The 72,089-nt window shown below is 26.5% G+C and overlaps 6 protein-coding genes and 1 pseudogene across 6 annotated transcripts; 3 read left to right on the top strand and 4 right to left on the bottom strand.

Moving 5' to 3' along the window:
- Window positions 1-15,658: 15,658 nt before the first annotated feature.
- Window positions 15,659-17,727, bottom strand: LOC145843444 (uncharacterized). Its single transcript, XM_082950932.1, has 2 exons — window positions 17,679-17,727; window positions 15,659-17,570 (listed from the first exon to the last, which is right to left on the bottom strand). Exons 1-2 carry the CDS (start codon window positions 17,679-17,681, stop codon window positions 15,909-15,911), a joined length of 1,665 nt encoding a protein of 554 aa, XP_082807058.1. The 5' UTR covers window positions 17,682-17,727; the 3' UTR covers window positions 15,659-15,908.
- A 9,954-nt stretch (window positions 17,728-27,681) lies between these two features.
- On the bottom strand, window positions 27,682-29,315 carry LOC145845743 (equilibrative nucleobase transporter 1-like). Its single transcript, XM_082952815.1, has one exon. The coding sequence runs from the start codon at window positions 29,278-29,280 to the stop codon at window positions 27,877-27,879; it is 1,404 nt and encodes a 467-aa protein (XP_082808941.1). The 5' UTR covers window positions 29,281-29,315; the 3' UTR covers window positions 27,682-27,876.
- Window positions 29,316-33,665: 4,350 nt separating this feature from the next.
- On the top strand, window positions 33,666-34,845 carry LOC145849078 (uncharacterized). The gene is made up of 5 exons (XM_082954161.1): window positions 33,666-33,876; window positions 33,959-34,099; window positions 34,160-34,294; window positions 34,448-34,705; window positions 34,777-34,845. Exons 1-4 carry the CDS (start codon window positions 33,684-33,686, stop codon window positions 34,702-34,704), a joined length of 726 nt encoding a protein of 241 aa, XP_082810287.1. The 5' UTR covers window positions 33,666-33,683; the 3' UTR covers window position 34,705; window positions 34,777-34,845.
- Window positions 34,846-43,211: 8,366 nt separating this feature from the next.
- LOC145844716 (uncharacterized) lies at window positions 43,212-44,537 on the bottom strand. The gene is made up of 5 exons (XM_082952134.1): window positions 44,257-44,537; window positions 44,059-44,199; window positions 43,865-43,999; window positions 43,439-43,700; window positions 43,212-43,324 (listed from the first exon to the last, which is right to left on the bottom strand). Exons 1-4 carry the CDS (start codon window positions 44,486-44,488, stop codon window positions 43,639-43,641), a joined length of 570 nt encoding a protein of 189 aa, XP_082808260.1. The 5' UTR covers window positions 44,489-44,537; the 3' UTR covers window positions 43,212-43,324; window positions 43,439-43,638.
- Window positions 44,538-46,290: 1,753 nt separating this feature from the next.
- Window positions 46,291-47,677, top strand: LOC145842910 (uncharacterized). Its single transcript, XM_082950388.1, has 5 exons — window positions 46,291-46,573; window positions 46,631-46,771; window positions 46,834-46,968; window positions 47,135-47,479; window positions 47,581-47,677. Exons 1-4 carry the CDS (start codon window positions 46,342-46,344, stop codon window positions 47,470-47,472), a joined length of 846 nt encoding a protein of 281 aa, XP_082806514.1. The 5' UTR covers window positions 46,291-46,341; the 3' UTR covers window positions 47,473-47,479; window positions 47,581-47,677.
- A 6,090-nt stretch (window positions 47,678-53,767) lies between these two features.
- On the bottom strand, window positions 53,768-54,637 carry LOC145839083 (WD repeat-containing protein 82 pseudogene; annotated as a pseudogene).
- A 12,505-nt stretch (window positions 54,638-67,142) lies between these two features.
- On the top strand, window positions 67,143-67,835 carry LOC145839073 (progranulin-like). Its single transcript, XM_082946687.1, has one exon. It carries the CDS (start codon window positions 67,143-67,145, stop codon window positions 67,833-67,835), a length of 693 nt encoding a protein of 230 aa, XP_082802813.1.
- The last annotated feature ends 4,254 nt before the right edge of the window (window positions 67,836-72,089 follow it).

The following is a 72,089-nucleotide window of genomic DNA, read 5'->3' as shown; positions in this document are numbered from 1 at the left end:
GAGTACAACAAATCGAAAATTTATCTTTTATCATCGTTTAACACATGCATAGTTACTAAAGTAGTTTCTTAAAACTCTTTCTAAATCTAGCCAAAAACTAATATCTAGTAAAAACATGTTTCGACTTTTAAATTTTGTTGTAGACTATATTAAAGTTATGATACAGTTTAGGTTTTACCTAAAAGCATTATACTGATAATTCATGTACTTTAAACTTTAATTTGCATAAATTTAAATTTGTATTAAGCTATATCGGTTTTTAAGTAATATTGAATTTTATATTTAAAAAAAAATTGACTAAAATTAAGCTAGCAATTGTATTGAAAAAGCCACGTTAACTATTCTATTTGAAAAATGTTATTGTTTATTGAACGATAAAAAAGCGCACAAAATATTTGGTCCTAGGACCTGGGTGCACGAAACAACCTTTCGGTTATCGAGTTGTACACCACTGGATACCTTTTAACGTCTTGTCCAGGACTGTACTCTAAAGTTTTTTTTTTACACCATTTCTATAATAAACCTAAATTTAATTATGACCTAAAATATAAAAGTAAAGCATATTTAGAACGAATGTATAGTTAAAACCACAAAATAAAACAACAATAAATGAAACATTAGCACAAAGTTAAACTAAAAATTTAATTTTTTTTTATTTTAAAATTCTCTTTGTAAACATTGCTTTCATATATAAAAGCTATTTCATAGGTAAATTACGATCCTGCTCTTTTTTAAACTTCAAACTTCTTGTATCTTAACTCGGACAGTACCTTATTAAACATATCATAATATTCCAAGTAATTTGGCAGCTCACAGAAACCCAACTTTCTTACTTCGTCGAGAAACTTCACAAACTCTTTCTGCATTCCTTTACAAATATCTTTCGCGGGTTTTCTCCTGCATTCTATCAAAATACTTTCCATTTCATTGTCGCTGATATTTTTTTCCTGTAAAATAATATCCCAAGGCAATTTTCCTGTTCTGAGCTTCACAAGAACGTAGGCAAGTGATTCTAGATCGTCCCTTCGGCTGGTGCTTCTTTTATTTAGACTGTTAGTTGAACTGTAGTCCCATGTGCCTCGATACTTTCCGATATATTCGTTTCGAATGTGTTCGCCATCTTTTGTTAAATTGGTGGCAAGTCCGAAATCTATCAAGTAGAGTTTTTCGGGATCAGATAGACCATACATGAGGTTTTCTGGCTTAATGTCGTTGTGAACTATGCCAATGCTGTGAATGCTCTCTAAAATTTTTAAAGATTGCATGGCTATATCTAACGTTTTTTCCAGAGAAAACTTTCTATCAGTTGTTTCTCTATGTTGTTTTTTGAGATCAGGCCCGAGTTTTTGCATCAGAATTCCAGGTTGTCCGTTACAATAGGGCAAGTCTTTTGTCAGGATTTTTGGAATGCCAGAAACTTTTTCATCGTCGAGTAGTCTTAATAATTCAAATTCTTCTACTATTAGACAATCATCATTTCTGTTTATAGAGGATTTGAGAACACAAGGTTGGTTATAGTATGTTGCATCAAAGACGCATCCCAAACCTCCAATGCCTAACTTGCCTCCTACATTCAATTTTGTAGTGTCGTAAAAGTTTTCTTGTTTTGAAACTTTTTGTTTATCAAAATTTTGTACTTTTGGGTTCATAATTTTAAGTTTCAAAGGCTCTTTTTCTTCAAAAATCTTGTTGCTTCTCAAATTAAAGAGGAGATTATCAAAAATGTCATAATATTCAGAATATTTTGGCAGCTCATCGAACTCCAAACTTCTGACTTCGTCGAGAAAAATTACAAATTCCTTGCGCATTCCTTTACAAATATCTTTCGCGGGTTTTCTCCTGCATTCTATTAAAATACTTTCCATTTCATTGTCGCTGATATTTTTTTCCAGCAAAATTTCATCCCAAGGCAACTTTCCTGTTCTGAGCTTCACAAGAACGTAGGCAAGTGATTCTAGATCGTCCCTTCGACTGGTGCTTCTTTTATTTAGACTGTTAGTTGAACTGTAGTCCCATGTGCCTCGATACTTTCCGATATATTCGTTTCGAATGTGTTCGCCATCTTTTGTTAAATTGGTGGCAAGTCCGAAATCTATCAAGTAGAGTTTTTCGGGATCAGATAGACCATACATGAGGTTTTCTGGCTTAATGTCGTTGTGAACTATGCCAATGCTGTGAATGCTCTCTAAAATTTTTAAAGCTTGCATGGCTATGTCTAACGTTTTTTCCAGAGAAAACTTTCCATCATTCGTTTCTCTATGTTGTTTGTTGAGGTCAGGCCCGAGTTTTTGCATCAGAATTCCAGGTTGTCCGTTACAATAGGGCAGGTTTTTTGTCAGGATTTTTGGAATGCCAGAAACTTTCTTACCGTCGAGTACTCTTAAAAATTCAAATTCTTCTACTATTAAGGAATCCTCTTTTCTGTTTATAGAGGATTTGAGAACACAAGGTTGGTTGTCGTATGTTGCATCAAAGACGCATCCCAAACCTCCAATGCCTAACTTGCCTCCTACCTTTAATTTTTTTGTGTCATAAAAGTTTGTTTTCTCTAAAATATTTCTTTCATCGGACTTTTGTGTTTGTGGGCTCATGGTTTTTTAAGTTTTAAATATCTTAAAAAATACAAAAGTTAATGATTTTGAAACAGCTTTTATGTATTTATCTACTACTACTAATATTATAATATTTTAAAGATGTTGTTAACTAATTTCAAAAATAATAAATTAAGAAAATTATCTAATTAAAAAAAAGAATCGTACTAATTTCTAACATAAGGGGAAGAATTAGGTGAAAAGTTTTCTTTGTCATTGGTAAATTTTTACTATAAAAAGTTTTTCGCTAACTTAAGCATTTTGTTCATAAAGTACTTTCTAAAATATCTAGTTAACTAAACAAAAAGGGATTAAATTTTAACTTGTGTTTCGTAAAGTAGGCAGTATGAAGGTGCATTAACTAGTAAGGTAGAAAATGTAGATAAGCAGTTAACCAATAAAAGGGGGGGGGCGGTTTATTTTTAACTTCTATTAAAAAGGGTGATTAAGAAAACTAGTTTTGAAACCGTGGTTTGTCGTTATTTCAGACTTATTTTTGTATTAGTATGTCAATTTACATAAAAATAAGTATTGAACATTATGGTTTTAATATCAGAAATTAATGGTAATTACACAATAACAAAATCTAAATAAAGAGAAAATTTTGAGACATTTTATAGTTTAAACTTAAGTTACAGCACATACTAGTACCTACAACAAAGTTTTAATGGTAAATGATGTGTTTTAAAAAAACAATTTTTTTATTTCAAATACTTCCAATGAAACATCATACTATACTAATCAGACTCTAAATAATCATTGCAATTAGTTTTATTTTAAAACACTTAAAATTAAGAAAGTAGTTCATTTTAAACTTCCTTAAGTTGGTTTTATACTAAAGTATATAACACGGATGTCCAAACTGCAGCTTACTACTAACTTGAAAATTTATGAAGAACACCATGTTGGAAATGATTAAACCACAGGTAGTGATAAAAAATTCTAAAGCTTCAAGAAGTTTTATAAAAAACTGTTATACTAATTCCACATTAAATTTTATGACAAGCTAACTTAATTGGTTTGTTTTATATTGTTGTTTTAGTATTAAACTTTATTAAGGATATGTTTTACCAATCCCCAGCTGGATTGCCTAACCTTTACAAACTTTGTTAAGCAGTTAGTATGGAGTTCATGATTAGTAACTACACACTATCCATCTATCCTTAAACTCATTTTATCTCTTCAGTAAATTTTACTTCTGAAATAACTTAATGACCATCAAAGTTATTTAAAACGCGGCCCATTATTTTAAACTAGTAGACACTCCTAAATTAGGCGTGACCTTAAGTTTTGCAGTACATAGCCTTTTGAAATGTTAAAAAAAAACTACTTCATTCAAAAACCTGTATGACCTCATGAAATAATAAAATAAGCATTTAAGTTTCTGAAACTAAAAAAAAGTTTTGAAAAAAATTTCTAGTTTGTCACACAATAATGTTTTTTTTAAATAATATGACCAGAAAGTAGATCACATTTCATTTATTTAAACCTATTTCTTTTCTTTTTTCTTCTTTGTTTGTCAAGTCTATTTTACACAAAATCAGTTGTTTAACTTTGAAAAAAAACGGAAATCACAATATATTAAATAAAATATTATAAAAAAATTACAGAAATATTATAAAAACAAAATTAAAACTAAGCTGTTAAGTTTAAATATTCTGAACCAAGTTCTAACAACAAATACTAGTTGTTACATACAATTAAAATAGCACTAACATTAGTTATGAGTTTTGTAAAAGGTAGGTATGTATAGTTAAGTTCTATATGAGTCTTTTTGTTGATGTGACGGAAATCCCCCAATATTTGCTGATACAGAATAAAAAATTATAAATAATTTTTGTTTTAATTAGTTTTTATTATGTTTGGGTAAGATGGTTTAGGGTTAAGAGTATAAATAAAAAAATAAAATAGTTTGGGTAAGGTGGGTTAGGGTTAAGGGTATAAATAAAAAAAAATTGATGATTTAGCAAATATTAGGGGAAACACCTTTGCTTTAAAATCGGACCCGTTCTATATGGGATATTAAACTTAAAGCTCAGTCGTGACCATAATAGTCAATCTGATTTGCTGAGTCCGCAAAAGTAAAATATTGTTTTGTTGTTATTTTTGATTTTAAGTAATAAAACTTTATCACTATTTGATTAATTTTTAATATGTTCGAGTCAGGTGGATTAGGAACGAGGGTATGAAAATATTTTATATAAAGTTTGAAAATTTTTGCTAACTCAACAAATATACAAACCAGACTTGGCTTTAGGATTATTTTCCTTCTATATGTAAGAGTTTTTTCTTAAGTTTTTCTGATGAAACACCATATCATATTAATTTATCTTTCAAACCTTATTTTAATACCTCTTTTAAAATAAGCATTACTATTTAAAATTACATAAGTTTGTTTATACTAAAGGAAATGGTACTAATGTCCAAACTGCAGTCTAAAACTAACTTATTTGTTTATGAAGTACAGTAACCTCTCGCTTATTTACGCACATTGTGTCCACAGAAAAAGTGCGTAAAGATATGAGAGATCGTAAAGAAACGAGAGGTACCAAATGTATTCACTATAATGGCTGTTTTTTAATATTGCTTCTAGTTAAAAGCAGACTGGGCACTTTCCCACTTTTAACTATTTGTTTACTTTATTTATAAATATAAAAGCAACAGATAAAACTAAACATATCAAAAAAAAGGATTTGAATTTCTATAAAATAATAATACGAGTAGAAATAGTTTTACTACTTTAATAATAAGTAGAAATTATCTTTATCTTTATTTATATGTGACATTTATATTCTTTTCTACTTAGCAAATTCAATTTATAATTAAGCATTTCTTTACAATTCTAAAATGGTGTTTATTAATATATAGGGCAAGACTGCTGTATTATTTCTTTGGGTTTAAAACTCTCATTATTTTATTATACTTTTATTATTAAACACAGTCATGTTTATTTCAGAATTTTGATTTAATCTCTTATTGTTAACAAAATTTCTGATATACTGAGGTATAACTAAATGTTTATCAATTAGTCAAGGAACATAAATTTACAAAGTCTAAAGATATAGAGAGGTTTGTTAGCATTCAAAAACATATTTTAATTCAAAAATATACATTAAACCTAATTTGTGCAATACTAAAAAAAATGAAAGTTTTTATTTTCTGAATTTTTTAGAATTCTGAAATGCGTAACTAAACGAGAGTGCGTAATGTCACGAGTGCGTAAAGATCCGAGAGGTTACTGTACATCACATTGAAAATAATTTAAAATTTTATTTTTAAGAATGAAATTAATAAATACATGCTATATTTCTAAAATCTTCCTGAAAATTGGAGTATTATGGTAAACTATTCTAGCTTTTTATTTCAAGCTAAAAATCAAGTTGTCAAATAGGCGTCTCTAGAAATAAGTAGCATTAGTAAATTTATAGCTAATATAATTTTTTGAACAAATATGCATAAGAATGACAAAACTTACAACTTTTTAAAATTGTATAACCAACCATAAAATGAAGATAACTTAATTTAACAACATTTATGGTTTATCATAATCTAAATCTTAACTATGAACCAAAATTAAATAAAACTATTAAATAAAACTATTAAATAACTGTATGATACTTAAAACTACTTAAAATAAACTAGGAATGTACAAATGAGTGATCATGTTTTATATAAAGAACATAAAATGGTACACTTACTAGTAATATAAAGAACTTTGCACAACAAAATATATAAAGACTTTACTTAAGATTGTACTTAAAATGGAAACCAAGACTTAACAAATAAAATATATCTGGTGTTTTAAGATGTGTTAGATCTAAAATTATAACTAAGTAATATAACTCTAATACTATTTTTTGCTGTAACTTTTTACAAATTGAGATAAAAAATCTTTTCTGAGTATAGCAAGAATGAATCTATTTTTTTCGTGATCAGTGAGCAACTTCTAAATAATTTTGAGTTTTTAAAAGTACCTAAAAAAATAAATTAGCTTTTAAAAATTATTATAAATCAAAACTTTTAATAAAACTCGGGTCATGCTGAGTTTAAAAATTACTTTAAAATAGCCTGAGTTATCCTAATATTTATGAAAGTTTAACTGTCCTGAGTATACTAAGTGTGTGGAACTACGTACTGTAATGTTACATTAACTAACTAAATTAAACTAAATTGACTTGTTTTTTTATGGAGCCATTTTTGTTATTATATTTTGGTAGGTCCTTTTTAAAAAAACCATTATTACCTCTACTCTTTCATATTTTGATAGGTCAATTTTGAGCCATTTTGTTCAAGTCGGCATTCAATCAAATAAAAAGCACTTGCACTGCAAACAAGGAAGTTGCAACTCTTGACTTTATAATGATTAAAATTAAGTTACATATCTTCTAGGAGAAGATAAATTTTAAATCAAAAAGCTTTTTTTTTTGCTTTTTAGTTTCCTTGTACTACAAGAAACCAATAAAATTACAAACTTTGGTTGTTCTTATTTTAAAGAATAAGTTTATTTTTTAGAAACTGTAACAAGAAACTTATAGCTTGGATAAAATTCTACAAAATAAAATTAACTTAAAATAAATCCCCTCGTTTATCTTATATAGTTACAACATAGAGCATATTTTTCAAAAGTCTACTGCTTTAACAGGCTTATAGCTAGGAAGCTAATTGTTTTTTGCTTTTTATTAATGTGATTTGCGATATATAGAAAATAGGCTAAACAAAATTATAAGCTTGTAGCAACAGATGCACCCTAATGCTCATTTAAAATAGCTATACGCACACAACTGTGAATTTTAATCTATAATACTAAGTTTTAAAAATTTCTAAAAGTTAGATAATCTAATCTTTATAACAAGTTGTACCATAATTATAATTTACCTCCTTTGTAATTGTATCTAGGTTTACTCTACCTTTATTAATATTTTATGTAACTAATAATACACAGTTAACATTTTAGTTATATATATATATAAATAATTAAACATTAAATAGTAGCTATTTTAAATAGTTTGTCCAGAAAGAGTATTTTTTTCCAGCCCGATAATTTTTTGTAATAAACCTACTAGCAGACTAGAAAAGCTTACCACACTTATCTAAGGTTATATTTTTTATATAACTATTTGTAGATGGAATAGAAAACTTTAAAACAAATTTTTGTAAACAGAAGCGATAAAAATAGTCAAAACGTCCTAAAAATAGAAGTACTTCGACTTTATAAATGATATAACTCTAATAAATACTCTTATAAAACTAAGTAATGCGTGATAAAAGTTGTATAAAATTTCTGTTTTATAACCTAATTTTAACGTACGATTGTTAGAACAAAGAATTTAGCTTTAACTTTACATCAGGAGTCGGTAGTCGCGACTTAAATTCTATAGAAATAACAATTTCTCGTGGGCCGCAGTTATTTAAAAATAAGTGTTACTAAATAAGCAACAATACTTTAGACCAATTTTGATAAAAAAAAAGCATTTACAAAGCATTTTTAATTACTCATGATCAAATTAAAAGCCTAATATAAATCTTTAAATCAAAGCTTTTTATAAAATTTAGCAGTTTTAATATACATATACATAAGACTTTAATATCTAGTTTTTCCTTTTCTTTTACTTTTAGTGATGCTGTAGTTTAAACTTTATTTTTGTATAAACATTAGTTCGTTTTATTTCAGTTTAGAATGTTTTATTTTCACAAAAGTAATAGTTAAGTAAAACTTAGTATATTAATTAGAAATACACATATCATACAATCATAAAACAAGCTTTATTTAAATAGAGTGTACTTCTTTTTTGTTTAGTAAAGTTAACTTTTGTCTTTAGTTCAAGTTTCAAACTAAAATATAAAACACTAAAAATTATGCAAAATGGTAGATATGCACAAAAGTGAAACAACAGCTAAAATAACAACTACTAAACTTAAGTTTTGTTGATAAATATAGCTTTAAACTACACAAGCATTGTCAAACGTGTGTTATTATTTAGTTTATCTTCTTTAAACTTATTGTTTCTCAAATTAAACAGCACCTTATCAAACATATCATAGTATTTAGAATAATATGGCAGCTCATCAAACCCTAGGTTTCTGACTTCTTCTAGAAAAATTACAAACTCCTTCCGCATTCCAATACATATTTCATTCGCGGGTTTTTCCTTGCATTCCGTAAGCCTTTTTCTTATTTCTTTTTTGCTGATGTTTCTTACTAGGAAAATGTCATCCCAAGGCAACTTTCCGGTTCTAAGCTTTACGAGAACGTAAGTGAGTGACTCTAGATCGTCCCTTCGGCTGGTGCTTCTCCCTTTCAAGCAGTTAACGGAGCTGAAATCCAAGGTTCCTTGATATTTTCCGGTATACTTGTCTTGTATGTTCTTGCCTTCTTTGGTTAAGCTTGTGGCAAGTCCAAAATCTATCAAGTAAAGTCTTTCTGGATCTGATAGTCCGTACATGAGGTTTTCTGGTTTAATATCGTTGTGAACAAAACCACAGTTATGAATGCTCTCTAAGATTTTTAAAGCTTGCATGGCTATGTCTAACGTTTTTTCAAGAGGGAACTTTCCATCAGCTTTTTTTCTTAATTGTTTACTAAGGTCAAACCCCAGTTTTTGCATCAAAATTCCAGGTTGTCCGTTACAATAGGGCAAGTCTTTTGTCAGGATTTTTGGAATGCCAGAAACTTTTTTATCGTCGAGTACTGTTAAAAATTTAAATTCTTCTACTATTAGACAATCATCATTTCTGTTTATAGAGGATTTGAGAACACAAGGTTGGTTATAGTATGTTGCATCAAAGACGCATCCCAAACCTCCAATGCCTAACTTGCCTCCTACCTTCAGTTTTGTAGTGTCGTAAAAGTTTCCTTGTTTTGAAACTTTTTGTTCATCTAAATTTCGTACTTTTTGGTTCATATTTTTAAATTTCGAAGGTTCTTTATCTTCAAAAATCTTGTTGCTTCTCAAATTAAAGAGGAGATCATCAAACATTTCATAATATTTAGAATATTTTGGCAGCTCATCAAATTCCAAACTTCTGACTTCGTCAAGAAAAATTACAAATTCCTTGCACATTCCTTTACAGACATCTTTTGCGGGCTTTTTCCTGCATTCCACTAATCTCTTTCTCTTTTGCGTTTTGCTGATATTTTTTTCCTGTAAAATGTCATCCCAAGGCAACTTTCCTGTTCTGAGCTTCACAAGAACGTAGGCAAGTGATTCTAGATCGTCCCTTCGGCTGGTGCTTCTTTTGTTTAGACTGTTAGTTGAACTGTAGTCCCATGTGCCTCGATACTTTCCGATATAATTGTCTTGAATGTGCTTGCCTTTTTCCATCAAGTTTGTTGCGAACCCGAAATCTATCAAGTAGAGTCTTTCGGGATCGAATAGACCATACATGAGGTTTTCAGGTTTAATGTCGTTGTGAATTATGCCAATGTTGTGTATACTCTTTAGCCTTTTTAATGCTTGCATAGCTATGTTAAGCGTTTTTATCAAAGAAAAATTTTCATCAATCGTACTTTTTAGTTGTTTTTCAAGGTCACTTCCGAGTTTTTGCATCAGAATAGCAGGTTTTTTCTTATGAAAGATTAGAAATTTAGTTAGCCTTCTTGGAACGCCAGTAACTTTTCCATTTGTGAGTATTCTTAAAAACTCAAATTCTTTTACTATTGAGGAATTGTCTTTTTTGTGTATAGAAGTTTTTAAAACAGAAGAATGATTATCGTAAGTTGCATCGAACACACAACCAAAACGTCCAATGCCCAGTATATTTTTTATCTTCAATTTATTAGGGTCGTAGTAGGTATATTTCATCAAAACTTTTTTTTCATTGATATTTTGTTTTCTTCGGTTCATAGTTTTCGTTTCTTGCTTGAAATTTCATAGATTACTTAAAACAATAGTTAGGGTTGTTTAGCTGCAAAATTTTACTAACTATTTATAACATAATAAAACTGTAAAATTATTATAAAAGGTTGTTTTGTTTAAAAACTATAAACTTTGCACAAAATAGTTTTTTTAAATTATGGTTTAGAATAAATAAACAAAGCAGGAGTAACTTTTACCACGCTTATCAGGGTGTGTCGTGGAAAAAATAGTTATAAAGAACAAATAAATTTTATTTAGATAATAGCTAGGAAGAATAGCTAGGATAATAAAATACTCTATGAGCTGTTCTTTTAAATCATTAATATGGATTAACAGTTTATTCAACAGCTTTATTTGTAACAGTTTCAAGCATTGGGTCTAATTTATAACAGACTTTTTGTACTCTAAATAAGCTTTATCTTAATTTTTACAAGAAGAGAAAATATAGTTTATGTCATGATTAAACCTTTTTAATGTATTCAATACTAAAACGAAAAAAAAGTTGTTTTTCTAATAAAAAACCTTAAAAACCTTAAGCTATAAAAACTAACCTGTTTTAATTTAATCTTCATCTGAAAAACTAAGTTCTAAAACTTCAAATTAATTAGTGAAATTTTATTAAATTAGTAAATGTGTAAAGCTTTTTTAACATATTTTAAAGTTGTACTTAGTTGTCTAGTAATTATATTCTTTGTTTATTAAATAGTATAAAATCAAAACTACAATATTTTAGCTACAATCAAGCTCTACATTTATTGAAAACAGTACTAAATTTTTGTATTTAAACTTACTGTTTGAGTTTTTATTTGAATATACATTAGTGCTTAATATAGTTTTAAAACTTTTTTTTATGCTTAAAACTTAAACGATAAAGAAAATGTTTCTGCTAAAACGATATCAAAAATCGTACTTACTAATGAAAGTATGTTACAATACTATGCATTCCTATTTTTGATTTTCAAAATTAATTAGTTCTATATAATGATTACATCAATTAATTCCAAACCCTTACAAGTTTACATGTATAAGCACGTAAATGAATAAACAACTATTTATTTTCATTTTAAGTATGGCTTTTAAGAAATTTCTTCCGAGTAGGTATGTCCTACCTGCAACCAACTAAAGGTTTGATAACTCGACTATCTTATTACATATGTGAAAGCTACGTAGTAAAATTAATTTGAAGTGTTTAAACACAACTTATACTAAATAGCTTAGTTTTGTTTACGTAACTAGTATTTAGCTCTACAATATCCTAATAATTTAGTTAATTTTTTTTTTCAATGTGCTTTTGCTCTTCGTTTTTAGTTTTTCATTAAATACTGTTAATAGCTGGTTTGTTTAATATTCTCAATATTTGGCTTAATATTTTTATGATCCGACACCCCTGTTTTAAGTGGTAACTCTAAGCTTTGCATTACAACGTTTTTCGAAGCATTTAGAAAAATTTTTATTTATAATAAATTTATGTCACTATAATAAAAATAGAAATGTAGTTAATGTAAAGTAGGTGTTACATATAGCTAAAAAAAATCCGAACTTGGACTATTTATTATGTTATTTTTATCTTTTAATAATATAGAAAACGAACCTTTAAATACTTATGAATATACAGCTAGTTTAAAACAGCTAAACCAAGTTGAAAAAAAAAATATGTCAAACTTTTCCAAACAATGAAAAACTGTTACGAACTTAACATTAAACTATAATAAATCATAATACTGTTTACTAAAGTAATTTTTAACGCTTTTAAATTATCTCAGTTTTCTTATTTAAATTAAAAATTCAAATACAATTTTTTATTGTGTTACTAAAAAATATCAAATCGAGCTTGAAGTATTAAATAATTCACAGAATTTTAACATTTTATAAATGTAATAAAACAATAAAAATAATATTATTTTAAAAGTTCTAATTAGATTTATTTACTGAAAAATTTTTAATAACACTTTCAATTATTTATATAAATAAATATTAATTTTTAATCTGTATAATAATTTAAATAGTCTTTCATATTACAAAAAAAAAGCCATAGTTCTGTTTTACATAATAAGTTTTTTTACATAAAGTTATCTTAATAGGTAATTCAAGAAAACAAACACTTTATCTTACCGTTAACTTATTTAAAGGTTTTGGTTAAATTAAAATTTATCATAACTAGTAGAACAAAGCAAATATTTTAAAATAAAATTGTATAGATCAATAACATCTTTATGCATTAAAAAGTTTTAGAAGTAAAAAAGATAGATATTATGTTTTATTAGTTTATAAAACAGCTATATTATTCATTATGTATTTATAAAAAAAATATAACCTGAAAAAACAACCTAATTAAAAAAATTAAACTTTTAAGTACAATAAATCATGTAAAAAAAAAATCTGAGATTTCTTTAGTTTCTTATGATCGAAAATGCTTTAGTCAAAAGAAACGTGAAACGTTTACGAACTTTATAAATCTGTATCAGCAGTACCTTACACTTTTAAAACTATGCATGATAGATTAAAATAGAAAAAGAAACATATTTACATGCATAATTTTATTATATATTATTTGCTACTATAACTAGACTTTTTTTTGCAATTATTATATTACAGCTTGTTAAAAGCTGTCAAAAATTAATCTTTCAAAGCAATTTATAATGAAATACACTTTTATTTAGAAGTAGTTTAAGTACTTTTATGCACTGGGATCTAAACTAAACATAATCCTTATATTTACAACTGTAATCTAGGTTTGTTAAAATAATGACTTACACTTACAAAAGGTTTAATATATTAACGTTTTGGCTCATAAAAAACTTATCCAGTCAAATTTTAACTTATATAGTAACTAATAACTGTCAGTATAAAAAGTTGAATTTGAAAAGTTTTAACAGATAATAATTCTACATTGCTATAAATACTATGTACCTAAAACAATTAATTAAAACTAGAATTTGAAACAGGAAAACACTATACAATGTTTTATTTAGTATATAAAGAGTTCTCAAACTAAATAAATTTAGAATTCCTTACAAATTATCCATAAGTTTATGCTAGTTGAACAACTTTTTAATATTAAGATACGATATAAACTTAATTGTATAAATTTAAAGATACGCTTTTTAAGAGAAGCACATAAGTACGTTCTCAACGCAAAAACTAAAATAATGGATTTCTATGATTTTTCTGTTAATTTAAATTGCTTTAAAACGAACTTGATCTAAAACTGTTTAGCTTAATTCGATTAAAAAAAAATTTTTTTTTATAAATAAAATTATAATCAAAGTACTAGTCGAAAGAAGTTTTCACTTTTTAATTTTATATTTTTGTTGTTTCTATCCAAGTATCAGACTATTCAAATTGATAGTCGGAGATATATTTCTTTACACAATATTTTAACACCAGAAAATTTAGATTTACAATTTAAGGGCATTAGATAAATAATTTAAAACGTTAGTTTTATAGACAGTTTTCTAGGTAGCAAGGTCGTCAGAAATAAAAATTACTGATATATGAAACTAAATACCAAAAATATGAAGGAGTTCTTAACACTTTATATAAAATTATTAAAATAATATTTTCTAATTGAGTACCTATACTCGAAAATTTATAGTTAAAAAAATAATTGTATAACACAATTGCTTGTTTAACTTTAGCATGTTTTCCAAATAACAACCTTTAACTGATGTTCTAAAGGCTTATTTGTAATTTATATGTATATCTTTAGGTAATAACAATTTACAATATAAATTGCAGTATACAGAAAATAAATTTCCATTTATTATACATTCATCATAGACATTCTTTTTAATAAGTAATGACACGACCAACACAACAGCATCCGAGACAACCTTCGACCGGTTACATCCTAATTAGGACCCATCAGGTAGGCATATTCGCGAGATACCGCTGTTTAAGCGGGGTTAGTACAAAGTACTGCAAGCAACCGTTTGAGAGAGATTTTTTAGTAACTCTAGTTAATTTTACAAATTGAACCTGAAACTTTTTTATCAAAAGTGTAAACAACTTAGTAGATTTTTTCACTTCTGTATGTACTCTACTTAAGGTTTAACTTTTTAAGAAACAACACTACTGACAATAGTAATCACGAACTTTTTATAGATTTTAAAAATCATTTGGAGCTATTTCAAAAGATAAAGTTAGGAAAGCTGAGTAATTAATTAGTGTTTGTGTTCTTCACCTGAATTCAGGTTTTCAAAAACTTGAGAACATCACTACTTGATATCAACAAAGATCAAAAAAACTGGGGTCTGAAATCCGCATTTAAGTTTGTGTTAGTAATATTGAAACTTGATACTATTAATTTGAAAATTATTTTTGTTCAGATAACTTTAGCTTGTGGATTATAACTTATACTAAACAAACAAAATAAGTTTTAATAATATTATATACTTATTTCTTTAAGTTGATAGTTAAATCAGGAGCTTAGGTAAAAAATAGATGGCTCGGCTAATCTTTACAAATTCTCTACTGACCACAAAAAATAGGTAATTTTTTATGCTGTGTTTTTTACCCATATTTTATTAAATGTTTAACGTTTAAAAAGTACCTATTTAACCATCTTATAATGTTTTAATATATTTTACTCATATCTATATTTATAGCTGTTTGTTTAAGAGGAGTAAGGGTCCGGATTTGAAAAAAAAAGTACATTCCTAAATACTAACAACATATTTTTTTATTAACACCTACCTCTAACAGCTTGAAAAAAATACGTTTAGTATCAAAAAAGGGTTAAGTTAGCATTTAAAGAGTTTCTCATCTGTTTTTAATAGTGCGTGTGATTGTGTGGAGATGAGCCAAGTCGCCTAAAAAGAAGGTTAACAAAAAGTAGGTATTCAAACAAACAACTAATATTTTCCACAAAGATAAAATCAATAAATGGTAAATTAGCAGTTTAAAACTTTCATTTATTTAAAAGATAATTTTGACTATTTTATTGTAAATAAACATTTTTATAGTCGGAAATTGCAAACGTACATGAAAAATATTCAATAAAACTGCAAAATTGACTTAATAAAGTAACTATAATACTACAAAAACAACTTTTTTTTAAATATTTAATAAAACCAATAAAAATATTATTTTTTAAATTAAATAAATAACTTGATAAGATCTATTTTTTTCATAAGTTTTAAAATATTTCAAAAGTGGTAGTTTTAAACTTAGTAATCAAAAAGTTTAAAAATAGCTGACTTGGTTGGTAAACTTTAAAAACATATAGTGAAGAAATATTATAATAAATAATCAAAATATTAAGTATATATTTTACTTTAAAACAGCAGTAACATAACTTTTAAAAAAGTTTACTAAAGCAATTGAAAAAAAAGCACAACAAAATGTTGTAAGGCATATGTAATTTGACTAGAGACGTGCACAAAACAGTAAACCAAATACTTTTTTAAAAAATCATTGTCTAACATTAAAATTTAACAAAAACTAATAAGTTTTGACAACATTAGTTTTTTTTCATTTTTTTAAGCTGAGCAGGATCGTTTTTAACCATATACTTTCGTTTAATGTTACTTATTTCTTGTCGGTCTTTAAACAATGTCGGGTATTTTAAAAATATTTCAGTGGGAGTTAAAGTCATGTTGGACTCGAATGCTTTCAGCTGCTTTAATAATTTTCTACAACCACAATTTGGTTTTTCTCCTAAGAAGTGCAGAATTTTTGTTTCATCATTAAAATATACTGTTAATTTAAAATCATTACCACAGTGTGCCTTGTATCTATAATGACTTAAAGTAACTGTGGAGTCTGAATAAATATGAGTTTTTTCTTTGTCATAATGTTTTAACCTGTAGATATTTGTTTTTTTGTGGTGTTTACACATAAAGTTGTAACTCTTACTAGTGCAGTGATTCCATCGACACCCCAGCATTTTGTGATCAAAGTCATTGCGTAGAATAAACACTTTGTTTGAAATCTCGCATTCCAAGATATCATCCAAAGACAATGGGTTTTTGCAATACAAAATTAAGGACATAGCATACTTTGGGTTTATTTTTCGTTTGTACTCAAACATGCTGCCATGCTTTGCAAGCAAGGACAAAAGTGATGGCTGAGAGTACCTGGGAACACAATCATTCTTTACAGTTTCTTTTTGATCAGAGTAGCAGCTGGGTAATGTGTTGACTGGCGTTTTGTTCAAAGAAGATTTCTTCAACTCGATCTGAAAACTAAACGTTGATGGTGACTTTTGAACAACTGGAATCAAATTAGCAACTTCCCCTCCAACTTCATCGTCTCCACCTACATCATCTCCACCTACATCCACTCCACCTAAATCATCTCCACCTAATTCATCTCCTACTATAGTTACCTCGTTTTTGTTATCATTTTGTGGTGAGGCATCAGACTTTCTGGTATACTTGAATTTATGAGCTATTTTGTAGAAACTGTTTGCTCTGTATCTCATAAGATGGTTTGGCCATTCAATAGTTGTGTCTTTTTGCCCAGTGGTTATTAGAGGTGCAAAATGATCTCTTACAAAACGCTCACCCATCTTTGTAGGCTCCTGAGAAGCAACTTTGCCAATGCATACTGAAGCTCTGCTATTTTCACCACCATTAAATACTCTGGGCATTTTTAAATACTCAAGTTCAGCAAAACCGTTGTAAGGTAAAGTGGTTAAGTAGATATCTATGCAAAGTGCTTTAGAGGCACAATAAATTGTTACATAATCAGGATTCTCATTGTAAGCGCAATTTGAAAGGGTCTCTGCAAAAGATGTTTCTCCATTTAAATTCAGATAGTTCTTTTTTATGAATCCACTTTGTTCACACATGTACTTTAAAGTCAAATACCTAACCAGTGGAGCGTGTTTCAATGTCTTAAACAATCTAATACTTATAGCCAAGAAAAAGGCATTGGTACCCAATTTAGTCATTACTGGTAAAAACTCATCTGCATTGTATTGATGCGTGGGCCCAAATCTCACCAAATGGTAGTGCAGTTCCTCATCAACCTGAGAAACAAAAAACTTTGCGCAAACAGTCTTAAATAAAAGGGGCTGGTTGAACAAAAACTGAGTGTTCTTTTCAACATGTTGTATTATTTCCTCGCTGGATAGTTCCTTTGGAATGTCATCAAAAAACTTTTCGATTTGAACTATGCTCTGTTAAAATTTTTTATTGAAGATGTAAATACTAATACCATTAATTTACCTTAAGTGGCTAAACATTTTGTAAAGATAGTAAAAATTATTAGTACAATAAGAACTCACCATTTCTATTTGTGTACAACAAGTTATAAAGATCCGTTTGTATTATATAAAGCTGAAAACCAAGTTGTTTTTCATAAGTTTAAAAGTATATAACTAAATAGTACAGATTTAACCTGATAAACTAAAATGCAAGATAATTAAGAAACAACACTGCATAAATCCTAAATTTGAACACACTGCATAAATGTAGAATAAAAAAATTAGCAATTATATAACTAAGTATTTTTTAATAACAACTAGGATACTTTTTATTAAATAAATACTTGCTTAAGTAAGACTAAGAGCAAGCTTGCCACTCTTTGAGTCAATAAAACTATCCTAGGTGACCAAAACTGTCTTGAGTCATACTGAGTTTTTTCATATCTTTAAGAAAAGTTATTTTTCAGCTTTTAAAAATTCAAAAAAATCAAGTCTTCAACAAAATTTGTTATGAAAATAATATTTCAACTAAATCTTAAACAAATTTTATATAGATAAAGTTTTTTATATAAAAAAAAAATTATTCTGAGTCAACCTGAGTGAAGAAAAAACCAAATATTTTGAGATTTAAAAAAAATTCAAAATATCCTGAGTGTGACCCTGTGAGAAGTTATAAAAGTAATAATGAGTATTGCAACACAACTAAAAAACTTGTAACATTATCAAAGTAATAGCAAGTAGTGTGTGCATGTGTTTAAAAACTTTTTTATTAGTTACTGATTTAATATTTTTAATATTTTTAGTTTTAAAATTAATTTTAGTACTTTATATAAGGCTCATGCATGGTTGCCACTGATCAAGCTGAGAAAAATTTCCTGACTTTTCCTGACTTTTTACCAAAATTTTCCTGACTTTTCTAAATCATACTCTAAATTAAACTTATTCTAAAAGAAGCTTTATAAAGCTTGCAATCTAATTTTAATACAGGTTAAAAACAACAGTTTTTTGCTGAATTCTATCAAACTTCCAGTACATCACTTAAACCATCTGTATATAATTCATGTTTGTAATAAACAGCTCTATCAGCAAAATACTTGTATTATCACCTTATAAACACAGCTTGTCTGAAAAAAGACACAATTTTTTAGCATTACCTAGCATAAATGTATCTAGATAAACAAATGACATATAAGGAACTTTTACAATTTTTGTGTATATATCACAGTTTCACTATGGAAGTGTCCTTGCTACAGATCATCAATACTAAAAAGCTTACAAAATCTGCTTGTTCAAGTAGGGTACTTGTTCAATATGTTAATATAAAATTTTTGCAGTTTTATAAAGGATATTTTTGTTAATTATACCAGGTGAAGGCATTGGAAATAAAATTAAATATTTTTGCAAATTTCCAGGAATATTTTGGTTTTTTTTTCTGACTTAAACGGACTTTTAATCAATTTTTACCATTTGAAGGCTTTGGAAAACAAGGAATTTTGTAAATTTAAACTGACAAAACCTGAATTTTTTTTTAAATTTTATAAAATTTCCTGACTTTTCCTGACCAAGTGGCAACCCTGCTCATGTTTAAAAATTTATTATAATATACTAAATATGTTGCTAAACTTTATTCCAGGTCAATTGTATTTAATAAATTGATTATAATTTACTTCTAAGATGATTGAGTGCAATGCCATTATTGAACATATATACAGAGTTTTTTCAAATCCTTAAAATAAGTTTTTTTTTTCTATGCAGCAAACTACTTATACCTTATGTTCATTTTTTTTCTTAACAATTAAAAGAAAGGTTGAATTTGTATGATTCTGCATAAGATGTTTACTGAACTTATGATAAATACTGTTTTGTAGATTCAAGGTTAAAAGTTTAATTTAATTGAGATAAAAAAACAAAACTTGTGGATAATTTTATGTAATACACTTTATACAAAATTGATTCTTTTTTTGATATTTTAATAGTGTAAGTTTAATCTTACTCCACATAAAGTACTCACTTTAATGCAAATATATTATTTTCAATGTTTGTCTTTCTTCTTTAGACTTCAACATTAACAAAGTATATAAAAACATTTTGGTGCATAGTTAAAATCTGATACCTTAAAACCAGAGTTTCTCAATGGAACTTGGGGGCGATGACAGAAATTTAGGGGGCCATGAGGTCATAATTTGAAACTTACACTAAATATTCTGGAGTTGATGATTAAGAGCAAAACAAAAGGTCTTAGGTGTTTTTAATAGTAGTTTTTTGAGTAACCTTGTTGGAGGGAGGCAGAGCTTTTTTAATTTCTGTTTAAGGGGCCTTTTGAAAAAGTTTGGGAAACCCTGCTCTAAAATATTTCTGTATAGTATAAACTTAAATTATGATAAATATTATTTCAGATTTAAAACAAAAACTACAATTCATTTTTAAGGATAGTGAACAGCTAGCAGCATCGCTAAAATTTTTTAATATAAATTTTTTTAAAGGTCAATAAAAGTCATGTTCTGGATAAATTGGGTATTTAAAATAACACAATATTGAAACTGGATCAACTAAACCTCATTCTAGATCTAAAAAAACATGACCTAAGATTCTTTAAAAATCTTGAAACTATCTTGAGATTTTTATAAAAAATCAAAATTTTTCTGAGTCATCTTGACTTTACAAAGTAGTCAAATATCCTGAGTCTCCCTGAGACTTTCTAGAATTTCAAAATATCCTGAGTTTCCCTGACTGTGTGGTATTCCTGCATAGATTGTCCTAAAAACAGACACATTGCTCATTTTGTACAAAAGCAACACCACATCTAATAAAGATAGGAGAGGACTAAAAATGAAAAAGCATTTCAAAAGTGAAGATTTAACGTTTTACAGTAGTACACAAACCTAGCTTGGTAAAAGAAATACTATTTATGTTTACCTTCTTACTTTAGTTTTTGGGTAGGATTCTAATATGCACAAAAGTGTGTGTTGAGGGGTTACTTTTGCAGGGGTTGATTTTTTTAAAATCATTTTTTGTTTTTAATTTAATTCATAATTACTTTTTTTTTACTATCACTTTTACCCCTAACCTTTGGTTGTTTTTTTTTTATAACTTAATTTATATTAATTTTTTTAGTTTTCTTGATTTTTTTATTGATTAAGGGCATAGGGGAGGTAAACACCCTTTTTTGGTTTTGGACCTTATTTTATATATTTTTTACTAAGCTACAAAATGCTTTTTACAGATTTTAAAAATTCAAAATAATTTTTGAGATATAGCCGGTCAAAGTTGGAGGCAACAATAGGTTCTTTATGGGAGGCGCAAACTAAAACGTCAAAAATAGACTATATCACTAAAAATCTATCTTCTCTTACGTTTTTTGAGATAACTTCCTCAAATTTTCAGGAAATGTTCCTTGATATATTTAGAAAATTCTGTCGCAATGAATTTTTTAAAAAGAAAAAAGAAAACAAAAAAAAAAACAGTTTTTTTTAGTTTTTTTATTATAAAATTTATATTTTTTAATTTTTTTTAAATTCCTTACTGTATCATACAACAGATCTGGCCATAACTTGCTAAGGTCTGGGTTTAAGAAAATTTTATTTTTAAAAAACAATTTGAATCCTGTCCAGGCTAAATCTTAATTTTAAAAAAGAGTCCTACCTGGTTCTGATTGGACATGAAATAAGCAAAATTGCTACTCTTTGAGTCAAAACAACAATCATGAGTGACCAAAAACTGTCTTGAGTCATTCTGTGTTTTATAAGACCCTTAAAAAAGTCTCAAGCAAGTTAAAAAACAAATTAAATATTTCATTCAAAATCAATGATCAAAAATAAAAATAAAAAGGTTATATAATACCAAAATATTGAACTGGAACAAACATTTAAAATCTAGAAAAAAAACTAAACTGAGATTTTTTAAAATCTTATAACTATCCTGAGTTATTTAAACTATTAACAATTTGGCATAAACTATCCTTTTTTTTTTTAATATCCAGAGTTATCTAGAGATTTTCAAAAATTTCAATCTTTGTAAGTTATCCTGAGTGTGAAGCAAACCTGATTTAGATTAAAGTTCTAGATCCGCCTAGGCTCATTTAAAAAATAAATTGAAACTATACTGAGTTTTATGTAACAAAACTAAACTGGCTTGAGTCATCTTGAGTTTTAAAAAAATCATAATATCCTGAGATTTTAATAACTTTTAAGATATCCTGAGTGTCTGATAAATTATCATACGTATCATAAAATATCATACGTTTCAAAATATCCATATTATATCCAAATACATTAAAAAATACTGTAATGCTATTTTGAATGTGTTTCATGGTAAATAAAACTGTCAATTTTTTTTTGTTGCAAAGGGTAGAGTTTGAGACTGATGGTTTTTACTGTTAAAAAACTCTAAATAATAAAAGAGCTCAAGGTTTTTTTTTCCAGGATTCAATATTTTTTGGCAACCCTGGTTTTTAATTTTTTTTAAATATCAAATTTAATCTTTTTCTTGTTTTAACATTTAAAATCCATTTTTTTCATGTAAAATGGCAACCATGTTTGAACTTAATTTGAACCTTTTATTACTTAACTACCGATAACCAAAAGGTTCTTTGTGCACCAGGTCTTAGGACCAAATATTTTGAGCATCTTTTTTTTTTTTTTGCTGTGCAATAAACTAAAAAAAACTACTCTAAAAAATTTAAAATATAAATTTAAATCTTAACGGATAACTTTTTTTTGATAAATTTGTTGAGATTGGTGCAGTTGTGTACACCAACTATGGAAAATTCAAAGATAAACTTGCTTTCATTGTAAACCAAACCAGAGTTTTAACTCATGGACCATGTTCTATTGTCCTTTTGATGTCATCTTCGTCTCAACTCACAAAGTTCACCACTGACGCTAAGCTCAGAGCCATGTCTGCCACTGTAAAGAAGTGCTAGGAAAAGGCTAAAACTGACACCAAGTGGGCCGGACTTACATGGACAGTATCCCTCAAGCAAAATGAAAGGATTCAAAACCTAAACTGTTTTGATAGATTCAAGCAGCTGATCAAGCTCAAACAAGCCAGGATGGCTTGACATATGATTTTCATCTTCAGGAAAGTTGATTGAACAAAACCAACAAATTTTCTTTTAATTTAAAAAACACTTTTCTTGCACTAATGTAAATGAAAAACTTAGTAGGTGCCTAAAATCTAGCTACCATGAGAACCTTAAATGGTGTAAAGTTTTAGGATGCTGATTGGTGTGCCCTGTTTATTCAGTGTATGCGCCTAGGGAAAGACATTGCTGTAACTTAAAAACAAATTATTGGTGGCCCTTACAAGGCAATAAGGTGCATGAAACAACATAAAATTTTCTATACAAACAATAATAGTTTATTAAACAAAAAAAAAGCACTCAAATATTTGGTCCAAGGACCTGGTGTACAAAAAACCTTTTGGTTATCGAGTTGTACATCAGGATACAGTTTAAAGTCATGTCCTGAACAAATAACTCAAAAATCAAATATGTAAACTGCAGCATTTTGACACAAATAAGTGCAATAAAGAGTCAACTTATATTTTTGGATATAATATTTTTTGCAACACATGTGAACACGAAAATTTAGATACAAGTTGTCAACAAGAGTATTATTAAAAATTACTTGGTGAAAAGGTATAATTTTCAACAGCATAAATACATCAGTTCATATGCTATAAAACTTAACTCATAAAAAAGACTTAAAGGTGTATGGAGAAAAAAAAAGGGTAACCATATTCCATTAGTTGTATATGCATTTAAAAAAGATCCAAAACTTGGCATACTCAGTGTTTTGGGTAAGATTTTTTAACTACTGCTTTTTTTTTCATTACTTATAATGATAAAATTTGAGTTTTACAGTGTATTTATCAATGGTTTTTGTGATGGATTAATATTCTGAATACAAAGGTTAAAAAAGCAACTAAAACATAAATTCTTTTTGTGCTCAGTAGAGCGTGTTATTATGTGGAGAACAGCGAAGCCGACCTTATTAAGCATTAGCTTAAATTACTTTTATTTTTAATTTTATTCTTTTATTACTAAAATCTATTACTCAAACAAAATACAGTAGGCTGAGACTTTAAATTGACATAATTTTTTTTTGCAGAATAAACTTTAATATTTACTTTATTTTTTCTTGCTAAAATCTATTGTTTCATATTTGATACGAACTAGTTCAAAAAACTATAAATGTAAATTTGATAGAAATATGTTTAATTTTATGCTACGATTTTTTAGACTCGTAAGAATAAATTAGTAATTAAAAATATTTTTTGTTTATGCTACATATCAATTTACTAAGTCAGTCTAAGTATTTAAATTTTTTCATTATCGTAGATTATCATCATGATCAAGCGTTAGCTTTAAAACTAAGTTCTAAATTAAGCTATTATATAATCTCAAAGTTTGAGATTTTAAATTAAATCAAAAAAAAAATTATCTCTTTTGTTTGTCTTGTTTTTATAAATGCTAAAACTGTAATTGTTTTTAAATAACAAAATAACTGTGTAGAGTCACATTGTTTGGCCAACGTAAACTATGCTGGTTATAACGATTAAAAGACGTAACAATAAATACTATACTAAGAGCTTACCGCCGTTAAAATAAGCCTAAAACCCTTCTTTGTTTGCGGATTACGTGGTAAGACAATCTTGGGCACCTCAACTTTGTTTTTTTTTTCTCCCGAGTAAAGATAAAAGTACTTGCCCGCTTAGAAGATAACTCAAATCGGATAAGATACTTTTTATCTGCTAAATAAATAACAAAATATAATATCTATGACCTAGAAAAAATATAATCAAAAAATCCCGTGTTATTTCGAACATCATTAGAAAATTATCTCGATCTCGACTTAAATAGCTAATGATATAGGAGTAAATATACTTTTGTCATTACTACCTTACAATTTTTCAAACTAAACAAACTTAAGTTTAAAGTAACTAACAATGCCTTTTAATTAAAAATAACTTGTTTATCTATTGTTGTTAACACGTATTTTTGATAAGTAATTTATTTTTCTAATAGAATTTTCAAAATAGCTTTTTTATGAGTAGCCTTTTTGTTGTGTACAAACTTTTATAAAAAATTTTTACAAGTTTTTTAGTTTGATAATTAGTGATAGCAGAAAAATTTTAATAAGCTTGCAAAAAAGAACTTGTACAAATAATATAAAATTGGTCTATAATTTTACATCTTAGTGTTTTAAAACATTTTCACTAACATAGATAGTAGCTATAAATAAACTTTTAAGTTTTTTATTGGCGTTGAAATTTTTTTTTTTTTTATTTTTACATATCGTACCAGCAGAAATTTTTCTTACTTCAAGCCTAAAAAAAAAACACACACTGTGTCTGGTTTTTTTTCACAATTAGAATAGAAAAGTCTCAGACATTTTAGTTACTTAACAGTTAGTATTAATTTTGTAAAAACCATTTTCTACTTATACAAGTATGATTGATAATGTCTATTTAAATCTATGAAAAGTCTCTCAGAAGTGTTAATTTAGAGTCGGTGTAAAAATTAAAAAAATGTTTCTATCATAAAGTTTTTAAATATAAAAATAAGAAAACAAAATATAGATAAGTTTAAGTCAAACTGTAAGCTATTTATTGATTTAATAAAAAAACCTTTAAAAAGTAAATCAAAGAAGACACAGTATTTAAAATTTATTTCATAAAAATATCTAAGAAATATCTTAAGTCTAAAAAGTTATTAGTAACTAAGTGAACATAAGCATCCTGCTTTAAAAGCTATAATGCTTTTAAAAGTTTTATTTTTGTTAATCAAGTTAAGATTTCTAAAATAAAGATATTTTAATAGAACTTAACTGGGCTGAATATAAAACTTTACAAAATTAAAAGCAGACTTGGTTTAAAACAACTTAAAAAAATATATATACTTAGTTACATAAAGTGTCAAGTATTCTTAATGAGGTTTTAACTTATAATTGTTTATTTTAATTCATATTTTCATAAAGGCTTTACAACATCTATATAGCCACCATATGTGACTTAGTTTAGCAGTTTTTGTTTATCGATTGAATAATAACGTGAAGAGTAAATTGAAATAAAAAACTATTACAAAACTTTTTATATTTCTAAAAGATAAAGATCTTGAACATATATTGAAATAAAACGTAATAAATAGTTTTTATTTTTACCAAAAAAAGAGTGTTGTTTATAAAAGTTTTTTATGAATAGAAAATGGTTTGTTTGATGTTTTGTATAAAATATTTAACATTTAAGCTAGATTTGTATTTAACCTAATTTTTTTTGAAAGTTTTTAGGCTTTGATTGTACACTTATAGTATTCTTTAAACCACGGTAGAAACTAAACAATGTAAGAATTATTTGTATTTAGAAGATACTGCTTTTTTACAGTTTACAGAGATTTCATACAAACATAAAATATTGACAAAAGTAAAATACTATAGTATTACAAGGTATTTAAGACCAACTAACCATAAACTATAAAGACTAAATTATTTCAGATTTTAGATAATATTAGTTAAATAAATAGCTTTTAATTATCATACAACTTGAAAATTTTTATATTTAAAATTTTTATAACACTTAGACTCTGAAAACATGTAAGTGTTAAAACTATTAAAAAACTACCTACAAGTACTTTTCTGTGTAATTTTGTGTTAGTTAAAAACGAAAAAACATTACATATACACAGCGCAATATTTGATTACCTTTTTATTTGTACACCCTGTCAAAACTCTGACATAATTCAAAACTTTAAAGTTTTGAAACGATGTAAACAAAGCGAACTCTACAGCTTGGAATCAATATTGGAGGAAGAGCGACCTAAGTTAAATACGCAAATAGCATTAAATGGAAAAGCAAAATTATTAACAATTTATTAATTAACATATCTTTACTTTAGTTTTACTTGCTAAATCTCTAAAGTTTGTATTTATTCGAATTTATTCATACGTCATAATTTAAACTTATTTTTTAAGAGCTGTTGATCAACCAAAATTTTTTGAACTCATTAACGTTTACCACTTGAAAATGAAATTAGTATAGTTTTGAAAAGCTTTGTGAAATAAAATATAAAATAAAACGAATAATCTGTTAATATTAAGTTGCAAATGGTATTAAATACATTAATATATATGAGTAATTTTATTGAACCTTTGCGAATTTGTTACTACTTTTATCAAACCATGTCTCTGGTATTATCAGAAATTTAGACTTAATATAAAAACAATAAAGTTAAATAATTTACACATTAAAAGTTAGTGTTGTACAGCAAAAAGTTTAGAAACATAAATTCATATTTAAACTGCTCAGGATTTAAAATCAACTTACTTTTTTGAATTTTTATTCTGTTAAGTAATGAAAATAAGATTTGGTTTAAGTTTGACTATTTAATATAAGTTAAAATCAACATACTTTACCGATTATTTTCTACAGGCAAAAGTTTTTTAGAGATATAAAGAATCAAAAATAATTGTTAAAACATATTTTTCTTTACTAAAGATACAAGAACATTTTTCTTGACTCAACAATAAAATTAAGATATTTGAACTTGAGAAATTTATACAGTTAAAAGTTCAAAGTTTCTTATTAAAGATTTAAAATCGTTATTATAACTTATTTTTTTAATCGACTTTAAAGGTTTTTTTTTCAAATTTGCTATTCTAGGTTTTCGATTTTGTTTTGTTAAATAACAAAACCATTAGGAGTTAGTTTAAAATAAATTTAAATAAAATTTTTATACTTTTTTTAATACAAAAATGGTAGTGAAAAAACATTTACAACACAATTATTTTGTACTTTGATGTAAAAGAAATATGAATAACTCTACTTATATAATCTAAAAAAATCTACAAGAATACAGTTTTTGAATGCAGTTATTAAAGTAAGTCTCAATTTTTAAATATCAATTAGTTGAAACCATAAGTGAAAACATAATTTGGGGCAAATTTTTCTTTTTAATAAATTCAAAAACCTAAATTGACAAATAAAAACATTATAAAAGAGAAAAAACTAGCATTTCGTTTTTTTAAATCATTGATTATCAAAGCAAACTACAATTTTTACATTTTGACTGGTGATTGAACTCGTTTTTTAACAGTATTACTTTGAGTTATTTTAAATACTTGCTACAATAGTTTTACTTCAAATATTTCTTAAAACTGTCCCCCATCAGCTAAGTCTTTATCATAACTTGTATTGTTACTTATTTTTTGTTGTTTTTAGCACATTGCAATGAGGCATAGTGTAATAGGAACTTAAAAAATAACTTCACCAGTTTAACTGTATATCATTTGTTTCTCCCCGCTTCTTTTTTGCCAAGTAAGCTTTTTTTTTCTTGTATAGCGTCGAAGTTTAGCACCACCGGATGCGCGAAACTTACAACAGTCAGCACCAGCAAGCCGACGTTCAGGTAGAACAAGTCGCCTTTCAGCTTGCGCGTTATCAGCAGGGTTAGCGGGTACATGGCAGCGTTCATTATACCGGAGATCAGCAGCAAAAGACCGAATATCTTCCCGTAATGCTCCGCCGGATACAACGAGTTGAGCATGTAGAAGCAGTTTCCGTAGAAGCTCACCTTGCACGTGGTGTACATGACCATCGCGAATATTTGAACTCTCGGATCCATGATCAGGTTTGCAACGTTCATGAGTAACAGCAGGGTTACCGACAAGTAAAAGCCTAATGAAACTGTCATGAGCCTCGCATATTTCGTACTAATTTTGTTAAAGACGTTGTTGTAGAAGTAGTCGAGTAAAAAGCTGTTTATTGGAGAAACGATGAGGCTGCTACACTGAATCAATCCCTTGAGATTTGTGTAGAACCTGACGTCTTCTTTCTTGTTTGAACCGATCACTGCAGGTAGGAATAAGTTTAAAGACGATATGTATACCATAGTTACTACTGTAAATATCCCACTTGATATAAACAAAGTTACAGTGTGCTTTCTCGTCATACAACTTTTAAATGAAGCACTGTTGGAGTCACTTGGGTCTTGGTTGGTTTCAGTGTCTACTTTTTCCTTATCAAATAGCTCATAAAACCCATACTTGTAATTCTTTGGCACTTTGAAAGGTGCTTTGTTCTTTGGGGTCAATAAAAACGTTCTTACGTTGAGAATCCATAAAAAACCGGCGTAGAAATAAAACATGGTGCTGAATTTAATCTCCAGCTTTTCGTACAGATATCCGAAAAACAAAAACAAAACCACCCCGGACCCGTGTGCCCCGGACATTGTGGTCGAGTACGAACCTCTCAGTTTCTCGAAAACGTTGCCTATCTGCGAGTTCAAAACCGTCGCGCACGACGAAAAGACGCCGAAAAGGACAAAAGCGACGAAAAAAACGTACGAGCTGTCTTTGGTGGAAATTCCAATCAGAACCGAAGAAGCACTTCCGGCCAAAACGATCACGGTGCGGACGACCCACATGCCGAACCTGTCAAACATCAGACCGATGACCACCGTCATCACCATCAGGCACAACACCGCCGTCGTGTAAACGTGGGACAGTTGTTCGAACTGAGAATTGCACACCTGGTCGGTCGAGGTGAGGTTTTCCTGCTCGCACTGGCCGTAAAAGTACCCTTCTTTCACGAGGACCGGGTAGATGTTGGCCCAACCGAACACCACTCCTCCGAACAACAGGTTCTCGATTATTCCGGTCGCCCACGTCAGTTTTCTTTGCACGTGCATTTAGTGTTTTTGAAAGTTGAAAATGTTGCTCGAATAAATAACCAGTTCAGACTCCGTTGGTACTACTTTCTAGCTTGTATTTTAAAAATAAGGAAACGTCAGTTTTGACTGATTCTTTTTTTTTTATCAATTCAATTCTAATTTTAATTTTAATATCATTCTGTTAGTAAATTAAATAAAAACATGTTTAGTTTATATATCAATTATTGTATAATTAGCACAAGAGTAGTTAAAACTATACACTTTTATTAGCACATACCTAAAGTTAATGAAAAAATATAAGTGCGCCTATGTGCGTTAGTAGTTTATTTTATTAACTGACTAAGAAATTATTTCGTTTTAAATTTTAAGTGAACGCAAGCTTGTATGAGTTTGTAAACTTTATAAAAACTGTTTTTATACTTTTCAAAAGTTGATAAACCGTTATGTAAGTCACTTGCTAAATTTAGTTATACAACTTTTTATAGAAGATGGGCATAAAATAGAACTGACTTAACAAAATACCTTTGTAAAATATTATAAATTAGTTATATTTTCTATTATTTCAGCTTAGTAATTTATTATCAACTCAACAGTGTTTCTATTTAAAATATTTTTACTAATCATAAAATATTTAATGTTACATAACAATATGTTATACTTTATTAATAAAAATCCTATACTTAATTTATTACTTATCAAATTATAAAAAATCAAAGACATACTAAAGTGGTTTATTAGCATGTTATATTTTACTTAAAAATTCAATTTTTTTCACATACAACTTTGTATCTTTAGCTTGTAAAGTTAAGTATTTAAAAAGCTTATCAATAACATAAAGTATACCTTCTCATAGAAAAAAATCTTGCTACACTAAACTCAGCTTTTTAAGAAAAAAATAATTTATATTTGGCTGTAATTAAAACTAACTATAACAATTCAAATATTAATAAAATACAGATTTCCCGAGTAAAAAAAGAAGTTATAAGTTATATAACTAATAACCCTTAGGCAAGTTGAACTAAAATTTTTAAATTCATATCAAAATAATGGAAATATCATAGTAAGTATTTCTGAAGTACTCAGTAAAACTGCAAAGTTAAAAAAACTTATCTGGCTTAAAATAATGTTCATTAATACTAGGAATTTTGTTTTTAAACTTAGATTTAAACTAAACTATTTTACTTTATATTTAATTTAGTTTAGACTATTTTCATACACTTACAGATTTATTCATACAAGTACTACGCGAAAATATCGTACATAAAAACTTAAAATATAACTTTTATCATTCTCGAACTTGTTTTTATGCTCTCGTAAATTAAGCAAATTTTTTAATTTTAAAAATACTTTTCTGTATAATTTTTTAGTACAAATAGGTTTTTTAAATTAAATAGAACAGTTGTATACAATTGGACTAAAATATAAGTTAATTTAAATGCTAAATTAAATCTTTATATACCAAACTAATTAAGTATACTAATAAAAAAACATATTTTAGTAAAAAATCTTACAAATACAGAATATTTACTGAAAAATTGAATTCTTTCGGTTACACGCATTGACGCACGCATATGTAGTATTTTGAATTATAATTTACTTTAAAAATAGGTTAATTCAAAGTTAAAGTAAAGAAAAGCACCGAAAAATAACAGCATCAATACTTTTATAAACATAAATGTTTGTTTCTGACCTGCCACGTAAAGTGGAGTAAACTTTAAAACTTATTTGAGTTATCAATAGTTAAACGTCACTGCTTCACTTTTAAATAACAAAAAAAAAATTTAGTACTTTATAAAACTTAAGAAAAATATTTAAAAAATTTGCGAAAGTTTTTTTTTTCTATTCTGAGTATTTAGTGCAGAAATGTGGCAAATAGTTAGAATCTCAAAAATTACAATTTTAAAGTTACAAACTTGTCTAACTTGTTAAACTTATGTTTTAAAAATTTTTATGATCTAAAAAACTAAAAAATAACCCAAGTTTTGTATTGCTCATAAACTGTAGTTAAGTTTTAAAAGTTTTTATATTTCCATTTAGAGAAAATAAGCTTCATAACTTAGTACGTGTTAAACATGTTTCTAGAAATAAACTGAGTGTATCTTTACGATTTAAAAAAATATACATTTTTACAAAAAAATTGATAACAGATAATGTTTATTAAGCATAAATGGAAAACTAAATTAAACCTATGTGTATATTTGATACTTAAAAAGTGCCTTATATGGTTTTTGAACATAAAAAAGTCGTTGATTTGTGTCTCATTACAATAAAAAAAATGTTGTCTGTATTTTTCTAAGCTTCTTTTCTGTATTTTTGAATTAGTACACAATATGCAAAGTTTAAGTTTAAACTTTATATTTGGACACAAAACTTGAGTTAGAATTTTTTAAAAGTCGAATATTGAATATTACGTACTGCTTTTGAAAATTTACATTTAAAAATGTATTTCTTAATAAACTTTTTTAAAAGACTATTTGTAAATTTTATAAGCTTTAAGCCACTACACTAATATGATGTTTTAATAAAACTATGATATATAAATTCGGTATTAGATTAACTTCATTTAAATAACCACTATTTGTTTGAAAAGTTATTAAAATATACAAGCAATGTTTTTTTGTTTTTCGAATACATTGAATTTTAAATTTAATTAATTTAGCTGTCGTTACATTTAAACTGGTTGTGATAATTTCATTGAAAAAAATTAAACTGAGTTTACTACAGATTATTTATGCTACTAAGAATTAGATAATTAAAATTAAAGTTAACAATACTGAAAAAAAAACAAAAAAACTATATATAGACAAGATAAAGAGTATTAAAGAGTTAAAACGAGGTTTAGCTTTACAAATACAAGTTATACTTTTATGTTTTAAACTAACTCACATATTTTTTTCCAAATTTACGACAAATACGCATTTAATTCTATAGTTATCTGTAATATATATATTTAAATTTGTTAAAGACTACTTTGCTTTTTTAGTCTTTAGAATCTTCAGCTAATAATTTTTTCAAAACTGATTTCATAATTTAGATCATTAATGTTTTTACCGTTTTCTTAAAGCTTTAATATCATATTTATTTATTTAAATAATTTTTCAATGGGATTTAGTGAATTGCTACTAAACTTTGAATTTTATATTTCGTTTAACCTGTACTTACATTGCTTTTAACTTTATTCAGTTGAAGCGTTTCACTGTCAAATGATATTAACAGCTTTAAATTCATTTCTTCTTCGAAATAAACGTAAACAGTTGTGTAAAATATAAACGAAATAATTTAAAACAATCATTTGAACTTTAAAGGTTTATTTCCATACCTGTAAATAAAAGTTCAAAGTTTACCAACTTCTATGTTATAAACGTTACTAAAATTTGATATTATTATTGAACTTATGCATCTACAGGTCTTTTGTAACTTTAAAGAGGCATACAAAGTTTTCAATAGTTTATTTTTTATTTAAAATTTGCATGCTAACCTTTACAAACTTATTAATAGAAACATACTTTATATTGTTTTTGTGTGTTAAGTTAATTTTTTTTACCTAATTTAAGTTTTAAATTAGTCATTGTTTTTCTATTTAATAAAGCGAATATCGTTGTTAAATGAAAAGTGTTTTTATTTATTATAAATTACCACTACTGTTCAATAAGTGCAAAATAAGTGTAAAAAAATAAATGTTTTAATTGTTGTTAAAATACGCTGATAATTTAATTTGTCGGCTTACTTATTAAAAAATGTTTTAAACTTTGCAGAATCAATTAAAAATAATACTTAAAATAAATAGTTCATGAGCTGATCAAGATTTTTGAGTTAGTATGACATTTTTATTTTCTTAGTATGAAAAAAAATTAACTTTAAGTTATAAAATAAAGCGCATTTGAAAATCTGACAGATTTAATCTAACTTTAGTATACATGTAGTCTTAAAAAGTATGTCTTGTTACATTTAATACTTTTTTGAAAACATATTAAGAAAAGAAAAGCTGTACAAAGAAAAATGTTTACAGACTACACGTGTAAAGTTATCATAAATGTTTTGACCACAGCTAATGTTTTTTACATATTTTAAAACAAAACTTCAGAGATTGAACTCGACAATACCTGTTTTTCTTTAGGTACTTGAAAAAGTTGCTTTTTTACATTGGCGCCACTATTAAAACAAATTGTTGGACTTTACTATAAAAACAAAGATAATGACTATCTTTATTTTACCACAATAAGTAATTATTTCACAATTGTTTTAATAATTAAATTGCGTATCAAAACTTATACGTCATGTACTAAAATTGAACTTCAAGTTTGTTTAAACACTAGTTAATGTGTGTATATTAAGGTATAAACGGAGTATATAAACGCTTGGTTTTCTATGTTTTGCATCAAACCATATTTGAAAACGTTAAACGTTAAGCAAGCTAAACTATGAGCTACAAAACTCTTTTTATTTTCGGACTTCTTGTTGCAGCAGCTTGGTCTGCAGCTCTTCCTGAGGAAGAAGTTCTTCCATCTGCAACTGCGAATGCAAAAGTGGATTTCGGTGATTTGAAATGTGACGATGATAATGTTGAAAAAGTCGAAAAAGTTGTCAAAACTGAAAATGGTGTATCAGCTATTGGTAAAAACAACCTTTTTTAACAATTATAAAAATATTACGTTTTTAACAGTAATGAAAATTAGCTTACATATATTATTTACAGCCTCGGTCAAAGTTAAGGCACCAATAATGAAGTTTGTTTTCGGTAACTTGAAATGTGATGATGAAAATGCTGAAGAAGTCGTTGATAACCAAGTTGTTGAAGAACAAGCTGTCAAAAAAGAAAATGAAGCACCAGCATGTGGTAAGAAAATGTTTTTTACTGTAAACAGTAAATAAAAAATATAACACAACCACTTTACAGTCACAGTTAAGAAGATTGATGCAGAAGAAATGAAGAAGCTTATGGAAGAATTTAACAAAAGATGGGAAGAACTGAAAAAGAAGAACGAAGAAAACAAAAACACTGTCAAATGTGAAAACTCTGAAAACAACCAAGGTAAAAAGCTTATAGTGAATAATAATATACTTCAAAAATATATCCTTCAAAGTTAAAATCTTAAAATTATCTAGTTAGTCTTTTTTATTTAAAGATCTTTATTTATAAAGCTATAATTTTCTGCTCTTACTAACTCTTAAGATCTTCAAATAGATGCTGAAACTGCTGAAGACAAGAAATCACCATTCAAATTCAGCTTCCAAGTATGTTCAAGAGCCTCAGCAAAAGCAGTTGCTTGCAGTAATGACGAAGCTCAACCAGCAAGCGGTAACAATTTTGTTGTTGGAGCAAATGGTAAAGTAGTTGAGGTGCAAGATCCAGTTATTGCTGAAAAACCTGAGCCAGCTGTTGTTGAAGCTGAACCAGTTAAAGCTGAAGTTGCACCTCTCGTTGAAAACCTTGAAAAATAAGGTAAATTGTTGTAATAGCAACCTTAATTTTATCTAAAATTAAGAGTGTTAAATAATCTTTTTTTTTTTCAGGTGGAAACAAGAACTCACTAGAAATACTGTACCAGCATATGTTTTTACATAAATATAGTAATAGTACACGTCATTTCAATAAATTTAAAAAATTAGATGTGTATTTTATTAGTAACAAACTTAAAGCAGCTAACTTGTGTTTTAGCTTTAATTATTTCAAAGTTTTTGCTTTTAATTTCAATGACATGCTACAAAAATGTAGATACTATAGATGCAATAAAAGCAGGGCAAACAAATTTTCATTGATTAAATAAAATAACACACCCTAAACTAAAACCGAACATTTCTCGCTTACTTAACCTGCTCAAAAACAGAGTTATTTGTATATTTAAAAAGTTTTAGCTATTTAATTAAAGTTTGAACTAATTTTTCACTTTTAAGGTAGCTGGCTGCAAGTTTATCAATAGTTTTTTATTTTTACGTTTCATAAGTAATACAATATATAAAATAAAACAACCGTATTAAAGCGTTTTTCACAGGTTTAAAACATAACTTAACATTAGTACTGGTTTTAATATTAGTTGGTAAAATTAATTAGTTGGTGAAGTAGCCTCGTATTTTAACTCTTAATTAAAAATTAAAATAAAAAACTGAACATACGCAGCATAGTGAACAATGGTTTTTACTTAAGCTTTGAATTATTTCGACCATAAACATTCTAAGTGCAAAGTCACGCTGCAGGTTATTTTAATGAAAATAGTTATTCTTTACTGGATTAATCGAGTATTTTGCAAATTGTTTTTGAAATAGTTTAATTCTTACCTTTAAAATTTGTAAAATCTTTAAAAAATATCAAGTTTTGATACAACTATAAATAACAGTTTAAAAACAAAAAAAGGTTAAGATTCTTCTAGATTTGTATTCCTGTGGTTTTATAAAAACGACGGATTTATAATAATCTTTAATTTTTAAATACCAATTAAAATCCGATCTTACGATCAGCTATCGCAAACTGATAAAAAACAGATACATTTCGATATTGAAAAATAATCAAACTGATTTATAAAAATTTAAATAAGTTAAATTTGAGACAAATTAAAAAAATATTTAGTATACACACCAAAATCAACAGGATTCAAACAAAATATAAATCTTGAAATAAAGCCGAAAAATTCATAATGATTTGTTTTTTAAGTATAGCTCTATTGTAATATTTAAAACTTTTAATAGAACTTTTTTCTTAACTTTTAAATTTAAGATAAGTATTAATTAATTAACTAAAGATTTTAGTATAAAACATAATGTTTTTTATAATACTCTTAACACATACATTATAAATACCTACTGAACAAAATCATGTAAATTTTGAAACTTCTCAAACTTTACTTAGGTAATTTATAGACAATTTGAAAAGTTTTAAGAAAATGTTTTGTAGCGCATCAAAAAAAAAAACAACTATGAATATAGATAGTAACCACCAAATAAAAAATATATTTATAAAAAAAAAAGCTGTCAAATTAAATCACAGTAAAGTAAGTTTTCTAAAAATTAAGAGTCATCTTAATGTAAAAGTAAATCTTCTAATAAATCACTCGCACACAATTCCCACCTGATCAAATCCGAGAACTACTTACTGACCAAGGGTAAGGGTTAGGGGTAACAGTGATAGTAAAAAAAAGGAACAAAAATTAAAGATAAATAAAATCATAAAGAAAAAAAATATGAGCTACAATTAGGGTGGGAATTAAATATTAGCTAAGGTGGGAATTGTGCAGTAGGAAAATGATTGCGGGTGGGAATTGTAAGTATACCTATATTTCATACCGACTACGCAGTACGAACAGTTTCTGTTATTTAAAAGCTTCAGTGGAACATAGACGGTTGTTTTTTTTTCTCTGTATCCACCGATGGCGTAGGCGACGTTTTTACGTTTTACGAGGAAAATATTTTCTGACGGAAACCAGTTAACTCGTAAGAGCTTAAATTGAAAATCCAGCATTTTTTAATGTAGTAACTCTTTTAAAAATACGGAAATACTTTAAAGTTTTTATGAGAATTACCGTTAAAATACTTAAGTATTGAAAAACCATAGTACAATTTCGAAGACTAAAAATATATAAACTTTTGCTAGCTTCAAAACTATGAGTATATGACGTTTGTAAACTTTTTTCCCTATAACTAAACATTTATTAGTTAATTTTAACCGTAAACCAACTAACGAGTGTAAAGTAACTTAATTTTGAAGTAGCTAGAAAAGTGTACTTTAGAAGTGTTTAAATTATACTGACACCATTATTAAAACAAGCTATGTTATTTAAACTACTAAAAAACCCAACAAACCTTTTCTCTTTAATCTGTTTAGTAAAACAATATAGTTGTTGTTTTTTAAAAAGAATCATTCACTTACAAAATAACTATTAGCAACACTTACTATATTTGTAAATCAAGCTTTAACAGGTCATCGTCATGCTAAGCTATTTTTTACAAAAAAAAAATTACCTCCATAAGACCTTTACTAAAATTAAATAGTTAGGCTTTTACTTCAATCTAGAAAATTTTTATTTAAGTTGTAGTTTAAAACTATTGATCTGTTAATAAACCATAAACTACAAAAATGTTTTTGTTTTCTGACTCTAGACGCTGCAGCTCTAACAGTAATTATTTATACTTGTTAAGACCTTTCTGTAGTAAAGTTCGTTCTAAAAAAGACACATAGGAGAAAACTATAATACCCTTACTGACACTAACATGTCAAACAAAGCTTTTTCAAGTGCTGACATTTGTACTAAAGTTTTTATAAGCAGCTTTGTGTCACGTTTTTCTGAAGCACATAATAGTTCCAACAAGTTTTGTTTTCATAAAAAAACATTTAAGCAGTATATAAGGGCTTAGTTCAAATTTTTATCATTATAAAGAAGTGTTTTGCTAAGTATCAATTTGTCTATAAACAATATTATGAACTACAAGTTTATTTTTGTTTTCGGTATTTTATCCGCTGCAGCTTTGACGCTACCTGTTCCAGAAGACCTTCCTGTGGATAAAGCTCTTTCCGAGGAAGAAAGTCGTCCATTGTCTGCCATTGAAAAATACGTTTTGGACATTCGCAACTTAAAATATGACAATGGAAATGATGAAAGAGTTATTGATGATAGACTTTTGAGACTAGAGTATGATGTATTACAATTAAGTTGGAACTTTTATTATAGGAAAATAAATAAAATGTTAAACTTTATAACTTTATAGCCACAGCTTCCATCGACTTTTCAAAGCTTTATCTGGAGTTTGTCGCAAAATATGAAGAATGTAGAAAGCAAAATGAAGAAAACAAAAGTTATGAGAATTTTTAGTTTACAGAAATAACGAAATTTAATTTTGAACCTAGAAAAGTTGAAGTTGAACTAGTAGTAAAATATTTTTTTTTGGTAAATAACAACTATTACTATGATGATAAAAATTAAATCATTTAACGAGTTAAATTGTTAGCTAAAAAAGAACTATTTTATTAAAGTTATTAAGAAGTATGTAGTATAATTATAGCTACAACCGATAAAAAAGCTTTTGGGACTGATGAAAACAAGAATGCTTCAGATTTCAAGTTTGTGCAAGAGCTTCAGCAAAACCAATATTAAAACCATTTGCAAAAGCAACTTTAACGTTTATGAGCTCAACCATTAATTGGTGAATCTGTTTTGGTTTTACCATTTAACTATATCTTAACATTTGATTCTGATTAGTTGTAGCAAATGTTTAGGTACCGCATATTATTTAAATTATACTTTTATAAATTTTAATAAACGCTACAAAACCGCATATTATTTAAATTATACTTTTATAAATTTTAATAAACGCTACAAAACTGTTTAATTTTTTTAATGTGTTTTGTTTTTATAATTTATTTACAAGAAATTATCTCTGACATGTTCGACAGATTTTATTATGATTAAATACAGAAATAGTATTAAAATTAAGTAGCATTTTTAAATTAACTTTAAGGCCAAAATTAATCAAACAACTTAAATATCTTATTTTATTTTAACATTGTTCATATTTAAACAAAATTAAATCAAGCAAAGTGATATCTATAAAAAAAAAAACTGCACTTTTAGGTAACTAGCCGACCTGAATAACTTGAACAGGTGAATATTATAAGCAATAGCTAATATGAAACTATACTACTATTTTTTTAGAAAACTTTTAATAAACTGTGATAATATATATACTTCTATATTAAGTTAATGTTTAATTAGAGAAGCTCTTTACAACAAACTGTAGGTGCAGGGCCAGTATATATAAACGCAACAAAACGTTTTTTTCTAAAACAATTGTTTCAACATTATGTTAAACAGAATAGATCCTCAGTCTGTTTTTTAATTAGATAAAAACTAATTACAACTAAATGATCAGAGCTGTTTAAAATTTCAAGTTTTGAAATATTAAATAGCTAAATTAAGTTTAGAAACAACATTAAACATTTTATAAATAAAAAGTTTTAATTGTTTACTATTTGCATACTTTTTAAGATAAATTTTCTAAAAATTTGTTTTGTCTGACTTACAGAAGTAATGGTTAAAACAGCAATTCAAATTTAAAAAATTCTAATTTAGTTTGTACATCAGTTCTGCATCAGACTATTAGAAATCATAATGACTTTTTTTTCATACCCTTCTACCGCTTGTTTTATAAACGCAATAGCATTAAATATTTAGGTGTTCAAGATATTAATAGAGTCATACGGTAGAGTCTTATGGTAACAAAAAAAAAACTAAACTCAAAATTTGCATGTCACAAAACTGTCTCAACTAAGTCATTCCTTTTAAATTATTGTTTTTAATAATAGGTTTACCAAATAAAAACTAAATGTTTTTACGAATTTGAAGTAGATTACAAAAAAATTAATCCCTTCAACTAAAAATTAGCTAAATTGTTGTTTCTTAATTAAAAACGTAAAGAAAATTATCATGTTGTTTTTATGTAAAAAAGTAAGAACTTAATCGGTTTTGACTAAAATAATTAAATATATTTTTTTTTTCTAAACGGTAACTAATAATTTTATGATTATTATAAGTATGATATTAAAAAAAAATAGATTGCAAACTTTAAATATTTTTTCTACTGTCTTAAATATTTTTGTTTCTTCCCATAAAAATTTTAAAATTTAGAAAAACAATTATTCCAGTCTAATTCAAAATTTCAATACGACAAAAAAAAACCTTAAAACCTTAACACTAAAAAAAAGTTTTACAAATCTAACTTCGCTAGACATAAAATAACTTTTATTTGCTGCTGTTTTTATTATTAGTTATAATATATTACAAGTTTTCGACTAAGGTTCTTTTTTACTTTTTATGTCTAAACTAGATGTGTTTTATATATGCATGTTTTGTAAAATTGTTAGTTGCTTTTAATTTATATTACTTATGGTTCTTAAAAACATCTAAGTATACTTTGTTTCTTTATTGAAAATATTCTAAGTGTTTTTATAAAACTTATAATAAAAAAAGCATTTACCATAAACAATCATACTAGAAAGTACTTTAAAATAAGTTATTACAAAAGTTTAGTTTATGTTATTTGGCCTTACTAATGATTACTTATAACGTGTAAAAATTATATAGGGTAATTTATGCTACTACATTCCTGATAAGGTTATCCTAAGATAATTTTTTAAAGATAAATCAGTATTTTTTAGAATTCGCTGATAATTTTGAATAAATTTTAGTTTAGTCAAAAATCGTTCTGTTATTACATATGTGTAGTTTAGGTTTAAATCTTATCTTTTTTTAAAAAACCTTCATTATTTATAAACATAATAAAATTCAGTTTTAAATTTTCTTGAACAACAACTTTGGTTGCAAAATGATCTTTTGGAATATTTTTTCTCAAAAATAAAACCGTCTTAAAATTAAAGTGTAGTCAAACTAAGTTTTTTTTTTAGTAGAAAAATCATTTTATAATCATTTTAAATCATAATATTTAAGCAAAAATATATTAAACATACTTATAAAAACTAAAGCTTAGCTTAAATTTATACTTAGAAAAAAAACTTTAGAACAAAGGTTTAAAACAAATATAGAAGTAGAAAACTTCCATTTAGATTCTGAGTTTGCATCAGAAAAATAGCACTAGCATAAACCAATTAATGAAAATTATTATGACTAGACCAGATGGTATACCATATCAGCTACTGTAAAAAAACAGTTTGTAATTTATTGTAAAAACTGTTAAAGAGTTAAAAACTGTCGCCTACTTTTTCTTGAAATACGAGAAAATAAGTTTTTTTGTAAAAAATGTAACTTTAATATGTATAAAGTATACTTTTAATTGTCTTTTAGTCATAGGAAGTTTTAGGAAATTTTAAATCGTTTTTTTTCAAAAAATAGTTTTAACAAATCTTAAAAATTGATAACAAACTTTTTTTCCAAATGACCCATAAGGCGGTTGTCTCAAATCTTTTCAAAATAATAAATAAGTTCTGTGCACTCTTTTTATAAATTGTATAAACTATTATTAACGAACACTTTTTTTGTGTTTCTTATTATTTATGTAACGTCTTAGGAACTGCTAACTTATGTTGTTTGAAACTGAAAAAAATTAGGTCATTTAGGTTTTTTTAAACCCTACAAATATTTCTGATCCTAGTAAAATAATTTCTATGCACATTGCACACTAGTGTGCACAGATGCACATTGTAAAGACCACTGTATAAAGCTAATTAAAAGTATTGACTTTGTTCTGTGAAAAAATTTTAACACATCCAGTTTTGTTTAACGATAACAAAACAAGACTTTGCACACGTTATTAAAAAATTACATTTTTTTTTACTTTTAAAAGATTATTAACTACAAACCTATACTACACAATTTATGAGAAAGATTTATTAAAACGAGTATTAATTTGCTTCTCCTTCATAAAAAAAATCTTTAAATCAACGCAAGTGTTGGTATATGTTGTACATAAAGGTTTTAAAAAAAGTGAAAATATTTTTGGAGTAATGAATAGTCTTATTAAATTTATGTACAAAGAGTACACTATAACAGCATTAAAAAGGGTAGGTTATTAATAAAACGAAAGAAAAGTAACCAAGCCTTGATCTACTTTGATAATCAGTTAATAAAGTTTTACTTTTTTTTCATAATAAGCGCTTAAACTAAAAACTTTAACTAAAAACTTATAAGATAAAATGAACTCTTTCATTAAAATTTGATTTTGTTTTTTTAATTATCAATATACGTACACTTTAGTTGAATTTACTTGAATTAAAAATAAGTTTTTTTTTTTATCTAGTTGTGTTCTAAAATGCCTCTAAACTTCGAAATTTTGCATAGATTTAGATTTATTTAATATATTTAAAATAACATAAATTTTTTGAAACAAGCGTACATGGTTAACTAAATAATTGGTCTAGTTTGTAAACTTGTTGTATCTTTAGTATCTTATGCATCAATGCTTAATTTTTAAAATCATTAGTTTGATACAACAAAAAATTTGTGAAAAATAGAGTTTTGTTTTCCCTTTTCACTGTACCTAAACATATAATTAACATTTAAAAATTAATCAATATATTGTAATAACTTTAGATAAGTATGCTCTTAAAATTAAAACTGTAACAATAAAAAAACAAATTAATGTTTTGTAAGTATGTTTTGTTTTTTGTGCTTGCAAATTTTTTTTTGTTTTTTGATAAACATCAAGGAATAATTTTTCCCAAGTAAAAGCAAAACAGTTTCTAGGAGAAAAAACAAGTTATAAGCAAAAAACACTCCTAATGAATTTTGCGAGTTTGTTTTTTAAGTGCTTGTAAACTCCAAAAATGTGTAAACTATTCGAAACTATGAAAAAAAAACAATATAGTATTTGATTAATATTTTTACTTTATACACGTATAACAACTAGTCTTGCATATATATTGTTATCCAATTGAAATTTTTATATACTGCCAGTATACATCATATACTATATAAAGTATTCTTCATAGATCATTATTGTTATTTTGTTGAAATGCAAAACAAAACAGAAAAGCTCCAACAAAACGCAGATAGGTTTGCTATAAGCATTCAAGTGGGATTATTTTCATTGAGTGATTTTGTAGATATAAATGACAGTAAACCAAACTTATTTAATAAAAGTGTATAAATTTTTATTGTTAGTAATGTAAAAATTAAAAAAAAAACCTAGTAAAATGCATTTAATTAACAACTAACTAATAAAATACTTAAAGCCATAATTTAACTAAATTCTTTGAGATAAAATTTTAGGAATTTATTAGCATGACTACTTCAGAAATACCATACACTTAATTAATAATCTCTAATGAGAACTGTATTTTCTGAGTAATAAAGAGTTTTTTATCTTAACTTGTGTTTAATTGTCTAATTAGGTAAATAATAACATGTGATAATGTTCTACAGTTTGACAGTATTTTTATAAAGTAATGCTAAATTAATAATAAGGTAAAAATTTAACAATACTATCGATTAAATTTAAACACTAGGAAATTGAACAAAAAAAAACACATTTATTCATTTGATAATTTATTTAAGTCACATTGTACTATCTTATAATCAAAATATATGCTGTTTCACTTTTTGAAGTAAGAACTTGCCTCCGTCTGTGAAAAATAGTTTATGTAAAAAGTAAAGATCAAAACTTAAAAAACATCTTTTACTATTTTAAACTTATTGGTTTAGTCAAAAACTCATTAAAATACTTAAAACAGACAAACTTCTACTGAGCCTCTACATCAACAGGTAAGACATCTCCAACTGATTTGTCAACTTTAACTGGTTCGGCTGAAGCTGGTTCGGCTGCAACTGGTGTTTTTACAGCAATTGGTCCATTTGGTCCAGCGACCAAAATTTCATCTTTTGCTGGTTGAGCTTCCTCATTACTGCAAGCTGTTGAAGTTGCTCTTGCTGAAGCTCTTTAACAAACTCTAAACTTGAAGACTTTGAATGGGGTTTTCTGGATGTCAGCAGATTCATCATCTGTTAAAAAGTTTTAGGTATTTTTGTGCATAAAAGTTATTTATAATTGACTAAATGAAAAAAAAGGGCGTTATGATACATTTGACGATTAAAAGGATTGTTTTTCAACTACACTTTTTAAGTAGGAAAGCGTTTTAAGGACATAATATAATACGTATACTTACCGCTGTTTGCTTCTACAGTTTCACATTTCTCTGAGTTTTTGTTTTCTTCAATTTTCTTATTAAGTTCTTCCCATTTTTTGTTAAATTCTTCCATAAGCTTCTTCATTTCTTCTGCATCAATCTTCTTAACTGTGACTGTAAAGTGGTTGTGTTATATTTTTAATTTATGTTTACAGTAAAAAGTATTTTCTAACCACATGCTGGTGCTTCATTTTCTTTTTTGGCAGCTTGTTCATCAGCAACTTGGTTATCAACGACTTCTTCAGCATTTTCATCATCACATTTCAAGTTACCGAAAACAAACTTCATCATTGGTGCCTTAACTTTGACCGAAGCTGTAAATAATATATGTAAGCTAATTTTCTTTACTGTTAAAAACGTCTTGTTCTTACCAAAAGCTGATACACCATTTTCAGTTTTGACAACTTTTTCGACTTTTTCAACATTATCATCGTCACATTTCAAATCACCGAAATTGAAAAGGACTTTTGCATTTGCAGTTGCAGACGGAAGAACTTCTTCTTCAGAAAGAACTTTATTCTCAGGAAGATCTTGATTAAAAAGAGGTTTTGTCCAAACTGCAGCAGCAAGAAGTACGAAAATAAAAAGAGTTTTGTAGCTCATAATTTATAATTTTAAATGAACAATAATTGTAATGTATGAGTTGTAAGTATAAAACTTGTATTTGATGCTCAAAATTTGAAACTAAGCTCTTATATACTCAAAAAAGGTGCTAAAACAACATGTTTGCGGTTAAACTAACTTACAATGACCTCTTGGTACTTGAACTAAAAGTTTTATTAATGTTGGCCGATAACGTAAGTAGAATACAATTGCATTGTTTTATTCGTTAGGTTATGAGAATTATTATGCAGCATAATCAACAATTTACAAAGAGTATCTTGTTTTGTTTATGACGCCAATGTAGATAAAACATTTTTTTCAAGTATAATGCTTATGGAAGTTTGATAACAAATTTCTTGGAACCAGTTTCAAATAAACTGTTTCTCTTAAAGCTATTAAACAAAATATTATATCGATAGTTGTTTTTAAAACACGTTACTACTAACAACAGTATCAAACATTCTTACAAAATAAAAAACATTATTTTCATGTTGTATATATATATGAAAAATTCTAAACAATGTAACTTGATATATTAGTGATGCCAGTATAGATTAGAAAAAAAATGATGCTGATCACAGCTTATATACTATAGAATAAAATTACAGGTTTTTCTTCCTTGAACTTTTAAAAAAAGTTACTAATAAATTTTTTTAAATTTAATTCACAATAAAACCGTGTTTTATTTGGATTAATCCATTTTAGTACTTCAAGCAATTAACTAAAAATAAAACTACTTATGAAGTGTATGTATAATATATTGTATATGTTATTGGTTAAAGTTTGAAATAAAGCGTAATTTTTTTTAATTAGTTTATCCTGGACAAAACGTTAAAAGGTGAATCCAAATGGTGTACGACTCGATAACCGAAAGGGTTTTGTTCACCAGGTGGTTAGACCAAACTTTTTGAGCGCCTTATTTTTGTTGACGTTCTACAAACAAAAAACTATAGCAATACAATGTTTTAAGAAAACTTTAAATTAAAACATCTTCGTTGACCTGTTGAACCTTAACTTAAACTTATTAAACTGTTGTAAATGATAAATTATGTTCAAACTTGTTACATGAGCATTTAAAAATAAAAGTAGTTAAAGTTAAATTTTGTTTTACATATTTGTATATTTTCTATAATTTTTAAAGAGATTTTAAGTATGTTTCTGTGTAAGATATATGCAAAGTACTTTTTTTAAATAAAGATTTAGATATTTAAATTAAAATGTACTTAATAGTTTATATAAACTATAATAAAACCGGTGAACAATATTAACAACATATATACTGTAATGATGAAGTATCTTAAAATGTTTAACGTTTCGATTAGAAGTTTAGAACATTTTCAAATTCAGATAGTTATACATATATGAATAGTTTATGATTATTTTTGGTAAAATAAATAATATATTTATAAATAATTTTGTTTTTTGAAAACCATCGTTTAAATTTTGTTACAAAACTTTAAATGCATGATGACGTCAAACATAGAGCCAAAAGCAACTTGTTTTTAATGTTGCCATCTAAAAGTATCCATAACTATGATATTTTTTTATCCTGGCGTCACTAACAAAACAAGTTTTTTTATTTAAAATATTAAATAAACGTTCATTTTCTTCAAAATCTTTATTAAAACAATACTGCTGACGTTTCGTTTGAAACTACGTAATCAACTAAACCACTAACGAAATTTGTTATTTTAGCACCACAAGGTCGTGCTAAATTAGTTTAACCACGACCATGTTGTTTTAGCACCTTTTTTGAGTATATAAGAGCTTAGTTTCTAATTTTGAGCATCAAATACAAGTTTTATACTTACAACTCATACATTACAATTATTGTTCATTTAAAATTATAAATTATGAGCTACAAAACTCTTTTTATTTTCGTACTTCTTGCTGCTGCAGTTTGGACAAAACCTCTTTTTAATCAAGATCTTCCTGAGGATAAAGTTATTTCTAAAGAAGAAGTTCTTCCATCTTCAGATGCAAATGCAAGAGTCCTTTTCAATTTCGGTGATTTGAAATGTGACGATGATAATGTTGAAAAAGTCGAAAAAGTTGTCAAAACTGAAAATGGTGTATCAGCTATTGGTAAGAACAAGACGTTTTTAACAGTAAAGAAAATTAGCTTACATATATTATTTACAGCCTCGGTCAAAGTTAAGGCACCAATAATGAAGTTTGTTTTTGGTAGCTTGAAATGTGATGATGAAAATGCTGAAGAAGTCGTTGATAACCAAGTTGTTGATGAACAAGCTGCCAAAAAAGAAAATGAAGCACCAGCATGTGGTTAGAAAATGTTTTTTACTGTAAACAGTAATCTAAAAATATATAACACAACCACTTTACAGTCACAGTTAAGAAGATTGATGCAGAAGAAATGAAAAAGTTTATGGAAGAATTTAACAAAAAATGGGAAGAACTTAATAAGAAAATTGAAGAAAACAAAAACTTAGAGAAATGTGAAACTGTAGAAGCAAACAGCGGTAAGTATATGTATTATATTATGTCCTTAAAACGCTTTCCTACTTAAAAAGTGTAGTTGAAAAACAGTCCTTTTAATCATCAAATGTATTATAATATTCCTTTTCTTTTCTTTTAATCAAATATGAATAATTTTTATGCACAAAAATACCTAAAACTTTTTAACAGAGGATGAATCTGCTGACATCCAAAAAACCCCATTCAAAGTCTTCAAATTTAGAGTTTGTTCAAGAGCTTCAGCAAAAGCAACTTCAACAGCTTGTAGTAATGAGGAAGCTCAACCAGCAAAAGATGAAATTTTGGTCGCTGGGCCAAACGGACCAATTGCTGTAAAAACACCAGTAGTTGCTGATGCTGAACCAGCTGTTGCTGAAGCTGATGAACCAGCTGTTGTTGAAGCTGATGAACCAATTTTAGCTGATGAACCAGCTGTTCTTGATGAACCAGTTGCAGCCCAACCAGCTTTTGTTGAAAGCGATGCTGCACCTCTCGTTGAAGAAGTTTAAGTATAAGGTTACTATTTTGTTTACATATTATCATAACTCTTGAAATATATGTATATATATATGTATGTAGTTTCTACACAAATAGTACTTATAAAATTTATTAAACAGGTGGATCTAGACTCGTTGAACAGAATTTTTGTTACAGCATATGTTTTTTATCGTTCAAGTAAAACTTCGTAACTTTAATAAATTAAAAAAAAAATCATGTTTGAATTTTTTTATATTTTATTGAAATAATAACTTTTTTTATATCTCTTACCTGTTATTTTTTGTATTTGAGACATTTATTTAATGTTAATTTGTACTTTAAGCCTTTTTTTTTGTGCTGCAGTTTTAAAATTTTACATTAATATATAACTAAATGATGAATTTTAAGATTTGCATATTTTACTCAAAACTAAAAATACTTTTCAAAATCAACTGTAAAAAAAACAAAATAAAATTTAACTTTCTAGATAAATCAAAAACTAAAAAAGTTTAAGGAATATATTAGTATAAAAGTTACAAGTTAACTCGCAATAATAAGAAAACTAGAAGATTTTTATAAGAAAATATTTGTAATGGTATAAAGTATGAAAACTAGTTTTAAAGTTGAAAAAAATATATATTGCTTTTAATTAAAGAGTCCATACATACACAAAGTTACTTTAAAAAGTAATTTTCATAAGTATTTTTTGAAAACAATATAGTAAAAGTTTACTTTGCTTGTCTTAAATATACTTACATGTTAAAACAGTTTTATATACACGTTTGATTAATTAATAAAAGTTGTTTAGTAAAGTTGTGTATGTAATGCTCTACAAAACTTAATCAGAATGTAAGAAAGCTTTACGGGCTAAAATAAATTTACTAGGTAGTAAACCAAATGTTGTCCTAAGATTTATTTTACATAAAAGCCAAGTTTTCTGTCTTTTTTTAAACTTATGATGTAGTATAAACAAAACTAGTAGTTATTTATCTTTAAATCAATTAAAGTTACAAAAAAAAGTGATTATGTACAAAAGGTTATATACATATAAATACAATTTGTATATAAAGTTTTCAATAATAATTATTTTTTTATTCTTAAATGCTGTTTTTGTATTTGTAAAATGTAGTAGTTTAAGAAAAACTAACACTCAATTTAAATCAAAAAACAAACTACGATTTATTGATGGTCGCTGGTCAAATTTCAAAAATGAAAATACTCAGGAGCTGCAGTTATATTACTTTTCGTGACAGCCCCGAAATATCTGCTGCAAGTTTTGATTTTCCTATAAAATGTAACAAAATCCTTTCTATTTTTAATCTTTATATCAAATCCAAGAGTATCTAGTTCAACTTTTTAAAAACTATTTTGCAGACCAAATTTGCGTGCCGCAAGAATTCCCTTTTATTAGCCAATAGAAACATGCTCGCGGGCTGCAGTTTTTGACCTCTAGACTAGCTCAAAGGTCGGCAGATATTTGGTGGTTGCGGGCAAAAATTTAAATATAAAAACCTTCGCGGGCCGCATTTAGAGTATAAGTTACAACGTAACTTTTATTTTCTCTGCATTATAAACCTAAGAGTATCTGGTGTAAGTTTCAACAGTTTCTGGTTTAGCGGACCAACTTTAAATGCTCGCTGACCGAGCTTTCACCTTTTGCATTATGTTTAAAATAAAAACATGCTCGCAGGCCGCTATTTGCCGACTCCTAGTCTAACTTAAAGACTAGACTTAAAAAAGTTATAAAAAGCTTAAAAATCGTAAGTAATTACTAAATTTTTGGGAACGGGTCACTTTTGCACGAGCGGACACTTTTGCACGAGGAAACACTGTTTCACAGCGATTCTTTTGCACGAGCGTCACTTTAGCACGAGGGTCACTTTTGCACGAGGGTCATTTTTTTACGAGAGTAAAGTAGATATATAAAATGAAAATAATAATAAATTGTAAAAATTAAACAAGAAAAAATTATTTAAAAAATTAATCAATAATAAAAAATAAAATAAAGTTACCGACTGAGGGTAAAGGTTAGTGGTAACAGTCATAGTAAAAAAAAATATTAAAATAAAAACTGGAAAAACAAGTGTAATTAACTAATAGAAAACAAAAAGAAAAAAAAGTTACCGACCGAGGGTAAGGGTTGAGGTAACAGTGAGAAAATTAAACTTATATATGTCTAATAAAAATTATTAATCAAAAAAAAAGGCAGGATAATAAAAAAATGTTTAAAAAACTAATTATAAAAAACAAAAACTAATAAAATAATAATTTTACCGACCGAGGGTAAAGGGTAACAGTGATAGCAAAAAAAAATAATTAAAGCTATCAAAAAAAAAAATTCACCCCATGCGAAACTGTCTACTCGTGCAAAAGTCATTTTGCGTGCAAAAGTGACGCCGTGTAAAAGTGTCACCTCGTGCAAAAGTGTCACCCACCCCAATTTTTAACTAGATTAAACAACTCACTCTATATTGTGATCACTAGGTTCTTTTTGGAGGAGCCTACAAAACGCTCCATTCTTAAACTTCAAAAGGCTAGAAACTCTATTTGTTACAACTACTATATACTCTACTTTAAATCCTACATGACTTAATTTTCTTTTATAACAAGTAGTAGCTCTCTAACATATTATGAACGCTTATCATTAGACGACGTTAATAAACGTATTATCAGGTGAGAGACTCGGGTAAAAACCAAATCTAGTCAACCCCCTAACTTGACCACGACCGATCGGTCTGCGATTGTACTTTATATATAAATAAAAAGTAATTATATACTTATATTAAAATGGATCTATGGTCATTCACTAGTTTTTTAATAAAGTCTCTTAAATCTTAAGTGTGATATGAACTGATTTTCTATTGAATTAAAAAAAAAAGATTTAGTTGTATTAGTATTTAGTTCCAACAAATCTACTATCCTTTTATCTGCATTGTTTTACAACACTATATACACCTTTTTTTCTAGAAATAGCTTGTTTTTTTAAATTGTAATAAAACAAAAGTTAATACATATTTCATATTGTAGCTACACAAGAATAAACAATAATGAATTGTATGGGTGCACGACAATTCAAATTCTTTAAAATAAATTAAAACAGCCACAAATAAAAAAGTAGTGTATATTTGTCAAATATAAAAAATACATATGTAGGTTATAAAACAAATTGTACAGTAATCTTCCTTTATTGTACCAACATATGTTTCTGTGTGTTAACGAATCAACACACTTCAACTGGGTTCTGTAAAAAATAATTACTGTAATGAAAGAATAGAAGCATAGAATAAAGTTGGTGTATACATGTTTTGATAATGATAATTAAGATATTATCTTAATTAAAAACATGTATACACCCACTTTATTCTTTGCTTCTATTCTTTCATTACAGTAATTATTTTTTACAGAACCCAGTTGAAGTGTGTTGATTCGTTAACACACAGAAACATATGTTGGTACATAAAGGAAGATTACTGTACAAATTGTTTTATTTATATTCCAGTGAAGTTACTTCACTAGGATCTTTTGTTAGCAAACGATTACACCTATATTTTGAACAGTTATGTAGATTATATTGTTATCTACAAGCCATTTTTCTGTTTATGCAAGACATTAAATGTTTTTTGAGATATGGTTTAAACAAAGTAAAAAGTATAGTTATTTTCAGTAATTTTGAAATATCTTGAAAAGTGTTTTAGATTTAAAAAAAAAGAAAAAAATGGCTTGTAGATATTAATAAGATCTACATATGTATTTTAATTTTTTTTAATTTATATTACTTATTGAGATAAAGTCTTTTAATTTTTTTTTCAAGAATTTGAATTATCGGAATTTTAGTTGTCCGAATTTGAATTGTCATGTAACTGAATTGTATAAGTTTTGAAACATTTCTAAAATTTTAACCTACTAGTTTTATGCTTTTATATGCATTTTATTATGTAATTCACAACTAAAAAAACCGGGAATGGGTCAAAATTGCTCGAAGATACTTTTGTAGGAGGGGAAAAAATGCATGAAGATAATTTTGCATTAAAGGTCAATTTTGCACAGAGGGTCATTTTTGCACGAGAGTAAAAAAAATATTAATATTAATAATTAATAAAAAACAAAAACAAAAGATACTGACCGAGGGAAGGGTTAGGGGAAACAGTGATAGTAAATTAAAAAAGTATCTAAAGAAAACTAATAAAAAAAACAAGAAAAATAAACAAATAAAAACATATAATTAAAAAAAAGCTACCGACCGAGGGTAAGGGGTAACAGTGGTAGTAAAAAATAAAACAAGTAATATGAAAAAATAATAATTAACAGAAAAAAAAAAACTATTTACCGACTGAGGGTAAGGGGTAACAGTGATAGTAAAATAAAATAAATAAATTAAAATAATTGAAAAAATAAATAAAATTGGTAAAAGAATTGAACAATAAATAAAAAACTCAACCCGTGCAAAATTGTCTGCTCGTGCAAAAATTTCCTGCTTCGTATGCAAAAAAAATATGCAAAAGTGTCTTCGTCAAAAGTGATTTGTACAATTTTGTGCCCTCGTGCAATTTTGTACGCTCTTGCAAATTTGACAGCTATCCAAAAAACCATCTAGTACATTTTCAAATTTTGGCTCCATTTCAGAAATTAAGGATTGTTAATTTATCAAGTAAATTATACTAGACAGAAAATTTTGTACACCATAAAATCAAATTGTTTTACAAAATGCATATTGAAAAATCATTTATTATATTCCTTAAATAAATAGTTTTGAAAGTAAAAAATTGATTCAATTTAATACTATATGTTGAAGGGCACTTTAAACAGAAAGTATTACTTGTACTACTGAAAAAAAAAAAGAATAAAACGCATCTGACATTTGACAAGCTACAACAAAAAAATGTTTTTTATAGAAACAAATACAATGAGTTTTGATTTATAAAATCATATTTTCATAAGAAACTTAAGAGCTGAAACATTTATCTGAATTCAATGAATTAAGCAAGACAGCAGTTTTCTAAGTTTTAAACTAAAAAGTACTTGCTGTTTCTTACTACAGCTCATGTCAACTGTGTTATTCAAAGTTGTATTCTAATACTAATGTGAATATTAACAACTTAGTTCTGGTAGTCGCAAGTTAATAGTTCAACTAACAATTCAAAAGTGTTATTTACAATAAAGTATACTAAACTTTAAGACAAATTGGCTTAATGAAAAAAGTTGTGTTTTACAGTAAACGAACCGGACAGCTTGCCATTAACTGAATACCAAATAAAAAATTGGGCAGCCCTCTTATCTGTATGTGCTAGTTGCTGCTATTACAATAAGCGCTACGAGTTTTTTAAAATAAATTATCAGTAGATGGTATGAATATGGGGTACCTGTCTAATTTGCACGAGCGTACAAAATTGCACGAAGATACTTTTGCACGAGCAGACAACTTTGCACGGGTTAAATTTTTTATTTATTAATTTCTGTGTTAATTTAATTTTTTTAATAATCTAATCTTTTATCACTGTTACCCCTATTCCTCAGTCTATAAGCTATTTTTTTTTATAATTTTTTACTATCACTGTAACCCCTAACCTTCAGTCAGTAGCTTTTTTTTTACAACAGTTTTTATTAGTTATTTTTGCTATCATCGTTTCGCATAACCCTTAGTCAGTAACTTTTTTTTCTTTTATTAATTTTTTTACTCTCGTGCAAAATTGACCGTTGATGCAAAATCGTCTTCGTGCAATTTTCTTACCTTGTGCAATTTTGTACCCTCGTGCAATTTTAATTGCAAAACATTTAGTGACCTCGTACAATTTAGACCCGTTCCCATAAAAATAATTAAATGCTACTCTTATTTACTTAAGGAAGTTATAAATTATTAGTTTTTAAGTCAATAAACAAAACACAAGTAAATCAATATTTAGTACGTTTTATTATTAGGTTGTTTACTAGCGACATTTACTAAATTATGTTTTTAGGTTAATGCAACAATTTTTACTTTGTAAAGTAAAACAAGGTTGAAGCGTCTATGACTAAAAATTTTGTTATTAAAGTAATCTTTTGAAACGCAGTCTGATGTTAATCACGGCTAACTGACGTGAAATAAAAAATACTAATTTTGAAATAAGAAAACGGTTTGAACCAGTAGTGACGCATTGGGTTAAGCATAAAATCAAAAACTACTCAATTCTATTCAATTAAACTTTAATTATTTCTACAACAAAATCTCGAACTTGCATATTTTAAAGAAATAATGAAAACATGAGTAAGTTTATGCTGATCTGTTCCACGCGTATACATTGCTGTAAGCCAACGGTCTTCAAGTGTTCATAATATCTCAAATAAACTTAATCACTTTTCAACTAAATCAGAATGTAGAAACATGTTCACATTGTTCCCACAAGAAGCAGCTAACATCAGGTTTTTCGGGTTAAATGCAACACCGTTCACATCTTTTTCGTTTGGTACTTCAAGCTGAGTGATCAACTGTCCGGCATCTGCACTCCAAACGCCAACTGAGTTATCATTAGCACCGCAAAATAGAAAATCCCCGTCAGAAGAGAAGCAAGCTTTACAGCCCTTTCCTTGCGTTTTTAGATTTTGCAAGATATTTCCTGTAAATGCGTCTACAACTATTGCACGACCACCAACTGTGGTGAGCAGAATTTTACTTCCACTGGGACCAAACTTTAAATCAGTCCAAAAATCTGCAGGATCTAGATATGGCAAATGAAAAGTTTCGAAAGGTCCTCTACTAAATGAAGACATGTCGTAGAGCTTGATTATACTCGAATTGTACGCAACAGCAAAAATGATTCCTTCGGGATCAAAGGCCGCTACCGGTATACCTTCACACGGTGCGTTCATAGTAGCTTCGCATCTCGAAGATTGTAAGTCCCACAATCGTACGGTTTTGTCAGCACTGCCAGACAGAAAAATATCTTGGACTGGCGACATAGATATTGAAGTGACCTCAGCTTCATGACCAATAAAGTATCGAATGTAGCTCTTTTTATCAATGTTTAGGTACCGGATGTTGTCATTGACTTTATTGCTGCCATATATTAAGTTTTCTACATTTCTTGTGAATTTGGTGTGGGTAACTCCGTACTTTTTGCTTCCTGTGGTATACACTTTTTCCAGACTTTCGCAGTCGTAAATTGTAATATTATCATCATTACTACCAGTAACTAGCTTGTCACCAGTTTTTGAAAAATCCATACTGTTAATGTTTTTTCGGCAATCCCGAAACTTGCGGTCAAAACTAAGTTTTTCAATCTCTTTTGTTGTGTATTTTATACCTATACTCATTTTTAGTCTTTTAAAATAAAAACCTAGAAAACAAAGAATTTAATTAGTTTTAACTTACTATAATTAAGTAATACAAAAAAATAATGAAGTATTAAGTAGTATTTTAAAATTTCGCAAGAATGTAAACAAACTTATTGATTGTTTAAACAAATTTGCTTAATCTAACTCTATAATTTCTCTAAATAATTTTAAATTCTCTTTTTATTCCCACAGTAAATAACTTAAATCAACTGAGTTACCAATATGTACTGTCAAACGAATATAAAAATGATAATTTTTTCCAATTATTATGTTACATCTTAACTGAGATAATTAGTTAGAAAACCTAAACTTGGATTTTTAATCTAAAATTTGTTATTAACAGTGCTTTCTTGGAAGTTATAATATCACATATTTAAGAGACTTGAATTTTCTTATATGATTGATGATTTAATAAAGAATTGAATTAAATTTATAAAACTTCTCAGTTTCATTTTATAGATGAAAAAAAGTACGTTATAGATTCCTTTAGAATGTGTTCAACTGTAGAAGAAAGGATACACACTTTTGCTTAAAGTTTGCAGATTACATCTGTTTAAATGTAGATCAATTGTAATTTTATAAAGTTAAAATTTTCCTTTAGGTTTAAAAAAATCATCAAGTATTTCTATTTGTTATATGGGTGTAGAATATTGATTGTTTAATAACCTAAAAAAAAACAAACTTGCTCAAATGATAAATAAAACAGTTTTGTTGTACATTTTACACAACTTTTCAAAATAAAATAAAACTTTCTAGTATTACTACATATGTTACTTAATGTGCACCACTTCTAGCCACATGAACATTCCTGATCAAACTACTCAAATATTATTTTCAATTTAGTGAGGAAAATATTATTTAGGTGCTATAACTACCTTTCAGTATAAACATATTTATAAGGTGACATATTTAGATTGACTATTATAAACATCAACAATTTTTTTAATTTTATGTTGATGCATATCTTTCAATTGAAAAGATTATAAAATATTATCACTATTTTTCTCAATTGATAGTATAAATAAATGACTTATGGAAATAACTTGATATAAAATATTTCCTTTTTTTAATGTGAAAATGAGTTTAATTTCCATCATAAACCTTGCAGACTTTATGAAACAAATTGTTGTTATGCAACAAAATTATTTTGAGTGGGTCTCCAGTGCATAGTTGTGGAAAATAAGAATCTAAGTTTGTTTGTAAAAGTTACAGCAATTAGCAAATTCTATAAGTTAAAATCCAGTAGAAATCCTGTCATAAACCCAATTGTTCAAGTATTCTTGCTTATAATAAAGAAAATAGGATAAGATAATGTAATTTAGATTAACATTTCTATCCAAGTTATTAAAGTTGTATATTCTTTTATCATGAGTTTTTCTCTTAATTTGTTCTTTCTTGAAATTCTTTAATCTAGTTGTTCATTACTTAAAAAGATTTTCTTTTATCCTTAAGTACACTTACAGATTTTATATTGATCACTGTCCTATCTATTAAACAAATTCTTTTAACTGATCTTGTGCTTCTAAAGCAGCTTTTTACCTATATGAAACATACTTCAAAACTATAAAAAATAAGCATTCCAGTAGCCTAAAAAAAACTTTTATATAACTGAGAACACACAACTTTTTATAAACTGATCTTTTCTATACATCTTATTTGAATTAAGAAAGACTTTAGTTTTTAAGATGCTTTTAGTCTCCAAAATTTTCAATTTAACATATTCTCTGCATGACAATTAAAGTGTTCTTTTAACACATATCTGTTTTAGTAAAAAATATTTTCCAAATGTAATAAATATTATCAATTCTATTCAACTATCTTGAATAATACTTAGAATCCAGTTACTTAATACTTGAATAATGCTTGCAAAATCATCTAGTACAAATTTACAATTGAAAGTAACTGATGAAATGTACTTGAGAATCTCTAAGCAAGCTAAAACGTCATAATAGGTAAGCTTCAAATTTTACTGTTGGTGTTACCATTTATTTATAATAAATTTTTAGGTCTTGTCTAACCACAGATGTTTGAATAAGAGGTTGAAAGTTTGTCGTAAAAGGTTTTTGTTGTGCTTATATATCATTGACAACTTAAATTATTTATTAAAGAAAATTAATACATTTTTATTTGTTTATATCAAAAATAAGTTACTTAAATGTTATATCTTTTTTATATCATAAATCACGCTGCAAGTTTTTTTGATTTTTTTAAAATAGTATGATGTATGTATACAATTATAAACGTTTTAATAAACAAAAATAATTTAAACTATTTCTATCAAGAATTAAAGCAAACGTTTATAAAATATTTTCAAAAGTGTAAAAGTAAAGTTTATAATGAAAAGGTTTGTAAAAATTAATAAAAAATTAAGAATGATTAAAATTTAAACACCATTATAAGTTCTAAAACATAATTAATACATTTTTATTTGTTTATATCAAAAATAAGTTACTTAAATGTTATATCTTTTTTATATCATAAATCACGCTGCAAGTTTTTTTGATTTTTTTAAAATAGTATGATGTATGTATACAATTATAAACGTTTTAATAAACAAAAATAATTTAAACTATTTCTATCAAGAATTAAAGCAAACGTTTATAAAATATTTTCAAAAGTGTAAAAGTAAAGTTTATAATGAAAAGGTTTGTAAAAATTAATAAAAAATTAAGAATGATTAAAATTTAAACACCATTATAAGTTCTAAAACATATTGTTTTATTAGACATTTAACCTTTCAAGAAACAACTTATTTGAAATAAACATTCATTTTGATATTAAAACTTGTATGTTTTTACTTAAGATTCAAATAAAACAATATTTTTTCTAGAAGCGTTTAAAACACAACTTAATCCAGATAAAATAGTTTTAGCTTATATTTCTGTTCCGTTAAAAATTAAAGGTTTTTTTTTAGGATTTAAACCTAACAAATTAAATACAAATTAGCATAAACTATTCGATTTGTTAGAAATAAATAATGTTAGTAAAAATTTAAACTATTATTTTTTTTTTTTTTTGATAAATGATGATTAAACTACAGTCATGGTATTTTTTTATTAAAAAATTTAACTGTTACATGATTTTTTAGTTGTCAAGTAATAACAATAAACATAACTTATGAAATAAAAGTTATTAGTCAGAAAATACTATATTTTTAATTCATGCTACTTTAGGCGACGATTTTTATATTAAAGTAAAAAGTTACTTTTAGAAAATAAGAATTAATCAACAGACTATTAATTTGTTTGTCTCTATGCAAGTTTTAAGTAATTTTAGAAAATTCAAGTACCAAATGGTCTTATTAGGTTTTGAGTAATTTCAAAAATTCTCTTTAAACAAAATATTACAAATATTAGTATATTGCGTCCTTTATTTTTTAACAAAATTTACTTTTGTTTCGATATTTAATACAAGCCGTCTTAATACATACTAAGTTTTTAGACTGTAGAAGGCTCTCGAGCCGAATTTATTTAAAGTGATCTTGTGCAAAAGAAATAAAACTGAGCTTTTAGATGAAAATATTTGAAATGTGCTCTTAGATTGGTTTCTAGTAGACAATTGACATTATTTTTGTAAAAATATTTTTAGTTTTGAGAGTTTTTATTCTATGTTTATAGCAATAATTATATTACAAGAAAATAAAAAAGAAAGAATAAAAGTAGAGCTGTAGCCAGTCAACATTATTATTAAATTTATTTTATTCAAAAATTTATAAGAATATATTTAGTATTAGCTAATTGTAAAAATCTCAAGCTTTGTAAAATTCATCAGGTTTAAAAATCAAATAGTTCCACAAATAGTAGATTTAAAAAATGACACGTATAATTTACTTCTTTAAAACAAGCTTATCATACAATGGAAGTTAACAGACTGAATAGTTTTGTTCATAAAAAAAGAATTAAGACCAAACAAAAAAATTGTTTTTAACCTACTTCAGCTTAGCATAGACCCTTTTTTTTTACTAATTTATATCAGAACAAAAAACAAATCAAGAATTTATATAAATACATTCAAAAAACAAAAAAACATATTTTTCTATGGCAAGAAAGTAATTTAAAAGTACTGCTTAACAAATAAACTGCAAACATGCTAATCAATTAGTTTAGTTCTTGTAAACTAAAATTCTTAAAATATCGTAAAGTTACAAACATGCAACACTGTATAAAATAAGCTTTGCTAACCGTTACATTTTTTAAGATAACTGAACTATTACTAATATACAAATCAATAGTTTGCATCGGCGGACTTGACACTTGTTTTGTCATTTTGTAATATAACATGCTAATTATAACTCAAAATGAAAGTTCTTAACAAGTTGTTGATACATAAGCAAACTCAAAATATATAAATGGTATAAATTTTTTAAGGTTTAGTTTCTATAATCTAATGTAGACAGAACTTAATTTTTAGTAATTTAGTGTGCAAAACTCTTGATAAGGTTAATACCACTGCTTTAAACTAATATCTTTAAACAAATATTTTTAAGTATAAAACGTTTTAAGTTAATCTGGTAACTCAGCAAATTCTTAAGCTTTTTACGCAAATAGGTGTTATTTTATCAAACTAATGCTGCTTACAATCAATGAGTAGCTTAGTGATCCAGCTAGCAGTGAGATTTGCGGTCAAGCTAATATCAGGTTGTTAACGAAATTGTTAATGCTTAGGAAGTAATATTGCAGTTTGATTATGTCAAAGTAGTGCTACTGCACAATAACGTGTAACAAAAACATTGAAGCATGTATTAATTTTTTTTTTTAGATGTTTTTTTGCAAAGAATCATAGTTAAAAGAAGTTCTAGTAAATATTATTATAAAACTTTTAAAAAATAGATACTTCAAATTAACATTTGAGTGTTTAACGTTGTTTACTAAATATGTCTATCAACAAACTATTATAACTTGTAGTAAAAATTTCAAGCTATTTTGTTTTTGAACTAGCTGTCTAATTGTACTTTAAAAAACTTATACGGTTTTCATTTACAAAACGAACTACTTTGTTTTAGATATTAAATACGCACCAAATATTTAGTTGTTTTTTTTTTTTAGAATTACGCTACCAACAGTATCAAAACTTTATTAAACATTAACAGGTAGTGATAAGTTGCCAAAAATAATTTTACAGCTATCATTTTACTTAAGTTAATTTCTGATGCAAAAAATACAAGTTTTGAACCTTAGGTTATACCTTACATATATCAGTTCAAAAAAAGCTATGAGTTTTTGAAACTTTTTTTTGAACTTTTTGTCACTTTAGCGTAGACAGTCCATGCTCCTAAGTCTAAAAGTTTACCTAAAAATTAATTTATTTATCTTCTGCGAATGCAATTGTAGTTTTGAATCTCGGTGGTTTAAAATGTGACGGTAAAAACTATTAAAATGTTGTCGATAAAAAAGTTTTCAAAGCTGAAAATGTTGTGCTAGCATCTTGTTAGAACATGCTTTTACTTTGAAACGACAACTGAAAGGTCTTTTGGTGTACCCAGGTCCTTAAACCATACTTTTTTGAGCATCCTCGTTATTTTTCTAAATTCAACAAACTTACTCACTTAACCTAAAAAAAGTGACACTACCCAATCAATTTACAGGTGCAGCCTTAGTTAAGCCTTAGTTAAGGGTCATGAAAAAGTTTATAGTAGAACTAAACGCAAAGTGAAAATTTTTTAGATAATTAAGTTGAAATATAAAAATTTCTAAGAAGTGTTAAAATGTAGAAGAAAACGAAAGTTAAACACTTTGAAACAAAAATTTAACTACTTTGAATAAAAAAACATTATCCGAATTATTTGATAGGTTAATAAGATAAATAAAAATACAATTAATCAAAAAAATTATGACTATTCTATACTCAAGTCACAATAATCTTGTGAATTAGTTTTGTAAAACACTTTCATACAGATGATGAAACTGCTGAAGAATCTCAATTCGAGTTTCTAATTTTCCTAGTTTGATCAAGAGCCTCAGCAAGAGCAACTGCAACAGATTGCAGTAATGATGAAGCTTAACCAGCAAGCGGTAAAGCTGTTGTTGGAGCAAATGGTAAAGTAGTTGAGGTACAAGAACCATTTATTGCTGAATAAATTAGTGAATCTGCTCCTCTGATTGACAAAGTTCAAATATAAGTTTAATTTTTTCAACTAACAAAGTAAACTCTTACATAAGACTTTTCGATTAATATAAAAGTTTCGATTATTTATACAGCACATTGTTTTAACATGAAACATTTAAGCACCAGTTGCTTTTTCCTTAACACTACAGTTACAGTCATTTAGTTTAGCTCGGTTTATGCAAACCAGACAACTGATATAAAAATACACACAACTAAATCTTGATTTACTCTTTTAAAGTTCAGTTAAAAGTTAGTTAAATGTTTGCTTTATAAACAAATTTACAGAACTATAAAAAACATTTAAAAAAAAATGTTTAAACGATTACATGAGAATCGAATATAAAAACTTCTATTACATAAAAAACATTTTTTTATTTTAGTCTGTTGCGTGCTATAAAACCGATCAATAGGCTTTATTTTAATGAAAAATTTTTATTTTCTACAATTTTAGCTATTTAATAAAAGAATACTTTTTTTTTATAAATAAAAGTTGCTTAAGTTTTCTAGTATGCTTCATTTATATCTAAAAAGTATCAATATTCTGAAGGTTAATAAAAGTTTAGTTTAAGTTTTTACACTAAGAAAATCGTTTTTAAGATTTGATAAACTAAAAAATATTTGTTTTTTTAACACTACTATCTAAAACGTGACTTAACTTAAAACTATAAAAATTTGTTTGGAATTATTGTTTAATAAATCATAACTTAATTATGAACTTATAAAGTAAAAACCAGTGTAAACAGTTTGACTTGTAATGTCTACTTCCTTAGGCTGAACCGAAAAAACTGCTAATTGTGATTAACTTACTATCACCATTTTAGTTGCAAAACTAAGTCATTTTCATGTTTGAAAATTTAAATATGAATTAGTTTATTAGTTAGATACATGTGTTATCTATTAGTACTCTATATTAGTATTCTATTAGTACATTTTTTTTGACTAAAATCGAGTGCTTTACTAACCTTAATAACATTTTAATGTGACTTACTTAATCGGTTTGCATAGTAACGTTGAAATGTAGAGATAAAAAACATTTATGTTTTATTTTAAACTGGTTTTAGATTGTGAAACTAATTGGTTATGAATAGGAAAACACTTTTTGAATATTGTAAACACTAATTGTATTTATTATATGTTAAGGCAAGCCATTTGGCTCGGTAAAATCTAGATTGCTCACCTAAGAAGGAAGAAAGTTAGTCAAGTAACTAATTTATTAAACATGTAAATACATAAATAATACGTTTTAGCTACGAGACACGTTTAGTTACGTCATTTAAGCTTTCAGAAGCATGTTTGCTGAGATTTTAAGAACTTGTTGGTTATTGCTGTTTAAATAGCCATCTTAAAGCCTTAAAGGAATTAGTGTGCACAAACTTTTTTATAGTTTTATTACGACCTAAAGCAGCTATTCTATCTGTAGACTTTAAATTACTAGAACTTAAAAAGCTAAAAAAATATATCAAATAATAACAAATGTTAGTACTTTATCAATCTTAAATTTGGAAAATTTTTCATCATAAATTGGTATACTAAAAAATAGAAAATGTTTTGATTAAAGCTACTGCGAAAAACAACATAAATTATGTATTTTGTAAAAAAATAAAATGTTTTAATTGATAGTAATATATGATCTTAATGTATTTTTTTTTTTTAAATTTTGCTGTTTAACACTTTTCATAGGAGAGGTTATCGAAAGGACATAGGCTTCCAAATTAGTTATTTATTTATTATCTTACATTCGTATGATTTTGTATTTATTTTCTGATTAATTTTTTTTAAGCATTTTATGTTTTAGTTAAACTTTTATTATAAAATATTGAAAATGTTATTTTCTAGAAGTACTAGTATAGTTAGTATTAGTATAAAAATAAAAATTGATTTCTTGAGCTTATTGCATATGAAAAAGACTTTGTTTTTAAGCTTTATTTACACAGTTTAAGTATTGTTTGCCTTAAAATAGGCGACAAAAAGAAAATAAAAGGTAATTTTAGTTTATAGTTTTTATATAAAATATCTTATCTTTAAAATTTTACAATAAAATTATAAAAAGCCATTTGACTTTGTGAAAAATAATTTCCAACTTACGACAATGATCACGATAATGTAACGATAAATATTAGCTTTTTGCACAAAACTTTAGCTGAATTTTGTTATAAAACAAACTTATATATGTCACAAAAGCGATACAATACATAATTGCTTGCCTTTTATAAAATATTTTTCAATAGTTACGGTAACCAGTAAACTACAACCCGTTTAGTTGTATTTATTCAAACAAACATTATTGTTTTTAAAACTTATAACTGTTATATTACTATTACATAAATCCGACTAATATAATCTTTGATAAAATAAATTTTAGTTATGATCTTTGTTTGTTATAAATTTGGTAATTTTTTTAAAATATAAATGTTTTTTAACTGTGTACCAAATATTATTAGTTTTTATAGTATTATTACAAAATTATAGGGCTAAAACGGAATTTTTTAACATAACTTACCTGATAACATGCGACCGACCCTAGAAGCAACAGTAAAAGTTTACTGGAAAAAAAAAGTTTTTTAATATAATACGACTAAAAATAATTATTTCAAACTTCTAAATTTGAATTAAAGTAAGTGAGTTTTATGGTTTTAAAACAAGTATTTAAAACTTTTAAATTAGAATAAGTGTGTTTTATGGTTTCAAACATTTCAAAAACAAGTTTTAAAAGGTTTCAAATTTTGTTACTCTCGACTAAGTTAGTTATTTTTATTATGTATTAACCTTATTTATAGTTTCCATCTGTTTTTTTTGTTAGATTCTTTGAACAAAATGTATGAACAAAAACTAATTGTATTAACTTTATAGTGAGTTATACTTCCAATCAAGAGCTCAACTAGAAAGGAGCAAACAAACATTAATTAGACAGTTTCAGATTGAGAGTTTTATTCAACACGGTGTTTCATGCAAACGCAATGATCACGATTAAAAACTCTAAAAAGTGAGATAGACAAAGCCATATATACTACTATTCGATGCTACTAAACAACACTAATCAACACTAATTATATTCTTTTTACAACTGGTTAAATTAAATGAGCTTGCTAAATTGACAAAAAGATTCCAAAATGCTTAATGGCCAATTAAAAAAAACCTATTGGATAAGTACAAAATAGATAAAAAAATAAATAACTAGAAAACACAAATGCAATAATAATACAATAAAAATAAGAATAAAATTAAAATAAAATAAAATGCAAGCACGAATGTAATAAACTTATAAAATTTGTAAATATGGACATGACAATGTTATTATTTTAAACAAAAAATCATCCCTCAACTCCAGAACTGAGGTAATTGGCAAATGCAGACACTTCACTAAATTTTATTTAAAATCATAACATTGTCATGTCCATATTTGAAAATTCTATAAGTATATTACATTCGTGCTTGCATTTTAATTTATTTTATTTTACTTTTATTTTTATTGTGTTATTATTGCATTTGTGTTTTCTAGTTATTTATTTATCTATTTTGTACTTATCCAATAGGTTTTACTTAATTCGTCATTAAGCACTTTGGAATCTTTTTGTCAATTTAGCAATCTCATTTAATTTAATCAGTTGTAAAAAGAATATAACTAGTGTTGATTAGTGTTGTTTAGTAGCATCTAATAGTAGTATATATGGCTTTGTCTATCTTACTTTATAGAGTTTTTAATCATTATCATTGCGTTTGCATGAAACACCATGTTAAATAAAACTTTCAATCTGAAATTGTCTAGTTAATGAACAAAAACTTTAAAAAAGTAAATTCAGTCAGTTTTTGTAATGTGTTGACCAACTGTTTCTTACTTTACTGGTCTTAAAAAGTTACCCTGAATTTTATTATATGTAAAAATTAAAACAAAGCAATTTAAAAAATATTATTTTGCTCTTTCAAAACTAGCATTACTATAGACTTCAAATAAATTATAAGAATTCGTCTATAAAATGGTATAACGTATAAAGTTTAAGTAAGTGAAATTTATATTTTAGTTTTCTACACTAAAGCTTTACCAGCTAATAAATTTACAAAAAAAAAAAAAGAAAATTTTAGTTTACCATAAAGTTCCAAAACTGTGCCAGGAAAATTTAATTAAATTGTACTATTACAGCATCATAAACTATTATAAGTATTTAAATAAATCATTACAGTATAATAGAATTTTGATGAGTTTAATAACTATGGTAAAAGAATATTTTCTAAATAATGAATATTATATATCTTGGATTCGGTGTAATAAATAAGTCATAAACTAGGTTACTAAATTATATAACTAGTTTTTGCTTAATAAAGTGTAAATGAAATTTCATCTGAATTATAAAAAGACACTAAGCTTTTTTTTCATAATTTTGTTTACAAGCGTTGCTATTGCACATAAATTATACTTGCAGAAAAAAGCTGCAACTACAATCGAACCTTGTTGACTTCGGTAAAGAATTGCAGTAAACGGAAGGTGTATTAACACGAATTTCGTTAATTACTTCGTCATTAGTAATTAAATATGATATTTCACGTTACCTGGAAAACGTTTAAACACGTTTCCTTTTTTTTAGTATAAAACACATGAATACTGAATGTTTTCATTTACATTTGAAGGTAGTTTAGTAACTAATAGTCTAATCGAGCATAAAAATTTACTAACATAGTTTAATTTAAAAACCAACAGGGTTTTATGAACGATTCACAGACAAATAAGTTTTTGAAGATATGTTTAAACATGAAGTTTAAGAACCACTTTGACAAAAAATTTGACCTTAAACTAGTGATCGACGCTTTTTTTAACAATTAGTATTAGATAAAAACTCACACAATGGTTAAATATAGCAGAATTATGTTTTGATCGAAATAATTTAAAAAGTTTGTACTCAAAACTATAGTGCTGAAAACCAATTCTTGTAAAACAATGATAAAAAGCAATGAAAGTTTTACCGCTAAACTATTATTGAAACTTGCATTTAACTTATAATATGTGTAAGTGTATTTAGGTATATACATAGAGATGTAAAAACATTTATATAGGTCGATAGTAATTTAAAGACTAGTTTAGGTAGAAAGTTATTTAATGAAATTTTTAATAGATTTGTGTGAATATGAAATCAAATGTTAGTTTTATTGACTTCTATTTTAAGTTTGACGACGTAAGTAATTTTAAACATTTAGGCTTGTTTATGTACTTGCTTAAAAGAGTATGCTTAACTAGAGTTTGTTTCAAAGCAGCATAAGGAAGTTAAAAGATTAAATAAAACAAAGAGTTTAAGACAAACTTTCTAATACCAAACCAAACTTCATACACTTTAAAGTTCAACGTTTTATTATACGTCAATAGGTTTTTAAGGGTTTATTAATAAAAAAACATATTTCAATGTCGTGTATAATTAGGTTTTAAGCTTATATATGTATCTAGGTATAATTCCTAAACTTACATATTTGATTTTAGTTAAATTTATTGAACACGACAAAGAAATTGAACCACACAAGTTTGGTCAAAGAACAATTCGTATAGTATTAATTATAAAAATCTTGTAATAGTTTAGTTTAAACATTCTAATACTTAAAACTGAAAAAAATTAAATAAGTATATCTATACATCAAAGTTTATTTATATAAGATAAATCTAATCTAAATACTAAAAAAGTTTTTTCGAAGATAAATTTTTACTAACAAAGTCAATAGTTTGCGTAGATTAAAAAAGTAGCCAAAGTAACTTAGAGTTTAAGAACTTGAGTAACGGTTTTAGTTATAGTTTTGTGTTTTCTAGTAAAGTTTTTTTTAAATGTTTGTTTTTCAGACACGACTTTTAGTGTTTCTTCAAATCAGGGTTTCCCAAAAGAGGACTGTATCAGTTATTTAGGTAGTAACTATTAAAATGGCACACTGCTTTAAACTAGTTTAAAAATGTTATAGTTATTTATCAATAAAATAATTTAAAATCAGCAAGTTTTTAATCATACAATAATTTAAAATACTGTGAAAAATGTATTTTAATAACCTATGGTTTACACAAACACGTTTTCAAGATAAGTATTTAAGAAAAGGGTTGTTTTAACTATAAATGATTTAACAAAGAATAGAGATCTTTGTAAAAAAGTAAGATATAAGTAATAAATCGCTTTTAAATAGACTATCATAAATTACTTTTATAAAAGTTGTATTATGATAAGACCTTTCTAAACTATTACCGGTTAGCATAGAAATAATATGTATGTACTTTCTTACTGCCTTTTTATCTTGATATGAAAGTAATGTGCAGATATATTTAAAAATGAAGGTTTTCATTGTACTCCTAGTTTTGAAGCTAACTACTGCTCTTGTGTGTTTGGACAAACGATTCGAGTGTCCAGACGGCTATACTTGTTGTCGGCTTACAACAGGTGAGCAAGGATGCTGTCCTCTCCCCGAGGCAGTTTGTTGCTTTGACGGTGTCCACTGCTGTCCCCATACTTACGAGTGCGACCCCAGGGGTATCTGTACCCGGGGAATGGAAATTGTACCAATGGCAAAAAAGCACAAAGCTCTGGTTAACAAAAACTTCAACAGAGGTTACATTGTTCCCATGCGCGAAATAGTGAAAAGTATGGTGACCAGAAAACCCGAAACAATTCAACACAACTTTAAAGTAGTTACTAAGATGATGCCTGAAGCTCATACAGTTGAAGCTGGAACAGTATTTAAGACAAAGTCGGAAGAGCCTCTTCACACAACTCCTAGCTTAAACCAAAAAGTCCCGAACCACGAAGACCCAATCACATGTCCTAGCTGGTTCAAAACAGCGTTCTGTGCGGACACGCTCTGTTGCGCCTCACGTGACGGTCCCTGGAAGTTTTACGGATGCTGCCCATATGAAAATGGACAATGTTGTGGAAAAGGTTGCTGCCCATCAGGCGACAAATGCGTCGAAGGATTGTGTCAGACCCATGTGACCAGTTTGTTGTTTTTTGAAAAGCATGAAATGTAAACAAATTTAGATGGCTTATTTATCGGTTTCACTAAAATAAATTATAATCCGCATTGATTATCTTTTGTTAGTAAAAAATTGTAGGTTATTTCATCAGATTCTTTACTATATTTCTCAGCTTAAGAATAAAAATATATACATTTCAATTATAAATATATATAATTATGTACAACTAAAGGTTGTTAAACAACCTAAGCAGTAACTTTCTTATAAAGTTTTTAAAAATTAACAAAATTTGTATGTTGTTGATAATAACATTTACAGAAACAAACAATTTTTTTTTTAAATATAATAACAAAGATAGTTACAGGGTATTAAATAAGGATATATTAACTTGTACAACTTATGTAATTTTTATAAATAAACAGTATATGCCTAATAAGGTGGTAAAATCGTAAATAATAATTTTTTAAAAGACAATAAAAGTAAGGTTGTAACTTAGTCAAACGAGAAAAAATATTTGGAACCTGTGTTTATTTTTAATAAGTATTCTTTTCAATATACGTTTAGGAACAAGCCGCATAAATATTCTAACATAAGTAGTTAAGTAAGGTACATAAGTTCTAAAACCATGTAAACAACCTTCGCTTTTTATATAGGTTAAATCTAATATTTATGTTTTGTTTTAAACATGTAAATTTAAATCGCAATTTTTCAAGTTTTGATCTTTAAATCTATAAAAAAAATTTATGTATAATAGTCTAATTCTTTAACTGAAAAAGCCTTTAATAATTGGTGTCATATTATAACAAATAATGTTTGATAACATAAGTTATTATTTTTTTGAATCGTGTTATTAAATTAGATGTTGTTATATATAACTTTAAATTATTTTATGATAAACAATATTTGTACTCTATATAAATTTAAAGCTCTTTTCACAAAATACCTTCAGTTTCAACTATTTTCACAAACTTTGTAAATATTACATGGTAGATAATTCTGAAAATCGAACTAGTTATATTTACAAGTTAGTGTATTTTGTTAAATTACTTTAGACGTAATTATATGTAGGTTTAATCATAGTATGGCTTTAAATTTCATTTAAGTAACTCACCTTTTTAGAAGCTAAGAAGCTAAAAATATAAATTATGTTGATCATCGATACCATACTTTAGATTTAGGTATGTCCAGTAGCTTTAAATGCTTTAATTTTTTACACTTATATAGATAATTATGCGTCTAGTATTGAGCAAACTAATTGTATTATAGTATAAACTCTACAACCGCTACTTTTAAAAGAGCTTAACTTTTAACCGTTTATCGTCTACTTTGAATCCAAATTAACATTTGACCAAAAGTTTCAGGAAACATATGCTTGTAGGTAACAAAATGTCTCCATAAATTTAATAATAAAATTTTCTACGAAATATAAAAACTATGTAAAGTTGTAGTCATTTGTTTCTAATAGTTATACTCTTCAAAATTTAATCTTTTTTTTGCTTAAGTTTAGAAAAAAGCAACGGTTTCATTAAATTATTAAAAGGTTTAAGAATGAAAGTGCTGTTAATAGCGCAAAGAAAGTTTTTATGTTTAAAACAATAAAACCACTGCTTCAACAACTTTTCAAAACTTTTTCAAAACTTAAACACTCGACTCTGTAAAAACACCTTGTAAAGATTATTCGTAAAGCAGTCTTTGTTTTCATAAAAAAATGCCTATTAAAACATTTTAGTACTACAAAACACCTAAAAAGTAACATCAAAAATCAAATTTTAATGCAAATATTTTTTATATATGCATATTTAAGATTTCTCTATTTATATTTTAGTTGTAAGAAATAAAATTACATTTAAATCAGATAGCAACAATGTTGGCACCTTTTTTTTAACTAATACAAACTTCAAATTGTTCAATATACAATAAGTGGGTATAATCTGCATAATAGGTCTTTATTTTTAGTAACAATAATTTAACATTATTTCGACTAAGAAAAACTTATTATTAGAATTATAAAAACATATATACTTTAAAAAAATTAGCTTGTTAACTTCAGTTTGCAGATAAACAAAAGTTTTATTTTACTAATAAAAGATTATCTTAGGGTATGTAAAAGTTTTTGGTATGAATTGCTAACGTTTTATAATTTATTTAGTCTAGTTCAACAAAAGCTTTTAAACAGTATTATCATTAATTAGCTTTTAAGTAAAATGATAAGTTTAAAACATTTAACTTTATCAAAACATACCTGCAGTGCTTTTTTTGTTATGGAGTTACCGTGTAGTTGTTAAAATGACCTTAGTAGATGCTACTTTGTTGAAGTACTAAGTTACAAGCAAAAGTAAAAACATAATTGAAAACCTTTATTTTGTCTCATTTTTATACGCGTAGAAAATTCGTCCAAAATTAAACTCAATGATCAATAAAAGTTTAAAAAGATTATATAAAACTAAAATATATAAAACTAATGTAAAAACTATAAACAGGTTTCACTTTTTAAACTTTGTTAACACTGACACTGAAAACGTTGAAGTCTTACGTTGTGAAACATTCAAACCTAAATCAATAGTGGGCGACACTTCAACTAAATCATATTTCCTTTTATTTTCCATCGTTTCCAAAGATAAGAGTCGTGAATCAGACGAGTATAAATCACTAAAACCGTTTGATATTGTTTTTTCGCAACTTGTATTTATTAAGTTTATTTTTGGAAGTATAACTGTATTTTTTCTTGATTTGTTTAAATTAAGAGGTTTGACTCTGTACGAAGAGATAGCTATTGGTAAAGACATTTTTGAAATTTTTCTACTAATACTTTCTGAGCGTTCATTTATAAAAGGAAGCTTAACTATGTGGTCTGGCTGTTGTTTTGTTTTTCTATTTACATTTACCGTTTTTGAATTCATGTTGTAATGAGATTTTTTAGCTAATAAAGAATCAAGTTGAGTACTAAAATCTTGTTTTTTAGATAAAAATTCGTTAACACCTATCTTTGACGAAGATGAAAACATTCTTTTATCATTATCACAAACACTAAAGTTTATCCACATAGCTGGATGTGTTGGAACTTTTATAACTGAAAGAAAGTTGGAACCTGAAAAATACATTAATAGTTCAATAGAGAATAAAGTTGTTTACTATACAAGCTTTTATCTAAAATTTCATAGTTTAAAACTTTTTATTTGTAACCTATATACGAAAAATACATTGATAAATGTTTAAATATCTTAAGTTGTATTACGATAAAGTTTATGTTTTCTACAGTTAAACTTACTAGTTTGCCAGTTAGGGTTGTGATTTCTTCTACAACCCATTTGTTGTGCTTTCTAATTCGTTAAATGTTTAAACAATAAGAATTTCTAGAAATGAAATAAAAAAATAATAATTGAGTTATTAAGTTCACACCTTAAGATAATACCTTAAGGTGTTATAAAAACAGAAAAAAAACTTAAAATTTTCATACAACTTTTAAATTTAAATTTCACTCTGATAACTACAACAAAAGCATTCTCTTTAGTAATAAAAGCTTATTGAAAATGTGTTTTAAATTTTATCTTTTACAGTAAGAATTTCTTATTGATTTTCCTAGCACAAAAAACTCAAATAAAATTAAGCAAACAATTCACCATACGTCAAACTTATACATCTTCAGTCAAACAGTTTATTTAGAGGTTTATTATGGTAGTACTACTTTTAAGAATCGAAATAAAATAGCTGATTAAAGTGTATCTTGAAAAAGTATATAACCTTAAAAATGCTCAAAACTTTAACTCTAATTGATGCTATGTTTATTTCATTTATAGAAATCTAAAGTAAATAAAAGAAAACACGCAATTAGTTCTTTAAGATTCGAAAGTCATCGATTTACTGTTAGAAGAGCATTTACAACCGCTTGATACACAAAACCTGTGTTAAAAATGCAACTAATTAAAAAAAAAAATTAAATATAAATAATGTAAATAAAGTAAATGTTTTTTTTTAAATATTACAAAGAGATATATTTTAAAATTTGCATCAAACCAGTAAAAGTATTATGAATCAAAAATAAGTAGTTTCAATACAAAACCTTAACTTAAAAACATTTTCAAGGTCATACAACTTAGGATATTATAGTTGTTCTCTTAAAATTCAAAAGCAGCAATTATTACGACAACTTTTTTTTATGGTATTAAATCTTCCTAACAACTAATAATAGCGACAAGGTATTTTTTCCGTTTTTTAAACAATATTTTTTTTTACTTTTATATCTGCACAGCTAAAACTACATTTAGACAACTACTTGTACTTACTATAAGAAAGTGATTTTAAAGAAGT

This window comes from Thalia democratica, chromosome 1 (genome assembly GCF_965202585.1).
Source record: "Thalia democratica chromosome 1, ktThaDemo2.hap1.1, whole genome shotgun sequence".
NCBI lineage: Eukaryota > Metazoa > Chordata > Thaliacea > Salpida > Salpidae > Thalia > Thalia democratica.
Note: the sequence above shows the minus strand (reverse complement) of the source record. Positions and strands in the feature narration are given on the sequence as shown.

What these genes read in the sequence shown, in the direction of transcription:
- LOC145844716 (XM_082952134.1), bottom strand. Translation starts at nt 44,488, where the DNA reads ATGAGCTACAAAACTCTTTTTATTTTCGTACTTCTTGCTGCTGCAGTT. An exon ending in AAATGGTGTATCAGCTTTTG is followed by an intron (nt 44,200 to 44,256) that starts GTAAGAACAAGA and finishes TATTATTTACAG; the next exon opens with CTTCGGTCAAAGTTAAGGCA. An exon ending in AACTGTAGAAGCAAACAGCG is followed by an intron (nt 43,701 to 43,864) that starts GTAAGTATACGT and finishes ACTTTTTAACAG; the next exon opens with ATGATGAATCTGCTGACATC.
- LOC145849078 (XM_082954161.1), top strand. Translation starts at nt 33,684, where the DNA reads ATGAGCTACAAAACTCTTTTTATTTTCGGACTTCTTGTTGCAGCAGCT. An exon ending in AAATGAAGCACCAGCATGTG is followed by an intron (nt 34,100 to 34,159) that starts GTAAGAAAATGT and finishes ACCACTTTACAG; the next exon opens with TCACAGTTAAGAAGATTGAT. An exon ending in AAACTCTGAAAACAACCAAG is followed by an intron (nt 34,295 to 34,447) that starts GTAAAAAGCTTA and finishes ATCTTCAAATAG; the next exon opens with ATGCTGAAACTGCTGAAGAC.
- LOC145842910 (XM_082950388.1), top strand. Translation starts at nt 46,342, where the DNA reads ATGAGCTACAAAACTCTTTTTATTTTCGTACTTCTTGCTGCTGCAGTT. An exon ending in AAATGAAGCACCAGCATGTG is followed by an intron (nt 46,772 to 46,833) that starts GTTAGAAAATGT and finishes ACCACTTTACAG; the next exon opens with TCACAGTTAAGAAGATTGAT. An exon ending in AACTGTAGAAGCAAACAGCG is followed by an intron (nt 46,969 to 47,134) that starts GTAAGTATATGT and finishes ACTTTTTAACAG; the next exon opens with AGGATGAATCTGCTGACATC.
- LOC145839073 (XM_082946687.1), top strand. Translation starts at nt 67,143, where the DNA reads ATGAAGGTTTTCATTGTACTCCTAGTTTTGAAGCTAACTACTGCTCTT.
- LOC145845743 (XM_082952815.1), bottom strand. Translation starts at nt 29,280, where the DNA reads ATGCACGTGCAAAGAAAACTGACGTGGGCGACCGGAATAATCGAGAAC.